Source organism: Hypanus sabinus, chromosome 2, assembly GCF_030144855.1.
Source record: "Hypanus sabinus isolate sHypSab1 chromosome 2, sHypSab1.hap1, whole genome shotgun sequence".
Classification (NCBI taxonomy): domain Eukaryota; kingdom Metazoa; phylum Chordata; class Chondrichthyes; order Myliobatiformes; family Dasyatidae; genus Hypanus; species Hypanus sabinus.
In genome coordinates, this window is record NC_082707.1 from 11293146 (window position 1) to 11365234 (window position 72089).

General features: G+C 44.4%; 1 protein-coding gene across 1 annotated transcript; it reads right to left on the reverse strand.

The window, feature by feature from the left end:
- Nucleotides 1-5314: 5314 nt before the first annotated feature.
- On the reverse strand, nt 5315-42602 carry LOC132402913 (extracellular calcium-sensing receptor-like). The gene is made up of 6 exons (XM_059986007.1): nt 42301-42602; nt 27820-28111; nt 22041-22844; nt 15470-15697; nt 11452-11575; nt 5315-6296 (listed from the first exon to the last, which is right to left on the reverse strand). Exons 1-6 carry the CDS (start codon nt 42600-42602, stop codon nt 5383-5385), a joined length of 2664 nt encoding a protein of 887 aa, XP_059841990.1. The 3' UTR covers nt 5315-5382.
- Nucleotides 42603-72089: the final 29487 nt, after the last annotated feature.

Below are 72089 nucleotides of genomic sequence, written 5' to 3' on the forward strand. Positions count from 1 at the left end.
AGTCTTGCTACATATTGGCACCAATGACATTCGTAGACAAGGCAAGGAGGCCCTGAAGAGAGATATTAGGGAGCGAGGTAGAAAACTGAAAAAAGGGACCTCCAGGGTAGTAATCGCTAGATTGCTACCCATGGCACATGCCAGTAAAAGTAAGAATAGAATGATTTGGTGGGTGAATGTGTGGCTGAGGAACTGGTGCAGAGGGCAGGGGTTTAGATTTATGCCTGTACGTGAGGGGGACCAATGTTCTTGTGTGCAGGTTTGCCAGAATTGTTTGGGAGGGTTTAAGCTAATTTGTCAGGGTAACAGGAACTGGAATGATAGTGCTGAAGATGAGGTAGCTGGTTTATCTATCTATCTATGTACTGAGATAGAATGTAGAAGAGGCCCTTCTAGCCCTTCGAGCCATGCCACTTTAACACTAGCCTAATCATGGGACAATTTATAATGACCAATTGACCTACCAACTGGTACATTTTTGGACTGTGGGAGGAAACTGGAGCATCCAGAGGAAACCCACACGATCAAGGGGAAAATGTGCAAACTCCTTACAAACAGTGGCGTGAATTGAACCCGGGTCGCTGGTACTGAAAAGCATTGTGCTAACCATGACGCTAATTTGTTAACAAGCGAGTGTTGATCAGCGACCAGGACATGCTGTGAGATCAGATGTGGGCACGGAGGAGGGTAGGCAGTGGGCATTTTCTATGATCTGTTCTTACAGGGAAGGATGAGGGAGAGCAGCCAGGTAATGCAGTAGGCATGAATGAAAATTTCAGCAGCTGATGTGCTGGGGCAGCAGTAAAACCCGATGATTTTATAGTGGTAGAACTTTTCACAATATCAAAGGATATGTGATCTGAAGCACATTGCAGTGTTCAGAAGGGAAGGGAGGACTCTGAAATAGAGCTTGTAGCAGTGCCTGAAGCTTCAGATTTCCCAAAAGTTAGCTGACAGAAATCTATGCTCATCCATTATCAGACGTTGGACAAGTAATAAGGCCATAAGACATAGAGCAGAATTAGGCCATTTGGCCCATCGAGTTAGCTCGGTCATTCAATCATGCATGGCTGATCCTTTCCCCCTCCTCAGTCCCACTCCCCAGTCCTTCTCCCCGTAACCTTTGGTGCCATGTCCAATCAAGAACCTATCAAGCTGTGCCTTAAATACACCCAACAACCTGGCCTCCACAGCTGCCTGTGGTACCAAATTCCACAACTTCACCACCCTCTGATTAAAGAAATTTCTCTGCATCTCTGTTTTAACTGGATGCCCCTCTATTCTGAGGCTGTGCCCTCTTGCCCTAGACTCCCCCACCATGGGAAACATCCTTTCCACATCTACTCTGTCTAGGCTTTTCAACATTTGAAAGGTTTCAATGAGATCCTTCCCCATCCTTCTAAAATCCAACCAATACAGACCCAGAGCCATCAAACATTCCTTGTATGATAACCCTTTCATTCACAGAATCATCCTTGTAAACCTCCTCTGAATGCTCTACAATGCTAGCATATCTTTTCTTAGCTGAGGAGCCCAAAACTGTTCACAATGCCTGAGGGGAGGTCTCACCAGTGCCTTTTAAAGCCTCAGCATTGGATCCCTGCTCTTTTATTCTAGACCTCATGAAATGAATGCTAACATTACATATCCCTTCCTCATCCCTGACTCAACCTGCAAGTTAACCTTCAGGATGTTCTGCGCAAGGACTCCCAAGACCCTCTGCATCTCAGATTTTTGGATTTCCTCCCCGTTTAGAAATTAGTCCGCACATTTCTACTACCAAAGTGCATGACTATGTCTTTTTCAACATTGTATTTCATTTGCCACTTTCTTGTCCATTCTCCTAATCTACCTAAGTCATTCTGCATCCTGCCTGTTTCCTCAACACTTCCTGCCCCTCCACCAATCTTCATATCATCTGAAAACTTGGCAACAAGGCCATCTATTCCATCATCTAAATCATTTATATACAACTTAAAAAGAAGTGGTCCCAACACTGACCCCTGCAGAACACCACTAGTCACTGGCAGCCAACCAGCAAAGGATTCTTTATTCCCATTTGCTGCCTCCTACCAAGCAGTCAATGCTCAAACCGTGCCAGTAACTTTCCTGTAATACCATGGGCTCTTAACTTGGTAAGCAACCTCATGTGTGGCACTTTGTGCAAATAAGTCCAAATATACAACATCCACTGCATCCACTTTATTTATCCTACTTGTAATCTCAAAGAAATCTAACAGGTTCATCAGGCAAGATATTTATGAATTTTGGCTTTATCAAACAGTTAGTGGGAAAATAAAATTAAAAAAGTAAAAAGTGTCCATTACATTTAATCCAGTCCACATAAGTTGGAGCTCATCTTGAAGCTGTCTTTAACTCACGTGCCAGAACCATAGTCCGCATGAAAGCTCACACCAGCTTTGTCACACCATGTCACTCAAAATCCATCTCAAACAGATGGGCTGCTACACGGGAGTACTGGTCCTTCCTCCTTGAAGCCATTCATTTGCACAAAGCACCTTGTGCAACAGGAGCAGCATTCTCAGCCATCTTCTATCCTGTCTTCTCCCAGCTCCTGTCAAAATGACTTTGACCCTCACCAGTGCCCATCACAAAACCTCTCCACCCAGCACTCTCTAGAACCTTCTCCCAATTTCACCATCCTGATTGGATGACACTACATCCCTAAGCACAAACATCACAACCCCTTATCTTTAGCTCAAACCCAAACTTGCTGAAATCAGTGCAGACTGCTTTTATGGAACTGCTAAAATGCAATACTTATAGCTTAGCAGTAAAAATCTTAACCAGGCCACGACATGAACATGCAATCAATTTATGTAATCTTACATATTTAAATTGATTGTGTGTTTTTTCTTGTGTTCTTTATGCTTATTGTGGTTTTTATGCTACATTGGATCTGGGGCAATAATAATTTCATTCTTCTTTTCACTTGTTTACAGATGAATGACAGCAAACAATCTTGAATGTTGAATCTTTCAACTTCGTGGGCCCTGGTTTACTGCTCTTGCTCTGTAACTTTCCCAGCAAATACCATGGCTAACATGATTCAGTACAAGTATTTAATCCCACTGCTCTATTGCTGTTCTTAAGACCATAAGAGTGTAAGACACAGGAGCGGAATTGAGCCATTTGGCATTGAGTCCGCCCACCCATCCCATTATTGCTGATTTATTATCCCTCTCAACCCCATTCTCCTGCCTTCTTCCTGTAACCTTTGACACCTTGACTAATTAAGAACCTATTAACCTCTGCTTCAAATATACCCAAAGATTTGACCTCCACAGCCATCTATGGCAATGAATTCCACAGGTTTCCCACCACCTTAGCTAAAGAAATTCTGCCTCATCTCTTTTCTGGAGATACGTCCTTCTATTCTTGCTCAAAGCATATGCAACAGAGTGGACATGGATAGGATGCTTCCTATAGTGGAAGAGCCTAGGACCAGAGAGCACAACCTGAGAATAGAAAAACATCTGTTTATAACAGAGATGGGGAGAAATTTCTTTAGCCCAAGAGTGGAGAATATGGGGAATTCATTGCCACAGATGGCTGTGGAGGTCAAGCCATTGGGTATAATTCTATTTGGCCTATTCTGCTTTGTATTTCAACAAAATAAATAAATGAGCCCCAATGCAATTGCAGAGCAATGGGCGAAATAGCCTAGTTGTGTTCCTCTGTTTTATGGTCTTATAATGGTACGGTCATAGCTGAAGTTTACTTAAGAAACCTTGCCAAAAGATGAGCATAAGACTTTGATAACTTAATCAGTTTATTTAAATGATCATAATGGCTGCAACATCATGGTAGCATGGTAGTGTTATAGGTAGTGCAATTGCTTTACAGTGCCAGCAGTTACCTTCCGGATTTGATTCCCGCCGCTGTCTGTAAGGAGTGTGTACGTTCTCCCCGTGATCACGTAGGCTTCCTCTGGGTACTCCAGTCCAAATAGTGTACAGTTAGTGTTAATGAGGTGGGGGCTTGGTATGTTGCCTCCAGAAGAATGGTTACACTTGCAGGCTGCCCAGCACAATCCACGAACAATGCATTTAACTGTACATGTGAAAAATAAAGCTAATTTTATCTCAAATCAAAGACAGCGAGAGTGGCCGTCAGAGGGCTCTGCACTTGGTAATCAATCTCTTTCTCTCTCTCCATGGCGCGAGAGAGTCTGTTGCCAAATTTCGAGTCGGGGAGCTTGAAATAAAAAGCGAAGTTTCAAACTAACTGTAACATTGAAATAGTGACTGTTGTCTCCCCTGTCACTTGGGAAGGAACAAGATCTGTCTCTCCCCTGTTGGTGAGAGAGTGCCTATGGGGTGTTGATATTGTCGGAGTGAACAGTTGGTTTTTGATGCATTGTAGGTCATGGTCTCTTTTTGCTGTTGCTTGCGTGGTGGGTGGTGGGAATGCTGATGCTTTATGCTAGATTAAGTGGGGGAGGGTTTGAGGATGTTTGCTGCTGCTTGTGCGTGGGAGGGGCTTTGGGGTTCTTATGTTTCTTCTGACATTCATTCTTTGGGGTTTTTCTTCTGCTTTGAGGATGTCTGTGGAGAGTGAGAATTTCAGGTTGTAAATTGTATACATTTTCTGATATTAAATTGAACTATTGAAATACTTTAAGATACATATAAAATAACTAAAAGTTTGGAGTAGTTAACAAGATGATGCCTAATTTTGTGGAATTGTCATTGTAATATTTAGGACTATTCTGTGGGCAATACATCAGTAATTGGGTGACACAGCATCGTGGTGACACTGTTACAGCTTAGGGCATCGGAGTTCGGAGTTCAAATCCGATATCGTCTGCAAAGAGTTTGTAATTCCTCTCTGAGAATGAGTGGGTTTCCTCCCACAGTCCAAAGACATACTGGTTAGTAGGTTAATTGGTCATTGGAACTTCGCCTGTGATTAGGTAAGGGTTAAATAGGAGCTTTGTTGGGTGGTGTGGCTTGTTGTGTTGGAAGGGTCTGTTCCAAAACAGAATTAGAGTACATCATTTCCAAAGCTTTATTGGGAGTCTTGTATTTCTTTAGTAATTTTCAATGTTAAAAATCCAATCTTAATTTGACACTTTTCTATGTCAATATAAAAAATAAAACTTCAGATGATATGGGCTGAGAATGCTGGGCTGAGAAAACATTTTGGGTCGAAATCAACATTTGTAGTGACTTCTCTCAAAGTGGCTTTGACTTGAAATGCTAACTCTGTTTCTCCTTCCACAGATTCTGCCTGGCCCCCTGAAGGATTCCAGCACACTTCTGTGTGCCGAGTGGAGAAATGCACCATTTTAACTCGTTGACTAGTCCAAAGCACTGCAGAGTTGCCATGGAATCATTCAACAACTTTCCTGGAGGGCATTCAGTTATTTTTGCCTTTGGACCTCTGCATTAAATACTTCTTTGTGTTCTTTTCTGGCTGAAGCAAGATGATGTAACACTTGGGAGCGAAAATACAGAAGAGAAGCCCAAAACTGGAAGCCAAGATTGCAAATACCTCAACGGCCACTGAGTACTTGCCTGGGGAGCTGACATAAGCTGGAATGAAGGTAATCCAGACTGCACAAAATATGAGCATGCTGAAGGTTATGAAGGTGGCTTCGTTGAAGTTGTCAGGTAGCTTGCGTGCGAAGAATGCAAGGGCACAGCATAGCAAAGCGAGAGCACCAATATAACTGAAGACACAGCAGAAGTACACCATGGATCCAACATTGCACTCCAAAATAATAATAGCCTTGTAATACTTTGTGCTGTTAATGGGGATAGGAGGTGCGGTGGTGAGCCACATAATGCAGATTATTGTTTGGACAGACGTAAGACCAAACACATTCAACCTCTGATGCACTCGGCTAAACCACTTGAGCTTCTTGTTGTTGGGAAGCCTGGTTTTGAAAGCCATCAGCACGACAATGGTTTTCCCCAGAATACACGAAAGACAAAGGACGAAAGAGATGCTGAAAATGGTGTGGCGCAGCATGCAGGACCAGGTAGATGGGCGGTCAATGAAGGTCAGGGAACAGAGGAAGCAAAGGGTTAATGCAAGCAGAAGCAGGAAGCTCAGTTCTGAGTTATTGGCTTTGACGAGGGGTGTTTCTTTGTGCTTGTAAAAGATAAGAGCTGTCATCACTGTCAAAAAGGCTCCAATTACTGCAAGAACCACAAGAGAACATCCCATCTCATCGTCAAAGGAGAGGAATTCGACTTTCTTAGGCACACACTGGGTTTTTGGCTCATTGGACCAGTATTCTGGAGGACACTTTAAGCAGGACACGGCACCTGAAAGAAAGAAGTACAACATGCACTCAGTGGTCATTTTATTAGGTACACCTGCTCATTACTGCAAATATTTAATCAACCAATCATATGGCTGCAACTCAGTGCATAAAAGTACACAGACATGGTTAAGAGGTTCAGATGTCGTTCAGACCAAACATCAGAATCTGAAGAAATGTGATCTAAGTGACTTTGACTGTGGAATGTTTATTAGTGCCAGACAGGGTGCGGGGGGGGGGGGTGGGGGGGGGGTGGTCGGTGAAAGGGTTTGAGTATCTCAGCAGCTGCTGATCTGGGATTTTCATGCACAACGGTCTGAATGCTGAAAAAGAAACATCCAGCGAGGGACAGTTCTATCACCTTGTTAATGAGAGTGGTCATAGGAAAAAGGCCAGGCTATTTCAAGCTGACAGGAAGACGACAGTAACTCAAAAAGCCACATGTTCACAACAGTGTAGTGCAGAAGAACATCTCTGAATGCACAACACACTGAACCTCCAAGTGGATGGGCTACAACAGCAGAAAACCATAAACATATACTCCTGTACCTAATAAAGTGGCCACTGAGTGTATTAAAGCTGGTTCAAAATCATTCCCACACTGTGACTTTTTAAAGCAAAGAAGAGTCATAAGGCACTACAGAACAGAAAGATGCCCCTTGCCTATGCCAACATGGTTTTCTCTCTACTCCCAGAACCTGGGCCATAGCCCTGCATATCCCTCTTACTCATCCACCTGTCCAAACTTCTCTTAAAAGCTGCAATTGAACCTGCATCCGACACTTCTGCTGGTAGCTCATTTCACACATTTACCAACCTACTAGGTTGAGGGGCCAGATGGGAAGTGCATCTGGTCTCTCAGTCTTATGTCACTAAAACTGGTCCATCCAACATGGACTATTTATTTGAATGGGATCGCCTACTTTCATTAAAAACACAAGTAAATACATTGAGTCTGTTCTGCCATTCCACCATGGCAGATTTATTATTCCTTTTAAACCTGCCATCTCCCTGTAGCTGTAATGCCCTGAGTAATCAAAAATCTAACAACGTCTGCTGTAAATATGCTCAATGATTTGTCCTCCACAGCTGTCAGTGAGAGTTAATTCCACAGATTCACCTCCCTCTGGCTCAATAAATTCCTCCACACCTTTGTTCTAAAGGAATGTTCTTGTATTGAGGCTGTGCCTTCTGGCCCTAGACTCCCCCACTATAGAAAACATCCTCCGTACATCAGGTCTGTCTAGAGCAGACCTTTCAATATTTGATGGGTTTCAATGAGATTCCTCTTTACTCTTCTCACCTCCAGTGAGTACAGGCCCACGGCCATCAACCGCTCCTCTTACGTTAACCCCTTCATTTCCAGGATCATTCTCCTGAACATGCTCTGGACCCTCTCTAATGCCAGCTCATCTCTTCATAGATAAAAAAGATGGGGTGGCACATTGACATAGCAGTTAGCATGATGTTATAACAGCTTGGAGTTTTCTGGAGTTTGGAGTTCAATTCTGGTGCCCTCCTGCAAGACTGTAGTTCCTCCCCTTGGATGCATGGATTTCCCTGTGTGCTCCAGTTTGCCCCCACAATCCAGAGGTGTATTGCGTAGATTAATTAGTCATTGTAAATTGTTCTGTGATAAGGTTAGGGTTAATCGGGGTTGTTGTGGATTACTGGGCTGGCTTGGCTTGAAAGGTCTGAATGGCCTACTTCTTGCTGTGCTGCTAAATAAACCAATAAAAGGCCCAAAACTGCTCACAATACTCTGTGCAGTCTGACTGATGCCTTATAAAGTCTTAGCATTATATCCTAGCTTTTATATTCAAGTCTTCTCAAAATTAATACTGATATTGTATTTTCCTTCCTTACCACTGACTCGATCTGCAAGTTAACTTTAGGGAAGCCTGCATGAGGACTCCCAAAGCCCTTTGCACTTCTTATTTCTGAATTTTCTCCCCAGTCAGAGTATAGTCTATGCCTTTATTCCTTCAACCAAAATGTGTGATTATACACTTCTCCACACTGTATTCCATCGTCCACTTCTTTACCCATTCTTCTAATCGAAATCTTTCTACAGACTCCCAACTTCCTCAACATTATCTACCACATGATCACAGGGTGTCAGCTAAGAAATAAAATATTTAGAAGGGATGTAAGGAAGATGTTTTTTTCTCATCCACTGGCTGGAGTTAGCTCTGCATTGTATGAAAGCATGGGGGAGGCTCCATCTCTGCCAGCATTTAAGAATTATCAGGATAAGGACTTGAATTGCCAAGGTCTAGAAGACTATGGAATGAGTGATTGTTAATGGGATTGGTATACAGATCTGTGCAAAAGTTTTAGGCACATATTGAATTGAATGATCTTTATTATTGTCATTATACATAGGTACAATGAAACTCTGTTTGGCTTCCTCTCAGGCAATTAAATAAAGCGGTAGATAAAAACAAGACAGTAATAGGAAAATAGTATTAAATAGATAAGTGGCAGAAAATAAGTTGCAGCAGCACCAGAATATCACAGTAATGCACAAAGTGCCGTTAGTGCAAGTATTTGAGTCCTTGTGTGTGCTCACAGTTTCTGTCACTGTTCTGTGGGAGTGGTGTGGTGGAGGCCACAGCTCTGGGGTAGAAGCTGTTCCTCAGTCTATTTGTTCTGGATTTTAGTGTCCTGAACCTTTTGCTGGACGGCAGCGGGTCAACCAGGGAGTGGCCGGGGTGTGTGGTGTCTCTGGTTATGCTGATTGCTTTCCTCCTGAGTCTGCTGGAGTAGATGGTGTCCAGTCCTGGGAGCTCCAGGACTGGACACCATCTATATCTACAGCTAGGGCAGCTAAGACTTTGGCACAGTATTGTACTTGTCAACATGAAGCAGAAAGCGAGTTTGTAAATCTGACGCGAACAAACAATGTTGGGAATGGGGAGGCTCGAGTGTCACAGGAGGAGTGTGGGACAGGTGGCAAAGAAGGGGCGTTGGTACAGGCACACCCAGCACTGAGACACCAGGCAAGGTTATTTGATTCTAAACAATTGGCTTATTGAACATCACAGTACATCTCTTTGGTTCTTCCCTCTCCTTCCTCTCTCCCTTCCCTTTAACCAACCATGATTCCCCACTCCCTGACCCTACCCACTTTCAGTCCACAATAGAGACCTGTATCAGAATCAGGTTTATCATCACTCACATATGACATGATGTTTATTTTTTCTTTATAGCGGCAGTACAGTGCAATATGTAAAATTACTACAGTACTGTGCAAACGTCCTAGGCACCCTAGCTATGTACAGTATATGTGCCCAAGGTTTTTGCCAGTGCTGTGGGGATAGATACATGATGGTCAGCATGAACTAGATGGGATGAAGGGCCTGTTCTTGTGCTGTAGGACTCCAGTATAGCTTCATTAGATGTATGTACTGTACTGGGAGACCATGGATCTGCACCTGGAATGGTTTCCAGGGCACAGGTCTGGGCAAGCTTGTATGGAAGACTGGCAGTTGCCCATGCAGAGAGTCTCCCCTCTCTACGCCACCGATGTTGTCCAAGGAAAGGGCAAGGGCCGAACTTGGCACCAGTGTCATTGCAGGAGTGGCCAGAGCAAGGTTGAACACAACGTCGGACTGCCTTAGTGTCTCCAGCTCCGGATTTGTCCTCAGGGTTCACTCCCGAAGCCTTTCCCATGAGTGGGTATGGCCGCAAGGCAGCGGAGGTTTGAAATCGGAGTTTTCCCTCTCTTAGATGGACTGCCTTCCCAGGCTGATGAGCTCCATCTATCCGATGCACTGTAAGGGATTTTGTACAAGCTATGTAATCACATATCTTTAGAGAGCCTAGTGTTTCTTTCTACACTGAAAGAGGTGCAAAGGTTAGTCATTTTCATCAAAACAAATGAACGAGAGTTTTGTGTCTCAGGCTGAGAAATGGAGCACTGAGACAAATGTATGGTAAGACAGAGAGAGAGAAAAAAGGCAGTCCACCCCATTTTTGTCCCTTTGCCCACCCTTCTATCATCATCCCCTTTCCCCTCCTGGCTCCATCTGCCCACTTCACACATAGTTTCCCCATCTTCACCCTCCCCTTCCCCTCACCCTGGTCCATCTGTCACTTTCTCCCCCTCTATCTGTCTGTCTGCCTCCATCCATCACCCACTCTCCCAATTCCAGCCTGTTCCCTCCCCTCCATGGTGCTATCTCACTGACATCATACACCCCTCTTCAGTCCACCAGTCACCCCAGAATCCTTTCTCACCACTCCCCTTCCCCTCTTTACGCCTGTCACCTTGTTTCTTCACCCTCAGTTCTGAAGCAGGCTTTCTACCCAAAATGTCGACAATTCCTTTTCTCCCACAGATGTTTCTCACCCCATGGAGTTCCCCCAATCCACTGCTTGTTCCTCCCTTCCTTTTTCTCAACCCATGGAGTTCCCAGGAGCATCCCATGTCTACAAATTATTCAGGGATCCTTGCCTCTGATCTCACTTCAAGTTGAGGTAGATTTGAAAGATGGGAAGCTTCAGGGGGATGTCAGAGGCAAGTTCTTGACCTATAGAGTGGGGGGGGGGGGTACCTGGAACGTGCTGCTGCAGGTAGTGGTGGAGGCAGATACATTAGGGACACTTAGGGGCTCTTAGGTAGGAACATGGACAAAAGAAAAATGGAGAACTAAGTGGGTAGGAAGGGTTAGATTGCTCTTAGAGTATGTTAAAATGTCAGCACAACATTGTGGGCCGAAGGGCCTGAACTATGCTGTTCTCTTCTTTGTTCCTCCCCCATTCCAATGACGTATGAATTAGTAGGTTAACTGGTCACATGAGTGTATTAGAGCAGTATGGGCTCGTTGGACTAGAAGGACCTGTTACCAGGCTCTATAAATAACCCTGGCAGTGGAGACGTTCAAAGGTGGACATGACGATGTGGAAATGGATGAAAAAAACTGGACGGCAATGCAGGAGGGAAGGGTTAGATTGATCTTTGAGTAGGTTGATAGGTCAGCAGAACATGATGGGCTGAAGGGCCTGTACTGTATTGTCCAGTTTTATGAAAGCGTTCCCTTTGTGATAACTCTTTTACCCTCCCTCCATTTTGTGGTTAAGTCTCACTCATAAGGAAAATATACACCTGAATTCCTTGTCAGCGCACGCACACACGCTCGCACTCACACACTAACCTGTGACGTTGCTGATCTCACCATCTGTACACGGAATACAGCTGAAACAACACAGCGGCATCTCTTTTTTGACGGTTTTCCATGTGCCAGGAAGACAGCTGTCAGAACAAACTCCACGAGGAACCTGAGATTTGAGAAATTAAATCTGCATTGGTCCAGTGATATTTAAGGCTGAAAGTACAATTTTTGGTTGTCTTGCAACTCTTCTAAGTCCCAGTGAGTACAGACACAGAGACATCAAATGCTCCTCATACATTAACCCTTTCATTCCTGAATCTCTCCAATGCCAACACATCTTTTCTTAGATAAGGGACCTAAATCTGCTCACAATACTCCAACAGTGTTTGACCAATTCCCTTTAAAACTTGAGCTTTAGTAGGGAAGCGGATTGTTACTTCATCATTACTTTACTGAATAGTAATGTAACTAAGCAGCTACAATGTCTGAGGTGGTCGAGGTGTGCTGAGCTCCCTGCCCTCATTCTAATAACTTTCTGCAGGAGCACCTTCAAGAGTGGCCGGTCTGGTTGCATCATTGGATGGAACAGAAACTGCAAGGCATCAGACCCCAAGATCCTACAGAGCACAGTAAAAACTGCCAAGAGGATCACCTCGCCACCTATTTGTGACATTACCAGGAGTGTTGCTGATGTAGGACCAAAGCATTGTTGAGGATTCGTACCTCTGAACCCACTATCTCTTTGACCCTCTACTGTTAGAAAGGAGGTACAGGAGCATCAGGACTAGTTCTTGCAGACTGGGTAACTGCTTCTTCCCGCAGGTTGTGAGACAAATGACTATCCTGTTACTGCAATGATCTCTTCATTAGCAAGCTGTTTGCTGCTTACTGTCTACCTGTGCTGCGCTTCACCACATACATTTTGAATTATATTTTATTAACTTATTTATAGTGTAGTATAATGGTTTAAATGCTGCGTGTGGTATATGTTGTATGGACACACCATGATCCAGAGGAATGTAGTTTTGTTTGGTTGTATACATGTAAAGTCAGATGGCAATAAACTTGAACTTGAAATCTGTTCTCAATACTCCAAGTGCAATTTGGCCAATGCCTTATAAACCCTCAGGATTCCATCCTTGCTTTTACATTCTAGTCCTGTCAAAATGACTGCTAACATTGCATTTGCCTTCCTTACCACTGACTTAACCTGCACGTAACATTAGGGAATCCTGAGCAAGGACTCACAAATCCCTTTTCACCTTTGATTTCTGAATATTCTTCCCATTTAGTATATTATTATATAATAATATAAGATAATGTCTTAAAACCAATTGCTTCAGGCAGATGGGATTTGTCAGCGTGGTTGGCAGCTCATCTAGGAGTAGGAAAACTCTGATCTCGATCCTCCACTGCTTTGCATCTATATCCACTCACGGGGAAGGCTTCAGGAATAAACCCCGAGGAAAAATCTTTCTGCCCATCTAGTCCATACCAAGCCATTTAAACTGCCTAGTCCCACTGCACTGGGACCATAGGCCTCTGTACCCCTCCCATCCATATACCTATTTAAACTTCTCTTAAATGCTGAAATCAAACTCACATGCACCACTTGTGCTGGCAGCTCATTCCATACTGTCACCACCCTCTGAGTGAAGAATTGTCTCCTCATGTTCCCCTTAAACTTTTCCTCTTTCACCCTTAACCCATAGCCTCTAACTCTTGTCTCACCCAACCTCAGTGGAAAAAGCCTGTTCGCACTTACCTATCTATACCCCTCACAATTTTGTATACCTCCATAATTGTAGCTGAAGTTGTATCAAGTTCAAGTGTATTGTCTACATCCCCAGGGCTAGATGGCATGAAAATGAGCTTTTTGCAATTATGGTACTTGATAATTGTAGTTAATGAAGGTTAAACACCTAAAATGCACATCTTCCTTTGGTCACCTTCATTGCATCTAAGCCCAGAATTGCTGAATGCATTGATGTGAAATGAAAGGAATCTGTGGCTTTAAGATGGTGGACAGGCACACACACGCACACACACAGGCACACACACAGGCACACGTCTGTGATGCCTCAAAAAGATAGCATTCATCGCTAAGGACAGCTTCTGCATCAGATTTCTGAACGGACATTGAACCAACAAACTATTTTTTCCTCTCTTCGCTTTACTTACTCTCCAGATATAGCAAAGTGCCAGCAAATCTCTTCTGAACTCTTTCTAATACTATCACATCCTTCCTGTAGCATGGCATCCAGAACAGTGTACAAAAAAAAGATCAAGTGGAGTTTGACCAATTTTTGTTTGAAAAGGAATTTCTTGTAAGCTTTCACCTACTCAAACACAGTTTCAAATTAATGATCCCACCTCTCTCACTGCCACTGTTTTGTCCGAGCTGTGTGGGTGCACAGCCATGCAGTAGCTGAAATGCTCCCGCTCACAAAGCTTTTTTTGGCACGCAGCTAGAAAAAATTTATGAAATGTGAAAGATTTTCTTTGTTGTACTGTATTTCATTACACACTTCAATTAATAAATAAAATCAAAAGAATGTGATTTTTCAATTTTATTCTAAATAGTCATTGTATGCATATTAGAAAATAACATGAATTTCCTGCTCAGAGCAATGGTTGGTCCATGCAACTGTAAAAAGATTTAGAGGGAATTTTGCTCACTGCTAACCAGAGGAGAGAATAATCTACCTCTATTCACTTTCCATAAACTGGAAAATAACTTAACTCAGCCAGATTCTGGAGCACAGATTGCATAACAGGCACAATGGGCTGAATGTCTCAGTTCTGCTCTTGTACTCTCATGGATTATGTGTGTAGTAATTGCCAGTTTCAAAATGCACTTGAAAGGACAAACATTTTCTACGTTAGCATTTACACTCTGTACAGAAAGGTTCTGACAATGCTGTTTTTAAGAGAGGATTCTAAGATTTATAGTGGATCCAGCAGAAGTGAGAGAAAAAGGCTGTGATTTTTACTCATTGTGGAAGAGCAAGGTAATTATATTGATATTTACTGATTGGCATTATCTTTCTTAAAGCTAGAGTCATTATATAACCTTGAAGAAATATGTATAGAATGTGAAGTTTTGTGCATCACCAGGCTCAAGGTCAGCTTCTATCCCACTGTTATATGACTATTGAATGGCCTCCCAGTATGATAAGATGGATTCTAAACCTCACAATCTACCTTGTTGTAGCTTTGCACATTATTGTCTGCCTGCTTTGAACATTCTCTGTAACAGTAACTATTCTGCATTCTGCTATTGCTTTACCTTATACTATCTCAGTGAACTGTTGAAATCATCTCTATGGATGGCATGAAGAACAAAAGCTTATCCAAGGTTCTTGGCAAATGTGACAATAATAATCCAATATAAATAAAAATATTGGTCAATATTGATCCTGATTAGGGGTCTTGACCTGAAACATTGACTGTTTATTCCTTTCCGTAGATGCTGTTGGACCTGTTGGGCTCCATCAGCATGTTGTGCGTGATTAACTGGTAATGTGATGATATGCTTAAGACCATAAAACCTACGAGCGGAATTAGGCCATTCAGCCCACTGAGTCTGGTTCACCATTCCATCATGGCTGATTTATTATCCCATTCTCCTACCTTCTTCCTGTAACTTTTGATGCCCTGATTAATCAAGAACCTATTAGCCTCCACCTTAAGTATACCCTGTGACTTACCCTGCATAGCTGTTGTGGCAAAGAATTCTACAGATTCACTGTGTAAAAAAATTCATCCTAATTTCTGTTCTAAATGGATGTCCCTCTATTCTGAGGCTGTTCCCTCTGGTCCTAGACTCCCCCATATTCGGAAACATCCTAGACCTTTCAATATTCAGTATGTTTCAATGAAATCCCACCTCCTTCTTCTAACTTCCAGTGAGTTACAGTCCCACAGCCATCAAATGCTAATCATGTTAACCCTTTCCTTCCTGGGATCATTCTCATGAACCTCCTCTGGAACCTCTCCAACCCTGTAAGGTCATTTCATGGTCATTTTGCACAATCTATATTTGTAAACTCCAACTCACCTCCTTTTTTCCATCTATCCAAACAATATCCTCCTTGTTTATGGAGAGTCTTTTCTCAAACTGTACAAGTCCATCATACTGTCCAATCGTCACAACATGAGCCAATCCTTCAGAGTCTATTTGCCAGTTTACCAACTCATATAATGGGACTGTATCCAAGTTTTCATCAAAGTATACGTACTCTCCATTCTTAGCGGTGAAGTTCACAGCATACATATAATGCAGCAGCTTGAGCAAATGGGCAATTAAAGAGAATAAATTAGTGAGATTTCAATTTTCAGTACATCGGAATCAGAATCAGGTTCAATATCACAGGCATCATCATCATCATGTGCCATGTCATATGACTATGATTGTTCTTGGCAAATGCAGTATTTCCACAGAACTGGTTTGACATTGCCTTCTTCTGGGTAGTGTCTTTCCAAGATGGGTGATCCCAACCATTATTAATACTCTTCAGAGATTGTCTGCCTGGTGTCAGTGGTCGCATAACCAGGTCATGTGGTATGCACCGGCTTCTCATACGACCATCCACCAACTGGTCCCACGGCTTCACCTGACCCCTAATTAGGGGCTAAGCAGATGCTACACCTTGCCCAAGGGTGACCTGCAGGCTAGTGGAGAGGAGGAGCTCCTTACACCTCTTTTGGTAGAGATGTGCCTCCACCCTGCCAGCACAGGCAGAAATCTGTTGCTTTACAGCAGAGGTACATTGCAATGCATGATAATAAAAACTATAAGTTACAGTCCATAGTATATAAAGTAAATTAAGTAGTATATAAATTAAAAAAAGAAACAAATGAAATAACTGGAGCAAAAAGAGAGGAACATGCTGAAGTAGTGTTTATGGGTTCATTTTCCATTCAGAAATCAGAGGGCAGAGGGGAAGAAGCTGTTCCTGAATGTATTGAGTGTGTGTCTTCAGGCTCTGCCTTCTATGTGCAAGCCAGTTATGAATCCAAACAGCCAACTCACTATAAACCCCATGTACTTCATCTTCTGGATTAGCCTCCCATGAGGGACTTTGTCAAATGCCTTTCTAAAATCCATTTGGACAACATCCACTGCCTACCTTCATCAATCTCTTTCATCACCCTGTCAAAAAACTCAAGTTGGTAAGGTATGAACTGCCACACACAAAGACATGCTGGCTTTCCCTATTTAACCATAGGTTTCCAAATGCTCATATATCCTATCCCAGAGAATTTTTTCCATCAATTTCCCTGCAACTGACATGAAACTCATTGGTAAAGTTCCCAGGATTTTCCCTTGTTCCCTTCTTAAATAGAGGTAAAACATTGGCCGCTCACCGGTCCTCCTGGGCCTCGCCTGTCGCCCAACTCTTCCTTTTCCTTGACCTCTAAATACCCTGATGTATTTATACACTCAGCACTGATCTTCTGATCCTCCATATCCTTTTCCTTGGTAAACACTGAAGCAAAGTACTCATTAAGTACCTCACTCACATTCTCTGCTTTCAAGAAAATGTTCCCTCCTTACCTTGAGTGGTTCCACTCTCTTCCTAGTTATCCTCTTACTCTTGATGTAAGCATGGACTGCCTTGGAATACACCTTAATCCTATTTGCTGAGGACTTTTCATGGCCCCTCCTGGCTTTCCTAATTCCAATCTTTATTTCTTTTCTGGTTTCTTCATACTCCTCATTTGTTTTGTCTGATGCTGACTTCAGAAGCTTTACATACTGTACTTTTCCTTTTTCTTCCTGATTAAATTCATCGCCTCTCTGGATGTCCAAGTTCTCTTATCATTCCATCCCAATCTATTCCTTTAAACAAGAACATACCTTTCCTGTACACTGTGTAATTGATCTTTAAATGGCTGATGTGGACTTGCCAGAAAAAAAGGTATTACCAATTAACACTTCTTAGTTCCTGCCAAATGCCTTCATAATTTTCCCTACTCCAATTTAAAGCTCTTCCACAAGGATCATACCTATCCTTACCTATAGTTATCCTGAAAGATAAGGAGTTGTAGTCCCTGTTCCCTAACTTTCACCCACTCAGTCACCTGGCCAGACTCATCACCCAACACCAGCTCCAGTATAGCACTTCCTCTCATTGGGAGCATTTAATTGGTAGCGGGAGCTTATCTCCATTACCACCCCTGGCTATATAAACCTTAAGGAATCTTAATAGAACTTGTGTATAAGTTCCTTATCCCATTTTACAAACACTCTGATCTGCGTGTTGGACGCAGGTTGGATGAAGAACATTGGAAATGGCGAAAGTCAGTGGGAATATGACTAAGTGTAGTATCATATCAATGTCTCTTTAATTCATCAGTACAGCCACAATAGGCTACATGCCTTCTTTAGCATTGTAAGACACCATAATTATAGACTGAATATAAGATTGAGAAAAAGTGTTAGAAATATACAACATCTACTATTAAGTTCTAAATAGAAAGAAAGAGGGAGAAGATCCTTGCAAAACTTAAAGAACAGTTTATATCCTCATTAATTTCTCCCTAATAGCAATGTAACTCTGAGGTTAAGCGATGGAATGTGCACTAAATTGCCAGTTGCAGCTCCCTGGATTCACACCTGTGCTGACTGTGAGGAGTCTGTCCATTCTCTCAATGAATGAATGGTCATCTCCCACACTCCAAAAACACGTGTACTGTGTAGTGTCCCTGTGGAGTGAGCAGTAGAACCTTGGGGAAGTTGACAGGAATAGGACATGTAAAATTAGCAGGGCAAGGGGATCACTTCAAGAACAGACCTTCATTATTATGAGAAAATATGAGGGAACAGACAAACCTGAGGTTTACTGTGTATGTGACAATTTTGTTTGCAGGATTTGAAGAAGGGCCGTTGAACTGGGATTGCCAGCTGCACATTTTGGGGGACAAATTTCTGTCTGGGTGAGGCTGGAGGAGTTTAACCTCCCAAAAAGACTTCTGTGTGAACCTCCTTCTCCTGGCAAAGGAAACTGGCACTGGAAATGAGGGTTCCAGCTGATAATTCTTGGTATCAAATTTCCACCTAGTCTTCCATGTAACTTTTCTGAGGACCAGTAAAACCCCATAAACCCAAATGAATTTTAAATGAATTTTGCACTTGGTTCTGCCCAGAGCTCCAGGAACAACACCGAAATTGGCCATTATAGAGATAGAGTCATAGAACACTACAACACAGAATCAGGCCCTTCAGCCCATCTATTAATCAGCCCTGTCCCATAGACCTGCACTGGGATGATATGTAGGGAATGGCTCTGAATTATCTTCAGTCATCAATAAATTACCATTAGGCTGCTTTACCTGTCGTAGAAAGGTCTTGGACCTGAAACGCTATCTGAGTTTCTCTCCACAGATGCTGCTTGACTGCTCAGAATTTCCAGCATTTTCTGACTTTCTGATTTGCAGCATCTGTTGCGTTCAGTTATTTTTATAGACTGTTTTATCAAACAAGTTGAGTTCAATGATTCCCTGGATGCTCCTGGCAACCCAAAATGACACAGGATCTGGGCTTACACTCACGTGATGGCATCACGGGCAACAGGGTGGAGATATGTCTCCACCAAAGGATGCGTAAGGCGCTTCTTTGCTCCGCTAGCCTGCAGGACATCCTTAGGCAAGGTGTGGCACTTGCTTGGCCCCCCCGTACCCCCAATCAGGGTCACAGGAAGCCACGGGAGCAGGTCGTGGTTGGTCATGTGAGCAGCTGGTGCATATCACGACTCCCGTGATGTGACGACTGGCACCAGCCAGACGATCTCTAAAGAGAATTGATAATGGCTGGGGTCACAGGTCTTGTAATGAGACTGCCCCGAGGAAGGCAATGGCATAGCACTTCTGTAGAAAAACCATCATGGTCAAAGACCATGATTGCCATGTCATATGACAGCGTATAATGATGATGATGCTGATGGCATCTAACGGAGTAACAGTCTAATGCTGAAGTCTAACAGTGAAGTGCTGCAAGATTGCCTCCTTCAAGGAATTTCATGCCAGGTATACAGGAAGACACCACAGCTGCAGAGCTGAGATTCAAGAACAGCTATTTCCCTTCAGCCATTTGTTTCTTGAACCCACTGGCACAACTCTAATCACTACAGCATTACAGCAACACTGAGATCACTTTGGCTACTTTGTATTACATTGAGGGTTGAATGGGGAGTCCAGGGAAGGGTAGCACCACTGGTGAAGGGGCTTGTCATGTCCATTCTGGGGCAGTCCCCAGCAGACACTCAGCTCTCACTTGTGACTCCAAGTAGCTGTTTATATGTGACAGTGGCCACACCCCAGCACACTGCTTTGACAGGCGAGCTAAAGCAGGTGAGAGTAGCCAGGGTCCTCATGCCTGTCCTAACATGTAAAGTCAGATCCAGTGGAATGGGTGGATGAGATCTACAATGAGATCCAACAGCCCGGAAGGTGCACTACAACTCTCTGTGGAGAGTGAAGGGCATGCCAAGGCACAGAAAATGTCCTGGTCATTCATCTTCTACAACCAAGGAAGGCCCAAGTAGGTTCACTTGTTCATACCACTGGACCTGGACTTCTGAGGTCAAGGCAGTGGAAATGCTCCAGTGTAACAGATTTTCCACTTTAAAAACTTTCCAGCCAGCATTGGACATGACAAACAACCACCATTACAATGGACTTTTTTCGTTCTAATTGTATTTCTTATATAACTTACGCTTTCCTTGTGAATGTTATGTATATGATGCTATAGGTCTGTGATTCTGCTGCAAACAAGTTTTTCATTGCTCCTGTGCATACATGGAGTTGTGTAAATGATAATAAACTTGACTTTGACTTTTGTAGCCAATTTATCAAGGACCGTGTCAACAGGGAGGATGAACTTCTCTTCCAGATATTAGAAAACAGCAAAGTAGTCCAAAGTCTGGGATGACTTGTGAAAATTAAAAGTACAGAAGACACAAAGAAGACTGCAGATGCTGGAATCTGGATCAACAAACACTCTGCTGGAATCTGGATCAACAAACACTCTTCTGGAGGAACTCAATGGGTCAGGACTGGTATCTATGGTGAGAAATAGAGTTGATGTTTTGGTCAAGGACCCTTCTTCTGGCGTGAAAGAGAGGGAGGTAACCATTATAGCATTTTGGCAGGAAAGCAGTGTCCACCATCAAGGACTTCCACCACCCAGGATATGTCCTCTTCTCACTGCTGTCATCAGGAAATAGGTACAAGAGCCTCATGACTCACACCATCATGTTCAGGAACAGTTATTACACCTCAGCCATCAGATTCTTGAGGCAGAAGGATAACTTCACTTGCTTCATCATTGAAGTGTTCCCACAACCTATGGACACCTTCTTAAGGACACTTCATCTCATGTTCTCGATATTTATTGTTTATCTATTTATTATTATTATTTCTTTTTTTTCCCTTTTGCATTTGCACAGGTTGCTGTCTTTTGCACACTGGTTGTCTGCCCTGTTGGGTGTGCTCTTTTAACGACTCTATTATGGTTATTGTATTTGCGGAGCATCCCCATGAGAAAACAAATCTCAGGTTGTATATGATGACATATACAGCATGCACTTTGATAATCAATTTGCTTTGCACTTTGAACTTCAAAAGGATGAAGCGAAGGATAGAGCAAGTGCCGCAAGAGAAAGTCAAAGTCAAATTCAAAGTCTATGGACATTAGCTTATGGACCAATGGATTAATTTGATTGACTCTACAACTCATGTTCTCAATATTCATTCTTATCTGTTTATTCATTATTATGATTTTGTTTTTCTTTTGTATTTGCAGAATTTGGTGTCATTAGTACATTGGTTGTCAGTCTTTGATTGTGTAGTTTTTCATTGACTTGTGTTTCATTATATCTACTGTGAATGCTCACAAAAATGAATCCCAGGGTTGCATATAGTGACATATATGTTTTTTAATAATAAATTAACTTTGAACATGTCACCTGCACAAGTCCATGTATGAGCAGGTGAAATGAAAAACTTACTTACAGCAGCATCACAGGCTCATAATAACAGATTATCAGCGTTCACAAGAAAAACAAGCTATACATTCTTTAAAAAAATAGCATGGTAACGAGACTTTCTGGCTCAACAAGACCATGGCATCCATTGACACCCTGTAACTAATTAACCTATGAACTTTATCTTTGGATTTTGGGAGGAAACTAGAGCATCTGGAGGGAACCCTTGTCAAGGAGATGCAAACTCCTTTCAGACCTGGAGATTGAATCCCCTTCACTGGCACTGTAATAGTGTTACCCTAATGGCTACACTAAACTATGTAAGAATTTTACAGGAAAATGCACAATTTGAACAAATTAGAGTTATTCTTGAACCTGGTGGTGTGGGATTTCAAGCTTCTGTACCTCCTGCTGGATGGTAACTGAAATGATCCAGATGGTGGGCCCACTTTAGAGCAAAGGTCAATCCAGATGAAGGGTTGTGTGATAGGCAGATGGAGAGGGATGTGTGGGAATAGTGACAGAGGCTGGGAGGTGAGAGGTGGGGGAGCCAATGGGCTGAAGGAGATGGAATTTTTTTTCAGAAACGGACATGAAAACATCATGAAAAAATATAATCTTTGAAAAATTAAAACATCTTACCTCCCATAGGTCAAGACTCGAGAAGGTAAAGTTTGTCTTCACCAGCATGTTGTTCAGTGAATGTGCTATCGCGTACACAGCTTTGTAGACATTGTACGCGATCCTCAGCTGTGACACATCTGTGTACTGGTTATCTACTTCTTCCAAATTTTCCTCGCCAGTGCACAGTTTAGCCGGAGCCCCACCGTCTGAACTACTATAGTTTTCCGGCTTCTCGAAGAAGCATTCGAAGGTGGTTTCCCAGAATTCGGTCACGAAGGCATTTCCTGGATACTGGGATGGATGGACCTGAAGGAGGAATTCCTTCAGTCCTGGTAGCGTGGTCCTGGGAACAGCGAAACCCACTGTCCCTGCCAGGAATCTAGCTGCTTCCTCAGGAGAGAGGCTAGGCATTGTGATCCATGACTCACTACCAATCCACTGGATCCCTGTCACATTCTGGCGGACAATTTCCCGGAGCAGAACTGCCATGTCTGCTTGAGCAACGAAGGCAACGACGATTTTCGTGCTGGCTTGCTTGATGGTGTTGATGAGGCTCTGAAGCTTTGCTTTGGAGTCAGTCTTGTGCACCGCCACTGAAAATGCGATACAAATGCCAAAGCTCTGCATGCTCTTGGTGATCTCGTCCATGGCCAAGGCACCATAGGTGGAGTTGCTCCTTATTGTCCCAATCCAATTCCACCCAAAGTACTTGACAAGCTGGGCTAGACCGTCCACCTGGTGATAGTCGTTTGGAATGGTTCGGAAGAAGGTTGGGAACTCGTACATGTTGTTGAGGTAGTCATATGCCGAGGAATAACTAAACTAGAGGTGCGAACAAAAGTGAAATTAGAAATTTGAAGATTGGATTTGAGCCCTGGCACCCACCCTGCTAATGGAATCTTCTTCCCACTTTCATCAGGGAGGAGGATAAGTAGCATCCAAACCAGGACCAACAGACTAAAAAACAGTTCCTTTTTCCATTCAGGAAGGCTGAGCAACACCTCCACTCACTAACCCACCCCTCCACACCCCCAGCCGCCACCACTACTTTATCATTTCCTGTCAGTCACCTAATGTACAGACACTCCTGTGTCTGGTGTCACTCTATGGATGTAGCACCAATGTGGATAAGCTGCTTTATGTATTTATTGTGTTCTCTATCTTATTCTATCTGTGTAGCCCCCAACCTGGTGCCATTTATATCAATTTCTCCTTCCAGTAAAAAAAATAATATATTTTCCCGTCTTCTTCTATTCCCCATTGTGGCCTCTTATTTCTTCTCTCCTACCTATCACCTCCCCAGGATCCCCTCATCTTTCCCTTTCTCTTACAGTCCACTCTCCTCTCCTATCAGATTCCTTCCTCTCCAGCCTTTCCTACCCACCTGGCTTCACCTATCACCTTCTAACCACCTTCCTTACCTCTCCCCACACCTTTTTATGATGGTGTCTTCCCCCTTGCTTTCCAGTCCTGAAGAAGCGTCTCAGTCTAAAACATGGACAGTTTATTCAATTCTACAGATTCTGCCTGTCCTGCTGATTTTGTTCAGCATTTTTAGTGTGTTGCTTTTACCTTATTGTGTTTTTTTTCTGTTGCACCGAATTCGAAGTAGGAATTATTTTATTCTCCTTTACACCCGAGTATTGGAAATGACATTGTGTATTGAAGCTGGAATCTTGAACCTTGAGACACAAGAGACCGCAGATGCTGGGATCTGAAGCAACAAGCAATCTGCTGAAGGAATCACTGATGTTTCGGGTTGGAAAGGCTGGAGCAAGGGTTTGTCCTAAAATGCTGCTGGTTCCTTCAGCTGCTCAGACACAACTCCACTCGTTGAGATTCTCCAGCAGACTGTGTGTTGCTCTGGATTCCACAATCTGCAACCTTTAGTGCCTCCAAGAAGAACCTGCTAACCGAAAGGTGTAAATAAGGGGCAGGAGGCAACTCGCTGAGGCAGGCAAAGGAGAGGTCGACACAAGGAATCAGGTAACATAGGCCAGGTAAGGAGTAACCACCCAGGCATTCAGCGGGGAGGTCACAGACTGACAGTAGTGAACTGAGCACAGAACAGCACAGGAACAGGCCCTTCGGCCCATCCTATCTGTTCTGAGCAGGATGCCAGTCTAAACGAATCCCATTTGCCTGCATGTAGTCCATCCCTCTCTGTTCTCTGCCTGCTCATATGCCTTTTTAAATGCCCACTGTCATATCTGCTTCCAGCACTTCCCTTGGAAAAATCAGAATCAGGTTTAACGTTACTGGTGTAGGTCAAAATTTGTTGTTTTGCAGCAGCAGGTCAGTGCAATACATAAATAATTACTATTAGTTGTAATAATAATGATAATAATAAATACAACCCAATCCAGTTTTAGAGTCAGAATACACAAATTATATTATGACCAATCAGTTATTGCAGATAGGACAATCCATAATAACCGCCTGGATATAATAATACAGGATAAACAAGCAAGAACAACATATTTAATGGATATACTCATTCTGAACACACGTAACTTACAGAAATCAAGAAGTGAAAAACACCACAAATATGTTGAATTAAAAGAGGAAAGTGAAAGACTTTGGAACATGAACAGAGTGTACATTGCCCCAATAGTAATGTCTACAATATGTATCATCCCAAAGGCACTACACAATAGCATTCAACAATTAGGGCTACACAGTGATATCTATATAGATCTTCAATACTAAACAGCACTGGAGTAGTCTGAAAGTTCCTAGCAATTGACAAATGAGCGAGCCAAATGCCTGTACCTCAGGCTTCACCAGTTTGAGCTGAGAAAAAAATGAATAAATAAATGAATAGACAAGCAAACAAACAGAAAATAGATAAAGAAACAAACATGTGAACTGTGTACATATCTATGCATATGAATTAAGTAATAGGGCAGAAAAATGAAGAAAAAGTGAGGTATTGTTCTTGCATTAATTTTCCGTTTGGTAATTTGATGTCACGTTCAGGGCACTCAGCACTGTCTGAGCAAAAAGCAAATATGCCTGGTAACTCTCCATTAAACCTCCAACCCGCACACTTAAAATGCACACCCACCTGTACTTAACAATTCCACCCTGCAGAAAAGACTCTAATGACTTTCTCTATCTATGCCCCTCTCTAACTAAAGATCTCCCCCCAGTATCTAATGTGTGGAGGCTCGCCATGGAAGCCATTTGAAATTCAAGATTGTTTAAGGTCATTTCCATTACATACTGTAAGTGTAAAGGAGAATGAAACAAAACAATACAACAAATAGACTTTAAATACATGTGTAGCTTATATACTGTACATACTGTAGATTGATTGCATGTCCATAAACTGATACTAGGCACAGGTGTGTCTGTACATAAGGTGATTCTGACAGGAAATTGTAAAGTAGTGGTGGTGCGGGGTGTTGATGTGTTAATCAACCTTACTGCTTGAGGAAATGTTTTTGAGCCTGGTGGTCCTGGTATGGATGCTACACAGCCTTCACCCTGATGGACATGGGACAGTCCATGAGCAGGGTGGGTGGGTGGAACTTTCTGAGGGAAAGACAAGCAGGGAAGACAAAAAGATGCAGTGGATGTGGTGTACTTGGATTTTCAGAAGGCCTTTAAAAATAGCCGCACAGGAGGTTGCTTAGCAAGGTAGGAGCCCATGGAATTACAGGGAAGTTACTATCATGGGTGGAACATTGGCTGATCGGCAGAAAACAGAGAGTGGGAATAAAGGGATCCTATTCTGGCTGGCTACTGGTTACCAGTGGAGTTCCACAGAGGTCAGTGTTGGAACCATTGATTTTTACAATGCATGTCAATGCTTTGGACTATGGGATTAATGGATTTGTGGCAAAGTTTCCCGATGATACAAAGATGGGTGGAGGAGCGGGTAGTATTGGGGAAACAGAGAGCCTGCAGAGAGACTTAGATAGTTTAGGGGAATGGGCAAAGAAGTGGAAATGAAATATAATGCTAGAAAGAGTATGGTGATGCACTTTGGTGGAAGAAATAAACGGGCAGACTATTATTTAGATGGAGAGAGAATTCAAAATGCAGAGATGCAAAGGGATGTGATATTGAGGCTCTATAAGGCACTCGTGAGACCATGCTTGGAGTATTGTGTGCAGTTTTGTGCTCTTTATTTTAGAAAGGATATATTGACAATGGAGAGGGGTCAGAGAAGATTCATGTGAGTGATTCCAGAAATCAAAGGGTTACCGTATGAGGAATGTCTGGCAGCTCTTGGGCGATATTCCCTGGAGGTCGGCAGAATGGGGGGGGGGGGAATCTCATAGAAACATTCTGAATGTTAGATATGGCAATGTTATTCTCCTTAGTAGGGGAGATATTCACTTTAGTCAGAGGATGGTAAATCTGTGGAACTTGTTGACACGAGCGGCTGTGGAGACCAGGTCATTGGGTGCATTTAAAGCAGAGATAGATAGGTTATTGATTAGTCAGCGCATCAGATGGTATGGGGAGAAGGCAGGGGAATGGGGATGACTGGAAGAACTGGATCAGTCCATGGTTGAATGGTGGAGCAGACTCGATGAGCCAAATGGCCATCTTCTGTTTCTATATCTTATGGTCTTATGATCTTTCCTGAAGTTATTGGGTCTTTCTGTGTATGTGCCTTGGACGGCGGATAGGGTAGTGCCAGAGATGTTTTGAGCAGTTTTGTCTACCTGTTGTACAGCCATCCTGTCCACCACTGTGCAGTTTCTGAACCATGCATTGATGAAGCATGTTAGGATGCTCTCTACTGTGCACCTGTAGAAGGATGTGAGTATAGATGTGCATAGTCTAGTTCTCTTCAGCCTTCTCAGAAAGTAGAGGCAAAAGTGAACCTTTCTGATTGTGCGGGATGTGTCTGGGACCATGAGAGGATGCGTGAGATGTGTCCTCCCAGGAGGATGCACAAGTACGCAAATAGCCAACGGAAAAAATTGGACATTATAGAGGTAGTTTAATTTGGCATTTACACCAGTGGCCACTTTGTTGGATACACCTTTACAACTACTCAATAATCAGCCAATCACATGTCAGCAGCTCAATGCATAAAAGCATGCAGACATGGTCAAGAGGTTCAGTTGTTCAGACCAAACATCAGAATGGGGAAGAAATATAATCTAAGTGACTTTGATTGTGGAATGATTATTGGTGGTTTGAGTATCTCAGAAACTGCTAATCCCCTGGGGTTTTCAGGCACTGTCTCCAGAATTTACAATAACTGGTGCAAAAGCACAGAAATCCAGTGAGTGGCAGTTCTGTGGGGAAAAACACCTTGTTAATGAGAGAGGTCGGGTCAGTGGAGAAGACAGGACAAATGGGGTTGAGAGGGAAATGGATCAGCTATGATGAAATGTTGGAGCAGATTTGATGGGCTGATAAACCTAATCCTGTCCTATGTCTTATGGATTTATAGACTGGTTCAAACTAACAGGAAGGTGACAGACACTCAGGTAACCACGCATTACAACTATGGTATTCAGAGGTGCTTCTCTGAACGCACAACACACCAAACCTTGAAGTGGAGATGCTACAACAGACCAACACCACGAACATATAGTCAGTGGCCTCTTTATTGGGTACATTTTCCCCGTGACTGAAAGTATATGGACTTGATGTAGGCAGCAAGGATCAGTTTAGTTTAGCATTTAATTGCTAATTTAAGAATTTCGGCACTACATCTTGTACCGAAATACCTGTCCTGTGTTCGATGACGATATATTCTATGAAGTGAAACAGTCAGAATGGATGTGAATATCTCCAAAGTGCAATAAAAGTTTACTGAGTTTCCTACCATCGTAACGTTGAAAGGGGTAATGACTCTCGCTACCGCCACGGACTGCATGGACTCCGCGTCCGTAACTATAGTCGGGATGTTGGCAGTAGTCTTGCACTTCGGATCGGCCAGGGTCTCCTCCTGTCCGCTAATAAGCAGGGTGGTCACTTTGGTTGACATCGCCGGGTCCCCGCAGCCGTCGTGGATCTGGTATCCTAGGGTAATGTTGGGCAGAAGGGTCTGGTTCCTGTTTATTTCCTCGATGGTGTAAATCATGGTCTGGGCAAACTGGAACTGCGAGAAATCAAAACTGCGAGACAGAGAGACAACGTCAGAAGTTACTCACTACAAACAGAAGCGATGTTTGATTGAAAGCAGCGCGGTAGCATAGCGGTTAGCGCCAGTGACCGGGTTCAATTCCCATCGCTGTCTCTACGTTCTCCCCGTGACCAGGTGGGTTTGCTCCGGGTGCTTTGGTTTCCTCCCACAGTCCAAAGACGGACGGGTTAATAGGTTAATTGGTCATGTGGATGTAACTGGGTGGAATGGGCTCGATGGGACGGAAATGCCTGTTACCGTGCTGTATGTCTAAATTTTAATAAAAGTAAAACAATAAACTGTGGTGAACTACATATAACTGGACACGCCCCACTGCTGACTGCTCCTGTGGCTCCTCCCACGGACCCCTGTATAAAGGCGATTGGGGGCACTGCTCCTCCCTCAGTCTCCAGGATGTTGTGTGATGGTCTCTTGCTGCTAATCGTAGTCTCTTGCAGCTAATAAAAGCCTATCGTTCGCCTCCCGTCTCCAAGAGTTATTGATGGTGCATCATAAACACATGAGACTATACAGATGGGGAAATCACTTGAACGGGACACACTAAAATGCCTGTATATACACCTCCATTGATGCCGCCTGATTTGCTGAGTTCCTCCAGTAGTTTGTGTGCGTTGTTTCAGCTGAAAGTCAAAGAGTAGTTCAATTAAGTATCGAGTATGGAGAGGCCACTTGCACAGGGAAAAAGAAACTGCAGAGGGCTGCAAACTCAGCCAGCTCCATCACGGGCAATAGCCTGTCCAGCATCGAAGATATGTTCAAAAGGTGAAGCCTCAAAAAGGTGGCATCCGTCATGAAGTACCCCCAACACCCAGGACGTGCTCTCTTCTTACTAATGTCATCAGGGAGGAGGTACAGGAACCTGAGGACGCACACTCAATGTTTTAGAGATAGCTTCTACTCCGCCATCAGATTTCTGAATAGACAATGAAGCAGCTCATGGACGTCGTCACTACTTTTGCCCTCTTTTGCACTACTTATTTTATTTGCATATTTTAGTAAGTTACAGTATTTAAGAATTGCACTGTAATACTACTGTAAAATAGCTTATTTCACAACATATGTCAGTGATATTAGACCTGATGCGAATTCTAATTCTGAAACTAATACTTGCCCTGAATTTAGGATCACCTTCAGGGAGAAAGTGTTGATAAACTATGAGGTTCCTTACTCAATAGGGACATGATTTTTTTTTAAACTGCTCATTTTGGAGCAAGTGATTAAAGTGAGCTGCATTTAGAGTTTTTCTATACACCAATTTTCACATGTTTTCATCACATTCAGCAGTGTTATCAAATTTTCCCCAGGGAATAAATATATAATAAAGCATGAGAGATTCCCCTACAGACACCGTGTCTGGTGTAAAGGGGGCATGCTAGCAGAGTTCCCATTCTATTGGTCTGCGGTCAACATAGCAGTGAACATTAATAGGTGTTGTTTTAAAATTCAGGACAAATAATTCTGACAAAGGAGCAACACACAAAGAGTTGGAGAAATTTAGCAGCTCGGGCAGCAACTGTGGAGGGAACTTGACAGTCGTCGTTAAGACCAGCATCGTCGACTGCCCATTTCCTTCCATAGATGCTGCATAACCGGCGAGGTCCTCCGGCTTTCTGTTGTTGCTTCAGATTTCCAGCATCTGCAGAATCACTTTTGTATCATTTCTGATGGGCTGCCTGTGACCTGAAACGTTATCTGCTTCTCTCTCCACAGATGCTGCCTGCCTTGCTGAAAGTTCCTGCACTTTTCCCCCTTTTTATTTCAGATTTACAACATGTGTTTTTTTTAATTTTAAATTTCCAGGAACCAAATGAAAGCCACCATTATTGGGGCCACTACCTTACAATTTCTTTGTCAATGATTTAGATAATGGGATTAATGGCTTTGTGGGAAAGCTTGTGGATGACACAAAGATGGGTGGAGGGGTGGGTAGTGCTGAGAGATGGGTGGAGGGGTAGGTAGTGCTGAGAGATGGGTGGAGGGGTGGGTAGTGCTGAGAGATGGGTGGACGGGTGGGTAGTGCTGAGAGATGGGTGGAGGGGTGGGTAGTGCTGAGAGATGGGTGGACGGGTGGGTAGTGCTGAGAGATGGGTGGAGGGGTGAGTAGTGCTGAGAGATGGGTGGAGGGGTGGGTAGTGCTGAGAGATGGGTGGAGGGGTGGGTAGTGCTGTGAGATGGGTGGAGGGGTGGGTAGTGCTGTGAGATGGGTGGAGGGGTGGGTAGTGCTGAGAGATGGGTGGACGGGTAGGTAGTGCTGAGAGATGGGTGGAGGGGTGGGTAGTGCTGAGAGATGGGTGGACGGGTAGGTAGTGCTGAGAGATGGGTGGAGGGGTGGGTAGTGCTGAGAGATGGGTGGAGGGGTGAGTAGTGCTGAGAGATGGGTGGAGGGGTGGGTAGTGCTGAGAGATGGGTGGAGGGGTGGGTAGTGCTGTGAGATGGGTGGAGGGGTGGGTAGTGCTGAGAGATGGGTGGAGGGGTGGGTAGTGCTGAGAGATGGGTGGAGGGGTGGGTAGTGCTGAGAGATGGGTGGAGGGGTGGGTAGTGCTGAGAGATGGGTGGAGGGGTGGGTAGTGCTGTGAGATGGGTGGAGGGGTGGGTAGTGCTGAGAGATGGGTGGAGGGGTGGGTAGTGCTGAGAGATGGGTGGAGGGGTGGGTAGTGCTGAGAGATGGGTGGAGGGGTGAGTAGTGCTGAGAGATGGGTGGAGGGGTGGGTAGTGCTGAGAGATGGGTGGAGGGGTGAGTAGTGCTGAGAGATGGGTGGAGGGGTGGGTAGTGCTGAGAGATGGGTGGAGGGGTGGGTAGTGCTGTGAGATGGGTGGAGGGGTGGGTAGTGCTGTGAGATGGGTGGAGGGGTGGGTAGTGCTGTGAGATGGGTGGAGGGGTGGGTAGTGCTGAGAGATGGGTGGAGGGGTGGGTAGTGCTGTGAGATGGGTGGAGGGGTGAGTAGTGCTGAGAGATGGGTGGAGGGGTGGGTAGTGCTGTGAGATGGGTGGAGGGGTAGGTAGTGCTGAGAGATGGGTGGAGGGGTGGGTAGTGCTGAGAGATGGGTGGACGGGTAGGTAGTGCTGAGAGATGGGTGGAGGGGTGGGTAGTGCTGTGAGATGGGTGGAGGGGTGGGTAGTGCTGAGAGATGGGTGGAGGGGTGGGTAGTGCTGAGAGATGGGTGGAGGGGTGGGTAGTGCTGTGAGATGGGTGGAGGGGTGGGTAGTGCTGAGAGATGGGTGGAGGGGTGGGTAGTGCTGTGAGATGGGTGGAGGGGTGGGTAGTGCTGTGAGATGGGTGGAGGGGTGGGTAGTGCTGAGAGATGGGTGGAGGGGTGGGTAGTGCTGAGAGATGGGTGGAGGGGTGGGTAGTGCTGAGAGATGGGTGGAGGGGTGAGTAGTGCTGAGAGATGGGTGGAGGGGTGGGTAGTGCTGAGAGATGGGTGGAGGGGTGGGTAGTGCTGAGAGATGGGTGGAGGGGTGGGTAGTGCTGAGAGATGGGTGGAGGGGTGGGTAGTGCTGAGAGATGGGTGGAGGGGTGGGTAGTGCTGTGAGATGGGTGGAGGGGTGGGTAGTGCTGAGAGATGGGTGGAGGGGTGGGTAGTGCTGAGAGATGGGTGGAGGGGTGAGTAGTGCTGAGAGATGGGTGGAGGGGTGAGTAGTGCTGAGAGATGGGTGGAGGGGTGAGTAGTGCTGAGAGATGGGTGGAGGGGTGGGTAGTGCTGAGAGATGGGTGGAGGGGTGGGTAGTGCTGTGAGATGGGTGGAGGGGTGGGTAGTGCTGTGAGATGGGTGGAGGGGTGGGTAGTGCTGAGAGATGGGTGGAGGGGTGGGTAGTGCTGAGAGATGGGTGGAGGGGTGAGTAGTGCTGAGAGATGGGTGGACGGGTGAGTAGTGCTGAGAGATGGGTGGAGGGGTGGGTAGTGCTGAGAGATGGGTGGAGGGGTGGGTAGTGCTGAGAGATGGGTGGAGGGGTGGGTAGTGCTGAGAGATGGGTGGAGGGGTGGGTAGTGCTGAGAGATGGGTGGAGGGGTGGGTAGTGCTGTGAGATGGGTGGAGGGGTGGGTAGTGCTGAGAGATGGGTGGAGGGGTGGGTAGTGCTGAGAGATGGGTGGAGGGGTGGGTAGTGCTGAGAGATGGGTGGAGGGGTGGGTAGTGCTGAGAGATGGGTGGAGGGGTGGGTAGTGCTGAGAGATGGGTGGAGGGGTGAGTAGTGCTGAGAGATGGGTGGAGGGGTGGGTAGTGCTGAGAGATGGGTGGAGGGGTGGGTAGTGCTGAGAGATGGGTGGAGGGGTGGGTAGTGCTGAGAGATGGGTGGAGGGGTGGGTAGTGCTGAGAGATGGGTGGAGGGGTGAGTAGTGCTGTGAGATGGGTGGAGGGGTGAGTAGTGCTGAGAGATGGGTGGAGGGGTGGGTAGTGCTGAGAGATGGGTGGAGGGGTGGGTAGTGCTGAGAGATGGGTGGAGGGGTGGGTAGTGCTGTGAGATGGGTGGAGGGGTGGGTAGTGCTGAGAGATGGGTGGAGGGGTGGGTAGTGCTGAGAGATGGGTGGAGGGGTGAGTAGTGCTGAGAGATGGGTGGAGGGGTGGGTAGTGCTGAGAGATGGGTGGAGGGGTGGGTAGTGCTGTGAGATGGGTGGAGGGGTGGGTAGTGCTGAGAGATGGGTGGAGGGGTGGGTAGTGCTGAGAGATGGGTGGAGGGGTGGGTAGTGCTGAGAGATGGGTGGAGGGGTGGGTAGTGCTGAGAGATGGGTGGAGGGGTGGGTAGTGCTGTGAGATGGGTGGAGGGGTGGGTAGTGCTGAGAGATGGGTGGAGGGGTGGGTAGTGCTGAGAGATGGGTGGAGGGGTGGGTAGTGCTGAGAGATGGGTGGAGGGGTGAGTAGTGCTGAGAGATGGGTGGAGGGGTGGGTAGTGCTGAGAGATGGGTGGAGGGGTGAGTAGTGCTGAGAGATGGGTGGAGGGGTGGGTAGTGCTGAGAGATGGGTGGAGGGGTGGGTAGTGCTGTGAGATGGGTGGAGGGGTGGGTAGTGCTGTGAGATGGGTGGAGGGGTGGGTAGTGCTGTGAGATGGGTGGAGGGGTGGGTAGTGCTGAGAGATGGGTGGAGGGGTGGGTAGTGCTGTGAGATGGGTGGAGGGGTGAGTAGTGCTGAGAGATGGGTGGAGGGGTGGGTAGTGCTGTGAGATGGGTGGAGGGGTAGGTAGTGCTGAGAGATGGGTGGAGGGGTGGGTAGTGCTGAGAGATGGGTGGACGGGTAGGTAGTGCTGAGAGATGGGTGGAGGGGTGGGTAGTGCTGTGAGATGGGTGGAGGGGTGGGTAGTGCTGAGAGATGGGTGGAGGGGTTGGTAGTGCTGAGAGATGGGTGGAGGGGTGGGTAGTGCTGTGAGATGGGTGGAGGGGTGGGTAGTGCTGAGAGATGGGTGGAGGGGTGGGTAGTGCTGTGAGATGGGTGGAGGGGTGGGTAGTGCTGTGAGATGGGTGGAGGGGTGGGTAGTGCTGAGAGATGGGTGGAGGGGTGGGTAGTGCTGAGAGATGGGTGGAGGGGTGGGTAGTGCTGAGAGATGGGTGGAGGGGTGAGTAGTGCTGAGAGATGGGTGGAGGGGTGGGTAGTGCTGAGAGATGGGTGGAGGGGTGGGTAGTGCTGAGAGATGGGTGGAGGGGTGGGTAGTGCTGAGAGATGGGTGGAGGGGTGGGTAGTGCTGAGAGATGGGTGGAGGGGTGGGTAGTGCTGTGAGATGGGTGGAGGGGTGGGTAGTGCTGAGAGATGGGTGGAGGGGTGGGTAGTGCTGAGAGATGGGTGGAGGGGTGAGTAGTGCTGAGAGATGGGTGGAGGGGTGAGTAGTGCTGAGAGATGGGTGGAGGGGTGAGTAGTGCTGAGAGATGGGTGGAGGGGTGGGTAGTGCTGAGAGATGGGTGGAGGGGTGGGTAGTGCTGTGAGATGGGTGGAGGGGTGGGTAGTGCTGTGAGATGGGTGGAGGGGTGGGTAGTGCTGAGAGATGGGTGGAGGGGTGGGTAGTGCTGAGAGATGGGTGGAGGGGTGAGTAGTGCTGAGAGATGGGTGGACGGGTGAGTAGTGCTGAGAGATGGGTGGAGGGGTGGGTAGTGCTGAGAGATGGGTGGAGGGGTGGGTAGTGCTGAGAGATGGGTGGAGGGGTGGGTAGTGCTGAGAGATGGGTGGAGGGGTGGGTAGTGCTGAGAGATGGGTGGAGGGGTGGGTAGTGCTGTGAGATGGGTGGAGGGGTGGGTAGTGCTGAGAGATGGGTGGAGGGGTGGGTAGTGCTGAGAGATGGGTGGAGGGGTGGGTAGTGCTGAGAGATGGGTGGAGGGGTGGGTAGTGCTGAGAGATGGGTGGAGGGGTGGGTAGTGCTGAGAGATGGGTGGAGGGGTGAGTAGTGCTGAGAGATGGGTGGAGGGGTGGGTAGTGCTGAGAGATGGGTGGAGGGGTGGGTAGTGCTGAGAGATGGGTGGAGGGGTGGGTAGTGCTGAGAGATGGGTGGAGGGGTGGGTAGTGCTGAGAGATGGGTGGAGGGGTGAGTAGTGCTGTGAGATGGGTGGAGGGGTGAGTAGTGCTGAGAGATGGGTGGAGGGGTGGGTAGTGCTGAGAGATGGGTGGAGGGGTGGGTAGTGCTGAGAGATGGGTGGAGGGGTGGGTAGTGCTGTGAGATGGGTGGAGGGGTGGGTAGTGCTGTGAGATGGGTGGAGGGGTGGGTAGTGCTGAGAGATGGGTGGAGGGGTGGGTAGTGCTGAGAGATGGGTGGAGGGGTGAGTAGTGCTGAGAGATGGGTGGAGGGGTGGGTAGTGCTGAGAGATGGGTGGAGGGGTGGGTAGTGCTGAGAGATGGGTGGAGGGGTGGGTAGTGCTGAGAGATGGGTGGAGGGGTGGGTAGTGCTGAGAGATGGGTGGAGGGGTGAGTAGTGCTGAGAGATGGGTGGAGGGGTGAGTAGTGCTGAGAGATGGGTGGAGGGGTGGGTAGTGCTGAGAGATGGGTGGAGGGGTGGGTAGTGCTGTGAGATGGGTGGAGGGGTGGGTAGTGCTGAGAGATGGGTGGAGGGGTGGGTAGTGCTGTGAGATGGGTGGAGGGGTGGGTAGTGCTGAGAGATGGGTGGAGGGGTGGGTAGTGCTGTGAGATGGGTGGAGGGGTGGGTAGTGCTGAGAGATGGGTGGAGGGGTGGGTAGTGCTGAGAGATGGGTGGAGGGGTGGGTAGTGCTGAGAGATGGGTGGAGGGGTGGGTAGTGCTGAGAGATGGGTGGAGGGGTGGGTAGTGCTGAGAGATGGGTGGAGGGGTGGGTAGTGCTGAGAGATGGGTGGAGGGGTGGGTAGTGCTGAGAGATGGGTGGAGGGGTGGGTAGTGCTGAGAGATGGGTGGAGGGGTGGGTAGTGCTGAGAGATGGGTGGAGGGGTGGGTAGTGCTGAGAGATGGGTGGAGGGGTGGGTAGTGCTGAGAGATGGGTGGAGGGGTGGGTAGTGCTGAGAGATGGGTGGAGGGGTGGGTAGTGCTGAGAGATGGGTGGAGGGGTGGGTAGTGCTGAGAGATGGGTGGAGGGGTGGGTAGTGCTGAGAGATGGGTGGAGGGGTGGGTAGTGCTGTGAGATGGGTGGAGGGGTGGGTAGTGCTGTGAGATGGGTGGAGGGGTGGGTAGTGCTGTGAGATGGGTGGAGGGGTGGGTAGTGCTGTGAGATGGGTGGAGGGGTGGGTAGTGCTGAGAGATGGGTGGAGGGGTGGGTAGTGCTGAGAGATGGGTGGAGGGGTGGGTAGTGCTGTGAGATGGGTGGAGGGGTGGGTAGTGCTGAGAGATCAATGCGATTGCAGCAGGATTTGGACAAATTGGAAGAATGGGCCAAAAGGTGGCAGATGGAATACAGTTGTGAAATGTATGATAATGCATTTTGGTAAGAGGAACAATTGTGTGGACTGTAATCTAAATGCGGAGGGAGTTCAAACATCAGAGGTGCAGAGGGTCTAAGGTGTCCTCATGCAAGACTCCCAGAAGGTTAATTCACAGGTTGAGTCTGTGGTAAAGAAGGCAAATGCAATGTTGTCATTTATTTCAAGGGGAATAGAATATAAAAGCAAGGAGATAATGCTGAGCCTTTATAAGACACTAGTCAGGCTGCAATTAGAGTATTGTCAACAGTTTTGTGCCCCATATCTCAGAAAGGATGTTTTGTCATTGGAGAGATTCCAGAGGTGGTTCATAAGCATGAGTCCGGTAATGAAGGAGTTAATATGAGGAGCTTTTGGCAGCTTTGTACTCACTGGAATTTAGAAGAATGTGGGAGATCTCATTGAAAAGCTACTGAATGTTGAAAGGAGTGGATGTGGAGAGGATGTTTCCTATAGTGGGGGTATCCAGAACTAGAAGGCACAGGCTCAAAATTGAGGGGTGTGCCTTTAGAACGGTAAGGAGGAATTTTTTTAGCCAGAGTGGAGTGAATCTGTGGAATGCTCCGCCACAGACTGTGGTGGAGGCCAAGTCTGTGTGTATATTTAAGGCAGATGTTGATCCTTTCCTGATTGGTCAGGGCATCAAGGGATATGGCGAGAAGGCAGATGCATGGGATTGAGTGGGATCTGGGATCAACCATGATGAAATGGCAGAGTTGAATGGGCTAATTCTGCTCCTATGTCTTATGGTCTTATGCTCTTGCAGTGGAGTAAAGAGAGGCATGAGTGAGGAGTTACCAAAATTAATTGGATGACAGCAGAGCAGCAATGTCAGAAATTTCTGGAAGCAATTCAGAAGGCACAGGATACATATATCCCAGAGACAAAGAAGTTTTCTGAAGGCAAGATGAGACAACCATTGCAAACAAGAGAAGTCAAAGCCAACATAAATGCCAAACAGAGGACATATAACAGAGCACAAGTTAGTGGGAAGTTAAAGGATTGTGAAGCTTTTAAAAACCAACAGCAGACAACTAAAAAAGCCATGAAGAAGGTAAAAGTGAAACTAACTAATAATACTTAAGAGGATACCAAAAGTTTGTTCAGATACATAAAGTGTAAAAAAGGGACAAGAATGGATATTAGACCACTGGAAAATGATGCTGGAAAGGTAGTATTGGGGGACAAGGAAATGGCAGGTGATCTGAGTAAGTATTTTGCATTAGTCTGTTCTGTGGAAGACACGAGCAGTATGGTGGTAGTTCCAGGTGTCAGGGGACGTGATGTATGTGAAATTACCATAAATAAAGAGAATGTTCCCGGTAAACTGAAAGGTAGATAAGTCACCTGGACCAAATGGTGTACATTGCAGGGTTCTGAAAGAAGTGGCTGAAGAGATTGTGGAGGCATTAGTAACAATCTTTCAAGAGGACGTAGAATTATGGTCACTATCTCCAAAATGCTCTCCCACTGAGAGAACTGACACCTGACCAGGTTCATTTCCTATCATGACAACTCTATTATTATTACACCTTTCCAGGATCTGTTTCCCTATCTGCTCCTTGATATCCCTGCTACTATATAAAAAAACACCCAGTAAAGTGTTCCTAACCTCCACCCACAGAGACTCCGTAGACAATCCCTCCATGGCATCCACCTTTTCTGTAGCCATGACACTATCTCTGACCAACAGTGCCACACCTCCACTTCTTTTTCCTCCCTCTCTCTCCTTTATGAAACATCTAAAACCTGGCACTTGGAGTAACCATTCCTGTCCCTGAGCTATCCAAGTCTCTGTAATGGCCACCACATCATATCTCCAAGTACTGATCCATGCTGTAAGCTCATCCACTGTTCACAACACTCCTTGTGCTAAAATAGACGCATCTCAAACCTTCAGTCTGAGTGCGTCCCTTCTCTATCACCTGCCTATCCTCCCTCTCACGCTGTCTCCAAGCTTTCTCTATTTGTGAGCCAACCTCCTCTTCCTCAGTCTCTTCAGTTTGGTTCCCTGGGAGGCAAACTATCAGCCAAGTTTCTTTCCTGCATCCACCGAATCACCTGTCTGACCCCCTAACTATAGAGTCCCCTATCACTATTGCCTTCCTCTTCCTTTTCCTACACTTCTGAGCCACAGGGCCAGACTCTGTGCCAGAGTCACGGCCACTGTCGCTTCCTCCAAGTAGGCTGTCCCTCCCCAACAATACTCCTGCAGGAGTACTTATTGTCAAGGGGTACAGCCACAGGGGTACTCTCTAGTACCTGACTCTTCCCCTTCCTCCTCCTGATTGTGACCTACTAGTCTGTCTCCCATGGCCCCGGTGTGACCACCTGCCTATAACTCCTTTCTGTCATCTCCTCGCTCTCCCTGACCAGGGGAAGGTCATCGAGCTGCATCTCCAGTTCCCTAACTCAGTCTCTTAGGAGCTGCAGCTCGACACATGTTGTATTTGCCTTCCTCATCACCAACTCTACCTACAAGTCAACCTTTAGATTGTTCTGCACAAGGACTCCCAAGTCCTTTTACATCTGACACAATCTGTACAATTACTAAAAAATAATAAATTAATAAGCAAGTAAATGCTACTGAGAACATGAGTTGTAGAGTCCTTGAAAGTGAATGCATATGTTGTGGAATCAGTTCAGTGTTGAGCTGAGTGAATCTATCCACACTGGTTTGGTGCCTGATGTTGAAGGGTAGTAATAACTCTCACTGAACCTGGGTGGGGTGGGAACTAAAGCTCCTGTATGTCCTTTCCGTCGGCAGCAGCAAGACCAGAGCACGGTCTGGATGGTGGGGGTCCTTGATAATGGATGTTGCTTTCCTGTTGCTGTGCTCGTTGCAGATATCCTTAACGGTGGGAGGGATTTGCCTCCGAGAGACTAGGCCAGTGTCAGGTGGGAAATCAAACGCGAGAGAACAATAACCCGAAGACCTCGAAACAAGCTTTGACAGAGTTTCTAATGCACTCATGACAGCATCTGCGAAGCAACCCGGGTATCTGTGGCTTTGGTTCAATTGCATCGGATGGAAAGCATGTTTGGAGGGGAATAAATAGGGGTGGGAGTTGCACCGAGTTAGGTACTCAGTGCGACTGAAACCGTGGAACTAAATGCGGGAGAAGGTTTACAGTCACCTGCCTCAGTTTGGTGTCACGGATACCCCGTTCAATCTGGAGTGACAGGAGATGACAGGTGCTGGAATCTGGAGTGATAAACAGTCCACTGGAGGAACTCGGGAGCAACACACAGCACGCTGGATGAACTCAGCTGCACAGGCAGATTTAAGAGGGAAGTAGGCAGTCAACGAGCTGGGACTTTTCAGCCCAGATGACGGATCTCATCCCTTCACAGACGCTGACTGACTCGCTGAGCTCTTTTGTTTTGGGGGCGGCTTATTTAATATTGTCACGTCTATCAAGATACTGTGCAAAAAGTTTCATAATGTTTGTACAAATCAAAGCATTACTAGTTTATTGAGTTAGCATAAGGTAAAATAATAACAATGCAGGATAAAATGTTCAAGCTACTGAAACAGTGCCGTGCTGGTTAACCTTAAAGTGCAAGATCATAACTAGGTAGATTGTAAAGCCAAGGGTCCATCTTTTCGCACAAGGGTCACGTAGATGATAGAATACAGGAGAGCTATGTAGCAGGGAATGGTTAGATTGATCTTGGAGAAGCCTTATAATTTAATGGATTAGCACAACATTGTGGGCCGAAGGGCTTGTACTGTGCGACAATGTTCTATGGTCTATTCTTGTCACATGCACCGCGATACAGTGAAAGCTCGTTTTGCATACTGTTCATACAGATCAAATTATTGAGGTGGATGGAGGTAGAGCAAAGTAAAACAATAGTACGGAATAAAGTGCGAAGGCCATGTGAAAAAAGTGCAGTGTAGGTAAACGATAAAGTGCTAGATCAGAACAAGGGAGACTGTGAGTCCAAGAGCCCATTTTGTCGCTAGAGCAAAGGTTTTAACCTATGGACTCCTTCTCAGAATAATGTACTTAAATATATAAAATAAAATACACAGGATTACAAAGTCACAGGTACTGTTAACACTACTGCGGTTTGTTGCCGACACTCGTTTAAGTTGCAGGTGTTCCTAACAATTTTTATGCCATGAAGCCTTATGATTAACCAAGGGATCCGTGGACCCCAGGACGAGAACTCCTGATAGAGGTTAGTTTTTTTTCCCATTCAAATTCACGGACCCCGCCCCCTCCCCTAGAATTTATCCATGGTCCACCAGGAGTCCGTAGACCCCAAGTTAAGAACCTCCGTTTTAGAGTGAAAATTCCCCCAGTGCACAAGCAGTCATTATTTCTACATTATGCCCTCCCAATTCTCTTGATTAATGTTCCTTTTCAGCCACATTTGGTAACGCGGACCAGTTTCGGTACCAAACCATTATGCATCCAAGTTCGAGGTCAAGTTTAATCGCCATTCAATCATACACATGAATACAGCTGAACGAAACTGCGGGGTCAAGGGGCAAAATACAGTACCAAGAGTCACACAACACACGATAAATATATATATAAACCAAGTCCTGTGTCAGGTCTGTAGATTGGTGGTGTGTGGATGTTGTCCCGTACACTAACAGGCAGAACGCTTTTGATTTTGCGAGTGTTACTCCAGAATTCTGGCATCTTCAGAATCTCTTGCGACTCCACGCCCAGCAGGTCGAGTAGCATCAGGTCGAATGGCCCACAGTTCTTCTCCCCCTACAAACGCTGCTGTCACTAATCCTCTTATTCTCCTAATTCCCTTTTCCCCACTTTCGCCTGGGCTCCTTGATTGCTGCAGTTGATTCTCATCTAAATCTGCAGAACAACCCCGCCCCCCCCCCCCACCCCGGCTTTGCATCCTCTCGTTGCAAGATCGTTGCTTCAGCCAGTCTGGTAATTCAAGTTCCCGGCCGCTGAGAATGGTGTATTCTAAGTTTTACTTGAGACCCGAGGTTTACCTGTGAAACTCCGTCTCTCCGTGTCAAGAGAAGTATTGCCTGCCGTTTGCCTTTCCATTTGCCGCTCCGGGTCAAGATAAGTGTTTCCTGCCGCCTGTCTCCTGTTTGCCGTTCAACTGCAGCAACGGCCTGTGTCAAGAAAAGTTTTGCCTGCCTCCTGCTCTTCCGTTCACCCGCGTTGTTTGACTGAGTTAGCTCTGACTCTCAACCGCTTAGAACTGTGTATTCTGTCTCCACACTGTTTGCCTGTGTTAACCCTGCCTCTCCGTGTTAACAAGACCTTGGCATGCCACCCGCCGTTCTCCCCCAGCCACTCTCATCCCCTTGTCCGCATCCCTGCTCTGCCTCGTCCCACCGTCCGTCTACACTCTCCGCTGGCTCAGCTTTAAACGCCGCGTTCTCACCATAGCGACACGGGTTCCATAGAACACTACAGCACAGTACAGGCCCTTCAGCCCTCCATGTTGTGCCGACCCATATAATCCTTAAAAAAAGTACTAAACCCAGACTACCCCATAACCTCGGTCTTCGGTCCAGCCTCGCTCACTCTTCGGCTTTCCTCTGCCTAATCCTCGCTCCCCGACCTTCCCTGCAACTGTTAATAAACACTCTTCTGATTCCTCTACCTCCGTGTCAGTGTCCTGCGTTTGGGTTCACTCGTTCTCTCTGTGCAACAGCTGCTCGACTCGCTGAGTTTTTCCAGGCTAATTTGACCCTTTGCAATTTTTTCGCTCAGTCTTGGCGCCTTCGCAATTCAAAGTTCAAAATAAGTAAACTTATTATCAAATACATAGATGTCATTATATACTGTCGTGAGATTAATTTTCCTGTGAGCCTTCACAGCAAATACAGAGAAGCACAACAGGATCAATGGAACACCGCAGATAAGACGGACAAACACTAATGTGCAAAAGACAACAACTGAGTAAATACAACAAAAACATAATAATAAGCAATAGATATAGAGGACGTGAGATGAAGAGTCCTTGAAAGTGAGTTCATGGTTTGTGGGAACAGTTCAGTGATGAGGTGAGTGAAATTATCCCCTTTGGTTAAAGAGCCTGATGGTTGAGGAGTCAGTCAGGGACTGTTACCGCCTGAAATTTTTAACTTCGTGGTACATGCCTTTTCCATGCGAAGTAGTTTCTTTTGGTAAGTTACTGTAACCCCGATATTCAAACCTCACTCATTCTGTTTTAGAATGTAGGCCCGAACTTTAAACAAAACAAAATCTTAGATGCTAACTTTTAAGATACAATTTATATCCATGCTAAGTCAATCAAGACGGCAAACCTCGTTCTTTTTCTCTGAGATACCAGGACTGACCTTTTACACACGGGGGGTTCGGGGGCCGATCGGAAGTCAAGAGTTTGCTCCTCTCGGTAGTAGTGGATGTTGAACGACCCACCAACCACGATATCTCCGTCCTTTGCAATATGCGGCAGGTCAAACCTTCCCCGAAGTCGGCAGAGTGAGTCGCTCTCCCCTGAAGTGGGGACGAGGAAGAGGTGCATCAGAAGCAGGAGACAGCCCATGACAGAACGCCGGTTACCAAGCGCTGGCTGGCACTGTTCCTGGCTGCGATTATATATCCTTGCAGGTTCCACAGATGCGCAAATTACCAACATGGGCCAACTTTGCCACGAATTGATTAAAATATCAGAGAATTGGAACATTTCCAGAAAAAAAATCTGTACAACATTCTGCTCCTGTCTCCGGAGGAGAGAACCCAAGATTCGCAGGTATTCCTTCGTGGGCAAAATTATTTGGGGAGAAGCAATAAAGCAATACAGCACGGATATAGGCCGTTTGGCCCATCCACTCCATGTCAACCTCAATGCATACTCAACAGATCCCAAACCAGGGGAACTGTATATCAGAGCAACACAATCTACTGGTGGAGCTCAACAGGTTGAGCAGTGCCAGGGAAGAAATTTTCAACTATTCAGGTCAAAAATCTGCATTCGTCCTGATAAAAAGTTTCGACCCAGAACATTGGCAACTTGTCCCTTCCCTATCTCTCTGCCCATGGTTGGTGCTCCAACTGCTCATCTTCTCCAGAAGATTGTTTGGTAGGGCTGAGTTCTGTCAACTATTTTGGAGGTGGAGCCTCATGTCCTGAAAGAGGGGGACTTTTCAGATGTGCTGGAGTGGGAGACCTCATTCTGATATCAGATGTAGCTGAGGAAAGTAAACTGGTCCACTGCCTGTAGTTTCTGTCCTTTGATTGTGATTTTAGGTTCTGTGTGTGGTACATGAGGAGCAGGCTGGAGCATGACTTTGGTCTTTTTGATGTTGATGGTGCATCCAAAGTTGTCAGAAGCCACGGAGAATTTGTCCATATTGACTTGTATCTCTGGCTCTGAACCAGCATACAGGGCGCAGTCATCGGCAAAGAGTAAGTCTCTCAGAGCAGTGTCCTTCACTTTGGTAATAGCTTGAAGTCTCCTCAGGTTGAAGAGCTTCCCATCCACTGTCCTGGAAGGCATTATTTAGCATGGCAGTAAACATCATGCTGAACAGTGTGGGTGTGAGCACACAGCCCTGTTTGACGCCATTGGTGACTGGGAATGCCTTAGAGGATTCTCTGCCGTCCAGCACTCTGGCCATCACGCCATCATGGAACTGACGTACCATCTGAATGAATTTGGCGGGGCAGCGAACTTTGACATGATCCTGCACAGGCCTTGTCGGCAGACAGTGTCGAAGGCTTTTGTGAGGTCAACAAAAGTTGTGTAGAGTTCGCCATTCTGCTCCTGACAGACAATAGAAGCGACATGAGTCCTTTCAGGGAGCAGGATGGGAGAAGGAAGCTCTGGAAGTCAGTGTGTTTATGGTAAATATTGTTGAATAGTTTGCCTCCTGAGATGGAGAGAGAGAAATATAGAAATGTCTGATGAGATCCAAGTGAATTTGATGGCAGTGTGTAACTTGAAGCAAAGTTGATAAAATTGAGGAGCTTTGTGTTGGTGCAAGAATCGATACTAAGTCAGTGATTGGTGTACTGGAGAAAGTGTTGAGGTGGGTGCCAAATTAGGTTTGGAATTAGAAACAAAATCTGAATCCAGTTGATCATTATTGATATATATCCTGAAATTACAAACAAGAGAACACCTGCATATGCTGGAAATCCTGCTGAAGGGTTTTGGCCCAAAACACCAATTGTACTCTTTTCCTGGATGCTGCCTGGCCTGAGAGTTCCTTCAGCACTTTGTGTGTGTTGTGTGTGTATGTCGTAAAATTTGTTGTTTCGCAGAACCGTGCATGACATCAAAGAATTATTAAGAGTTACAATAAAATATAAAATAACTAAATAGTGCAAAAGACGAATAGTGGGGTAGTGTTTATGGGCTCATGGACCATTCAGGAATCTGGGGAGACGGTAAGAAGCTGTTCCTAAAAAGTTGAGTGTGTGTCTTCAGGCTCCTGTACTTCCTCCCTGATGGTAGCAATGAGAAGAAAGCATATTCTGGATAGTGAGTGTCTCTAGTTATAGACCATAAGAATTAGGTCATCTAGTCCATCAAGTCTGCTCCACCATTCAATCATGGTTGATCATTATTTTCTGTCTCCTCCTCATCCCCATTTCTCGGCCTTCTCCCTGTAACCTTTGATGCCATGTCCATCAAGAACCTATCAACCTCTGCCTTAAATACACCCAACAACCTGGCCTCCACAACTGAATGTGGCAACAAATTCCACAAATTCACTTTGCTTTGGCTAAAGAAGTGTCTCTGCATCTCTGTTTTGAAAGGGCGCCCCTCTAACCTGAGGGTGTGTCCTCTTGTCCTAGGCTCTCCCACCATGGGAAGCATCCTTTCCATGTCTACTCTATCTAGTCCTTTCAACATTCACTTCTCCAGGCACCTCATCTTGAAGATGTCCTCCATGTTAGGAAGACCATAAGATCATAAGACATAGGAGCATAATTAGGCCATTCAGCCCATTGAGTCTGTCCTGCCATTCCATTATGGCTGATCCCAGATCCCACTCAATCCCATACACCTGCTTTCTCACCATATCATTTGATGCCCTGACTGATCAGGAAATGATCAACTTCTGGCTTAAATATAACCACGGACTTAGACTTCTTGGCAGTCTATGGCAGAGCATTCCACAGATTCACTACTCTCTGGCTACATTTTTTCCTCTTTACCTCTGTTTCAAAAGGTCCCCCTTCAATCTTGAGGCTGTGCCCTCTAGTTCTGGATACCCCCACCACAGGAAACATCCTCTGCTCATCCAACCTATCTAGTCCTTTCAACATTCAGTAGGTTTCAATAAGATCCCTGCCCCGCATTCTTCTAAATTCCAGTGAGTGCAGACCCAAAGCTGCCAAACGCCTCTTCATTTCTGGAATCATCCTCCTGAGCCTCCGCTGGATTCTCTCCAATGACAACACATCCTTTCTGAGATATGGGCTCAAATCTGTTGACAATACTTCAAGTCTGGCCTAACTGATGTCTGACTGGTGCAATATCTCCTTGCTTTTAGATTCTATTCCCCTTGAAAGAAATGCCAACATTGCATTTCCCTTCTTTACCACAGACTCAACCTGTAAATTAACCATCAGGGAGTCTTGCATGAGGACTCCTAAGTTCCTCTGATGTCTGAACCTTCTCCACATTTAGATAGTAGTCTGCACTATTGTCTCATTTACCAAATTGCATTAGCATACATTTCCCAACACTGTATTCCATCTGCCACTTTTTAACCCATTCTTCCAATTTGTCTAAGTCCTGCTGCAATCGCATTGCTTCCTCAGTACTACCTACCCCTCCCCCATCTCAGTATCATCCACAAGCTTTGCCTCAATGCTATCAATTACATTATCCAAATCATTGACAAAGTGAAAACTGGTAGTCCCAATACCGACCCCTGAGAAACACCACTAGTCACTGGCAGCCGACTAGAAACGGCCCCTTTTATTCCCACTCACTGCCTCCTGCCTGCCAGCCATTCCACTGTCCATGCCAATATACTTCTTGTAATGTCATAGATTTTTATTTTGTTAAGCAGCTTTATGTGTGGTACCTTATCAAATGCCTTCTGAAAATCCAAGTAAGTAACACCAACAGCTTCTCCTTTGTCCACCCTGCTTGTTATTTCCTCAAAGAACTCTAACAGATTTGTCTAACAGATTTCCCTTCACAGAAACCATGCTGACTTTGAATTTTTTATCGTTAGTTTCCAAGTACCTTGAAACCTTATCCTTAATAATATACTCCAACACTTTTCCAGCCACTGAGGCTAGGTTAACTGGCCTACAATTTCCTTTCTTTTGCCTACCTCCCTTCTTAAAGAGTGGAGTGACATTTGCAATTTTGCAGTCCTCTGGGAACTTGCCAGAGTTAAGTGATTCTTGAAAGATCATGATTAATGCATCTGTCATCTTTTCAATGCATCTGTTATCTCTTCTCTTCAGTTGGCCAGATTAAGAATGGCCCTAGCTGGGGACCATGTGAGAGCTGATGGGTATACTACTGGATTGTGGAAAGTGGGAGAAATCAAAATAAAGTTGTTGAGGGAAAGAACAATTTCTGTCAGATGGATGAGAGTGTTACTGGAGGGGAACTGGTTGGGTCTTTGTTCCAGAAAGAAGCAATGGCCCTGAGACCATCCTGACAGGGGATGGTGATGCGGAAGCAGGAGAAACATGGTGCAGATGAGGCAGCTGGTGACAGGGAATTGGAAGCTATTGAAATGGAAGTTAACACAGGCAAACCTCAAGGATGTGTGCTTAGCCCACTGCTCTACTCTCTCGACAGTCCTGACTCTGTGGTAATGCACAACTCAAACACCATCTCAAACTTGCTGATTATACAACTGATAATAATCGGAAACAACTTCTCACTCATTGTGAGCAAGACCAAGGAATTGACTGTGGGCTTCAGGAAGCAGAAGCCGGGAGAAAACGCACCAGTCCTCATTGGTCAGTGGTGGAAAGGCTGAGCAGCTTCAGGTTCCTGGGCATCATCAGCTCAGATGATCTATCCTGGGAACAGCACATTGATGCAGTCATGAAAAAGATGTGCCAGCAGCTATAATTTGTTAGGTGTTTCAGGAGGTTTTTTATGTCACCACAGACATACTGTGGATTTCTACAAATATTCAGTGGAGAGCATCTATATATTGCATCACAGCCTGCTATGTTTCCATGCATAGGAATGCAAGAGGCAGTAAAGTGTTATGGACTCAGCCAGCTCCAACAGAGCCACAACCCTCACCAATACTGAGAGCATCTTCAAAAGGCAGTGCCTCAGGAAGGCAACATCGATCATTAAAGATCTCCAGCATATGGGACTTCCCTAACCCTAATGCATGCCATCTTCCCAATACTACTATTGGGGAAAAGGTACAGCAGTCTGAAGAATCACAGTCAGTATTTTAAGAACATCTTATTCCCTTTTGCTCTCAAATTTCTGAATGGTCCTTGTACCCATGAACACTACCTCATTATTCCTCTTTTGCACAGTTTATTTTTTTGTTATAGTAATTTTTATGTCTTGTACTGTACTGCTACTGCAAAACAACAAATTTCCTGATGTATGTGAGTGATAATAAATGTGATTCTGAATCCAGAATGCTGGATGGCATACAAAGCATCCTGGATGTAAGAGGGACTGCACCAAGGACGCAGGATAGAACTGTGGTATGAAGAGATATACTGTACTTGGTGGGATATCAGTGATATCCATGAAATAGTGGAGATATCAATCTGTGGTGACACGTGGGCTGCTGCCTCAGCACATCTTTAGGTGTATTGATTATTAATGCAAATGAAATACTTCACTGAATTGTTCACTGAATGTTTCCTATGAGGGTGAGGCTAGGACCAGAGTGCACATCCTCAGAACAGAGGGACTTTGCTTTAGAACAGACATGAGGAGGAATTTATTAAGTCAGAGTGTGGTGAATCTATGGAATTCGTTGACACAGATGGCTGTGAGGCAAATCCATGGGTACATTTAAAGCAGAGGTTGATGGTTCTTGATTATTAAGGGTTTCAAAAGTTAAATGGAGAAGGCAGGAGGTTAGGGTTGAGAGGGAAAATAAATCAGCCAAAATTGAATGGCAGAGCAGACTCAATGGGCCAAATAGCCAAAACCTTCTCCTATGTCTAATGGTCTTATGTAGGTTTTGATATACATGTGATAAATAAATCTGAATTGTATCCGAATCTGAATTTAAATCTGCAAACCTTGGGTCTCATAAAGAGTTAAGAAAGCTTCTAATGGGCTATGGGAAATGCAGAGGTATAAAAAAAAAGCAGTGGCGAAGCCATTGGGCTGTTGCCTCACATCTCCAGTGATGCAAGTTCAATTCTGACCTCTGACCATCTGTGCGGAGTTTGCACATTCTCTCTGTGACTGACTAGCTTTCCTTTGGGTGCTCCGATTTCCTCCCACATCCCAAGAGCTGTGGAAGTTGGCAGGTTAAATGGCTGCTGTAAGTTCACCCTATTGTAGGGGCTAGTGGTGGAACCTGGTGGGAGAGAGGTATTGATGGGGAGGACAAAGGGCAGAGGTAGGGTTGATTTTGCAATGTGTGTTCACATTCTGATGTGCATTCAGTGGGCTGGAGGGTGGGTTTGGCATGGTAAGCTATAAAGAGAGGCTGAACAAACTTGGGCTGTGTTCTCTGGAGTGCTGGAGGCTGAGGTGGGACCTGATGGAAGTTCTGAGGTGCATAGATAGAGCAGACAGAGTCCTTATCCCAGAGTGGAAATGTTAAAGACTGGCGCGCGTGGCTGAGAGGAAAGCTCAAAGGAGATATTCAGGGCAAGGTTTTTCTTTTACACAGGAGGCAAGAGGTAAGTCAGATGTAAGTTTTTTACACTTAAAAGCTTAAGAAGTGAAATATATTGTTTCATGATCTATCCAGACAGAAGGAGCATTATATGCAGGACAACCTTGACCATAATGGGTATTTATCCCCACTATTCTTCCTAGCTGTGACACCCTTTAAGCACCGTAGATGATAGAAAAATGGAGGGCTATGAGGAGAGAAGGTTTAAATTTATCTCAGTGCAGGATCATCTTAAACATCAGCACTGCATTTGGGGCTGAATGGCCTGTACTGTGCTGTAATGTTCTATCTCCTATGTTCTAAACTGTGGTTGTTGCCTGGAATGTGCTGCCAAGGCAAGATGAAATAGTAGCATTTTGCAGAGATTTAGACAGAAACATGAACAGGCAGGGATTCAAGGGATATAGACGATGTGCAGGCAGATGAATGGACTCTGAGTCAATGCAAAATAGAGGGATGTCTACTTAGAAGAAAGATGAGGAGAATTTGCTTTGGGCACAGATGGTGAATGTATGAAGTTCATTGCCACGGATAGCTGTGGAGGCCAAGCCACTAGGAATTTAGAGTTGAGATTGATAGGTTTTTGGTTAGTAAGGGTGTCAAAGTGATGGGAGAAAGCAGGAGAATGGGATTGAAAGGGATAATAAATCAGCCATGATGGAATGGTGGAGCAGGTGTGATGGACTGACTGGTAGACTGGTATAATTCTGCTTGTATGTCTTATGGTCTTAATTTGTTTCCTCCTGCTCAATCTGCTGAGTTCCTTTGGATTTCATGCCAATACCATTAGTTAAGGGACCATGGATACCAGGTTGGGAACCCCTGCTTTAGAAGATCATTTGTTTTCTAGATTCCTGCATCTGTAGTCTCTTCTGGCTTTGATATTCGTCTTAAACTGGCCTCATACTCCATGCTGTACTGTTCTTCGTTCTTTTTCTACATGTCTGAATACTGGAGCCTCAAGTCTTCAGTGAAGACAAGGAAGGAAAAGAAATTGGTATATCTGTAAAAAAAATCTTATTGGAGAAGTTAACCAATATAAGGCAATTAGACAGGGATAAAAAAAAAAGGTTTAGAGCAGGGGTATGAAACCTTTTATGTTTCATGGACCAATACCATTAAGCAAGGAATCCATAGAACCCCTGGTTTAGAGTAAAATGTGCCAAATGGGGTAAAACTCTTGTGTGGGACCTTATCAAACAGAAGCATTAGGTCCCATGGTTGCTTTAGGATCAGTTATCACCATATGTTTATCAGGCTTTTGAACCACTGGCTGCAACTAATTCTACTAATCTATGGACTCACTTTAAAGGACTCTTTAAGACTCAAGTTCTCAGTGTTATTTATTTTATTTGCTCAGCTTGCCTTTGTTTGCATATAGATTGTTGGTTAGTTTTTATAAATTCTATAATATTCTTTATTTTTCCAGTAAATACCAGCAAGAAAATCAAGCTCAAGTTTGTATTTGGTAATATAAATGTCTCTTAAATGAATTTTGAAATGTAGCTAGGCCAGACAGGCATTTTGGTTGGCATTGACAAGATGGGCCAGTTGGCCTTTTTCCTTGCGATATTACTGAATGACTGTCTTCTTACTGCCGCCATCAGGAAGGAGGTACAGAAACCTTAAGATTCATGCCACTGGATTCAGGAACAGTTATTACCCCTCTTGAACCAAAAGGGATAACTTCACTCAACTTCAGTTGCCCCATCATTGAAATATTCCCACAGCCAATGGATTCACTTTCAAGGACTCTTCAGCTCATGTTCTTGATATCAATTGCTTATTTACTTAATATTATTATCATTACTTTTTTTGTACAGTTTGCTTCCTGCACTCTGGTTGAATGTCCTAGTTGAGTGGTCTTTTATTGATTCTGTTATGGTTATTATTCTATATATTTATCGAGTATGCATGCAAGAAAATGAATTTTATGGTAGTATATGGTAACATATAAGTACTTTGATAATAAAATCAAATTTAGAACTTTGACTCTATGACTCTAAATCCAAGGACCTGATGATATACAAGCAAGAGAAAATCTGCAGATGCTGGAAATCTGAACAACACACACAAAATGCTGGAGGAACTCAGCAGGCCAGGCGGCATCTATGGAAAAAGTACAGTTGATGTTTCAGGACAAAACCCTTCAGCAGGATCTGATGATATACATCCTTGTCTTCTGAGAGGTAGCTATGGAGACAGATTCTTCTTCTTCTTCTTAAGCTTATTAACTCTACTGGGGCTGAGGATACTGACAGCAGCTCAGCAGTGTCCTCTCTTCTCCTTCAGTTATTAAGGAGAAAATCCTTCTTCTCCCAGGGATGAAATCCTTTGAGCTTTTGCCGACCTTTCTGTAGCTCTGGGTTTTTACAGGATGTGGTTGCTAGCCCCATGTCCAACCACCTCCTTTCGCAGGCTGGTTTGGAACCTTCCACAATGGCATTTTACTCTTGTTTTTAGATTCTGCCATATTCCTCAGATTGGACGGTAGCAGATATAACTTTGCTATTTAAAGGGCGAGAGAAAGCAGGGAACTACCCTGCTGTCAACTTGACATTAGTATTTGTGGAGATGCTGGATTCTGTAATGTTTAAGCAAAGTTTGGATGGGTACATGGATAGCAGGGGCATGGAGGTCTATGGTGCCAATGTAGGTTGATTGGGAGTATGCAGCTTAAATAGTTTTTGCATAGTCTTTTTAATCAATGTGCCTGGAATGTAATGCTGGGAGTGATGATAGATGCTAATACTTCAAGGTGCAATTTGAGAAGGAGAAGCTAAAGTCAGATGTATCAGTATTATAGTGGAGTAAAGGGAATTACAGAGGCATGAGGGAGGAGCTGCTCAAGTTGATTGGAAAAGAACACCGGCAGGAATGATAGCAGAGCAACAATGGCTGGAATTTCTGGAAGCAGTTCGGAAAGAGCGGGATATATATGTCCTGAAGAGGCAGAAGTATTCTAAAGGCAAGATGACAAAACCATGACTAACAAGAGAAGTCAAAGCCAACATAAAAGCCAAAGAGAGGGCATACAATAGAGCAAAAATTAGTGGGAAGTTAGAGATTTAGGAAGCCTTTAATAACAATAGAATGCAACTAAAAAGTCACTAAGAATGAAAAGATGGAATATGTAGGCAGGCTAGCCTATAATATTAAAGAGGATACCAAACATTTCTTTTGATACAAAAAGTGTAAATGAGAGGTGAAAGTGGATATTAGGCCACTAGAAAATGGTGCTGGAGAGGTAGCAATGGGGGTCGAGGAAATGCTGGATGAACTGAATAAATATTTTGCATTGGGCTTCACCGTGGCAAACACTAGCATGTATGGCAGAAATACGAGAGTGTCAGTGATCATAAGTATGTGAAGTTGTGGTGACTAGGGAGAAATTTTTTTGGGAACAGTGAGGTCTGAAGGTAGATAAGTCACCTGGCCCAGATGGCATACACCCCAGAGTTCTGAAAGAGGTGATTGAAGTGGAGGAACTTCTGTTCCATTATTAGTGGAGGCATTAATAATGATCTTTCATAAATCAATTGATTCTGGTATGGCTCTGGAGGAATGGAAAATTGCATGTGTCTTTCCACCCTTCAAGAAGTGAGAGAAGGAGAAGAAAGGAAGCTATAGGCCAGTTGTTTTGACCTCAGTGGCTGGAAAATGTTGTAGTTGACTATTAAGAATGAGGCTTTTTGAAGAATTCTTTGAAGAAATAACAAGCAGGATAGACAAAAGAGAATTGGTGGATGTTGTGTACTTGGATTTTCAGAAGGCCGTTGACAAGATCCCACACATGAGGCTGCATAACAAGTTAAAAGCTTGTGGTATTTCAAGAAAGATACCAGCATGGATAAAGCAGTAGCTGATTGGCAGGAGGCAAAGAGTGAGAATAAGGGGGGGGGGGGGCTTTTCTGGTTGGTTGCCATTGACTAGTGGCTCCATAGGGGTGTGTGTTGGGACCGCTTCTTTTACGTTATATGTCAGCAACTTGGATGATGGAATTTGTTGTAAAGTTTGCAGATGATATGAAGATAGGTGGAGGGGCAGGTCGTTTTGAGGAAGTGGAGAGGCTACAGAAGGACTTAGACAGATTAGGAGAACGGGCAAAGAAGTGATAGAGGGAATACAGTGTTGGAAAGTATATTGTCATGCACTTTAGTAGAAGAAATAAAAGGTAGACTACCTTTTAAACAGAGAGAAAATTGAAAAGTCTGAGGAGCAAAGGGATTTGTGTGTCCTGGTGCAGGAATTCCTAAAGGTTAATTTGCAGGCTGAGACTGCAGTGAGGAAGGCAGATGCAATATTAGCATTCAGTTCAAGAGGACTGGAATATAAAAGCAAGATGTTGACACTTTATAAAACAGTACTGAGGCCTCACTGGAGTATCATGAACAGTTTTGGGCCCCTTATCTAAGAAGGGTTGTGCTGACATTGGAAAGGTTCACAGAAGTTATTCCAGGATTTAAAGGTTTGTCATATGAAGAGCATTGATGCTCTGGGCCTGGACTCACTGGAATTTGGAAGAATTAGGGGTGACTTTGTTGAGACCCATCGAAGGTTGAAAGGCCTCGATAGAGTGGATGTAGAGAGGATATTTCCTATGGTAGGATGGACTAAGACCAGAAGAGAGAGCCTCAGAATAGAGGGGCATTCTTTTAGATGGAGGATGGAAGAGGAATTTCATTAGCCAGAGTGTGGCGAATCTGTGGAATTTGTTGCCACAGAGGACTGTGTAGGCCGAGTGATTGGGTATATTTAAGGCAGAGGTTGATAGATTCTTGATTAGTCAGGACATGAAAGGATAAGGGGAGAAGACAGGAAATTGAGGCTGAGAGGGAATGTAGATCAGTCATAATGATATGGCAGAGCAGACTTGATAGGCCAAATAACTTAATTTTAACTTAATATGGGAGCCAAATATGGCTCCTATATCTTATGGTCTAAGGATCAAGAATCAGTTTTATTCACCGTATACATGTAGATATGTTAGGAATTTGCTACAGTGTGCTGGTGCACTGTCACCTTCCGGTCAGTTTGAACCAGTCTGGCCATTCTCCTTTAACCTCTGTCATTACCAAGGCATTTTTCCCCACAGAACTCTGCTTTGTTAATTTGTATTTGTTTTTTGCATCATTTTCTGTAAGCTCCAGAAACTATTGTGTGTGAACATCCTGGAAGGTCAGCAGTTACTGAGACACTCAAACTACCCTGTCTGGCACCAACAACTTTTCCATGGTCAAAGTCACTTAGATCACATTTCATCTCCATTCTGATGCTTGGTCTGAACCATTGAATCACTTGACCATGTCTGCATACTTTTATGCATCGAGTTGCCGTTACATGATTAGCAATTTAGATATTTACGCCAATGTAAAAGTGTATCTAACAGTGACCACCATGTGTATATTGTTTTTTCAAGTTCACTGATGATGCAGAACCGTGTAGGATTGTGAGAAGGCAGAGGGATATAAAATGGCATCAGGAGACTATGGACAAGCTAAATCAATGTACAATATTGAAAAATGTCAGGTTGACATATACACACTAATGTATGTCCACATTTTATGGACACTCTTTGGTGTCCAAAACATAAAAACAGAAGATCTGTTTAGCAGTGAAAAATTAGGTAAATGGTAATTGTTATGTTGTGGAGTTTCAATACATTAAAATAATTAAAGGAAGATGTGGGGTGTCTGAAATATGGGTAGAACTTCAAGTTTTACTTTAAGCAAGGCGCAAACTTAGCAGGTGGTAGCACGATGACATACGAAATTTAAGCATTTTTACATATAATCCGGAATTAATTACTTAAACAAACAAGAATGCTGAATCAAAATATATACACAAGATCACTCAAATATTAATGAAATATTAATTACATGACAGTAATTAACAGTTTAAGGAACCCAAGTGTCTTGCACGTTATGTCACTGAAGAATAGTGCTCAGGTACAGCAAACAGGAAATCAAGTGGTACATCAACACACAGAGGATGCTATAGGAACTCAGCAGGTCAGTCAGTATCTATGGAGAGGAACAAGTAGTCAATGTTTCAGGCTGAAGCCCTTCATTGGCTCTTGTCCCAATCTGTGGCCTGTAGTTTACTTCTCCATAGATGCTGCCTGTACTGCTGAGTTCCTCCAGCATTCTGCATGTGTTGCTCAATATTTCCAGCACTGCAGAATCTCTTGTGTTTGAGAAGTGGTACGTCAGCTTTTAATACAAAGAGGGTGTGTATGAATATAAAGATGTCTGGCCGCAATTATACAAGGCCCTGATGAGATCACAGTTGGTGTATGGCACACAGATTTGGTCTTCCTTACTTTAAAAGAAAATGCACTTGGCATAGAGGTAATGAGAGAAAGGTTCACCAGACTGGCTGTTGGGATGGAAGGTTTACTGAGTAAGTTGTCATTAGAATCAGAATCCGGTTTAATATCACCGGCATATGTCGTGAGAATTGTTAATTGTTAACTTCAATCCTGTTTTACTTAAACAAGAGCAATTTCTTTAAGCCAGAGGATGCTGAATCTGGAATTTGTTGCCACAGGTGGCTGTGGAGTCCAAGTTATTGGGTGTATTTAAGGCAGAGGTTGATAGGTTCTTGATTAGTCAGAGTAGGAAGGGTTATGGGGAGATCGGGCTGAGAGGAAAAATGAATGAATTGTCATGATGAAATGGTGGAGCAGATTCCATGAGCCAAGTGGCCAAATTCTGCTCCTATAACTTATGGGCTTACAGTTTTCTCAGGAGTTTAGAAATGTGTGAGTAGATCTCATTGAAACTCAAAGGTCTTACATACTCAACAAGATGGATACAAGGATGATACAACCCCTCCCCCAGTCAAGGGGTTTAAAACCAATGACTACACAGACCATTGAATTCAGAACAATACAGCCCAGCATGGGCCCTTTAGCCCACAATATCTGTACCAATCAAGATGCCAAAGTAAACTGAACCTACTCCAAGCCATGTCAGTCAGGGACTTGTGCTAATATTATTTTATGGCTGTCTGGGCGATCATAACAATATATGCTGTGTGTGACTGTATGTATTATGTTTTACACCTTGGCCCTGGAGGAATGACGTTTCGTTTACTTGTATAAAGGTGTATGGCTGAATGGCAATTAAACTTGAACTTGATCTTGTGTGGCCACTTTCAGAGAGCCTGGGGTTGGACCTAATGGAACCTTTGTACAAATCAGCTGTTAAAGGTTTCGCTGTTAACTGCATACTTTCCCCTTACAGTTGGGGTCACAAAGTGCAGTACCGTAAGACATGAGGGCAGAATTAGGCCATACGGCCCATAGAGGCTACTCCAACATTTCACCATGGCTAATTTGTTATCCCCCTCAACCACATTCTCATGCCTTCTTCCCGTAACATTTGACACCCTTACTGATGAAGAACCTATCAACCTCTATTTTAAGTGTATCCAGTGACTTGAGCACCACAGCTGTCTGTGGTAATGAACACCTCACACTTGATTGGAGTAAACTGCATCAGGCGTTTGAATCCCCACATCTGTAACTGATATACATTCTTCAGTAACCTTTCCCTGTATCGAGCCTCCACTGATCTTGGTTTCAGTTTCTGGTTGGTAATCTATGACTCGTATAAGGAAAGGTTCTTTACTGGGATTAGATGGATTGGAACTAAATTATGCAAACTGAGGTGTAAAAGTTTGGAATTGAGTTATACGGGACTGAGGCATGATGGATTGGAATTGAGTTATACGGGACTGAGGCGTGATGGATTGGAATTGAGTTATACGGGACTGAGGCGTGATGGATTGGAATTGAGTTATACGGGACTGAGGCGTGATGGATTGGAATTGAGTTATACGGGACTGAGGCGTGATGGATTGGAATTGAGTTATACGGGACTGAGGCGTGATGGATTGGAATTGAGTTATACGGGACTGAGGCGTGATGGATTGGAATTGAGTTATATGGGATTCAGGTGTGATGGATTGGAATTGAGTTATACAGGACTATTAGAATTCGCTATCCCAGAGGGCTGTGGAAACTCAGTTCTTGAATTCATTTAAAATTGGATTGATTTATGAAATGAACTGAGATTTGACACAATATAGTGCTGGTCTTGCTACTGCCTCATGATCTGATGAGCCCAGTTCAGTCCTGATTCAGTAACTTTCGTGTGTGCAAGTTGTTCGGAGAAGTACGGTAATGTAGTGGGTAGCGTATCGCTTTACAGTGTGGGCGATTGGAGTTTAATGCCCGTCTCTGACTGTATGGTATTTGGACATTTTCCAGTGACCATGTGTGCTTCCTTCACATTTTCCAATTTCCTACCACATTCTGGTTGGCTAGGGTTAATGTGTTGTGGTTATGTTATGCGTGGGTGACAATCAGTGAGTGTGGAGCTTAGGATGATGGCACCTAACGGCAACTCCTTTGCTGGCATCTTTGGAAACAGCTCTGTCTCTATCTTTAATATCTCTTTTTTTCCCCTTTTCAGGGTTCTTTTGAAGACCCTGACCTGGAGTTACACGCTGTCTGTGGTGCTTTGCGGAAATGGGACCCGCTCTCAGGGTGTCACGACCGGCAGCATTTCAATATGCCAAGGACACGGCCTGGAAGACCAGCACACCTTCAGGGTGCCAGAGTTTTGCAGATCTGGAGGCCTGGGTTCAAGGTCAGTGCCACCGCCTGACATGTCATGGGAGTACACGGAAGATCGAAAGCAGCATGAGCTGTGTGCCTAGAGACCTGAGTTCTTTGGGCAAAGAGCTCAGAAAAATCACGCACCAGACTTTGAACACCATCAATCAGCGAGGTGTTTTGTTATGTTTCCCCTCTTGTTGTGAAACAGGGACACCTCTTTTTCCCTTATTAAGGAGGAGAGATCCTGTGGTATGTTGAATTACCGGGTGAACGAGTAGTATACAAGGTACTGCAAGTCTGTGTCTTTATTGATGCTTTGCTCCATGCTTGAATGCTCAGTGGGGGGTGCAGATGCTTTTTTGTTGCTGTTGGGGGAGGGTGGTTGTCACTTTGCTGCTGTTTATGCTTAGGAGGTTGGAGCTTGGGGGGGGGGAGCTTTGGGATTCTAACATTTAACTGTCATTCGTTCTTTGGGGCACTCCTCTGTTTTCGTGGATGTCTGCAGAGAAAAAGAATTTCAGGATTCTATACATTTCTCTGACACAAAACGTACCTGTTGAAACAATTGCAGGCTGCCCCAGCACATATTTGGACTGCTTTGCTCATTGACTCAACAGAGGCATTTCATCATATGATTTGATGTTTCAATGTGCATCTTTAAATCTTTTATCTTCCATGATATGCATGGGTTTCTCCTGGTGATCCATTTTGTTCCCACTTTGCAGAGTTAAATTCCCTCCAGTCGAGGTGGATGACAGGAGAGCCGAAGAGGATGTAGGAGAGAATAGGCTGCAGGGTAATAATTGGAGAATGAGACTGATGGTAATGGTCCAAAAGCCAACATAAACTCAAGAGGGTGCATTGCTCCTTTTTTTTTAAACAAAAATATGACTTATGAGGTAGAAAATTTCCATGTAGGGGAACCCTTTGCATCTAGTGATCATAATGCCATTAGTTTCAAAGTAAATATGTGAAGAGATAGGTCTGGTCCATGTAACACATACAAAATACTGGAGGAACTCAGCAGGCCAGGCAGCATCTATGGAAAAGAGTAAGTTGGCATTTCGGGCCGAGACCCTTTGTGACTCATGTGTCCCGCTGAAGGGTCTCAGGCTGAAATATCGACTGCACTCTTTTCCATTGATGTTGCCTGGATTGCTGAGTTCCTCCAGTATTTTGTGTGTTTTGCTTGGATTTCCAGCACCTGCAGATTTTCTCCTGCTTTGATGGTATCAGAAAGGATCTGGCAAGTGTGGATTGGGACAGGCTGTTTTCTGGCAAAAGAGTACTTAGTATGAAATGAAATTCTGTGAGGACAAAGCTTGTATATGCCTATTAGAATAGAAAAATAAAGAAAACAGGTGTTAGGAAACCTTAGTTTTCAAGGGATATTGAGACCCTAGTTAAGAATAAAAAAGAGTCACATTGCTGGTATAGGCAGGTAGGACCAAATGAGATTATTATGGGGTATAAGAAATGCAAGAAAACTCTTAGGAAAGAAACCAGGAGGGCTAAAAGAAAGCATGAGTTTGCCCTAGCAGAGATAGTGAAGCAGAATCCTAAGGGATTCTATGGATATGTTAAAAGCAAAGGGATTGTAATGGACAAAATTGGTCCTCTGAAGATCAGAATGGTAATCCAAGCATGCAGCGGAAAGAGATGGAGGAGATCTTATACGGATTTTTTTGCATGTCTATTTACTCGGGAGTTGGACACTGAGTGTATAGAAGTCAGGCAAAGCAGTATCAACTTCATGGACCCTACACAAATTACTGAGGAGGAGGTATTTGCTTGAGGCAAATTAGGGTGGATAAATCCCCAGAGCTGGACACAGTGTTCCCTTGAACTCGATGGGAATAGCAGAGATACTTAAATCATCCTTAGCAAAGTGTGAGGTTCCACATGTGAGCAACATGTGAGGATAGCCAAGTTTGTTCTGCTGTTCAAGAAAGACTCTTAAAAAAGAATCCAGGAAATTATAGGCTGTGGAGTACATCAGTAGTGTGAAAATTATTGGAGACGACTGGGTATTTGAGTATTTGGATAGTCATGGAGTGATTAGGGATTGTTAGCATGGTTTCATGCATAGCAGGCTGTTTCTAAGCAATCTTGTAGGGTTTTTCAAGGAAGTTACCAGGGCATCTGAAGAAGGCAAGATAGTGGATGTTGTCTGCATGGACTTTAACAAGGCATTTGACAGACCTGCATGAAAGGTTCATCAAAAAGGATCAGTTGCTCAGCATTCAAGATGAAGTAGTAAACTGGATTAGACATTGGCTTTGTGGGAGAAGCCAAAGAGTAATAACAGATGGTTGACTCTCTGACTGGGGGCCTGTAACTAGTGGATTGCTGCAGGGATCAGCGCTGGTCTGTTGTAGTTTGTCATTGATATTAATGATCTGGATGATAATGTTATTTATTTGATCAGCACATCTGTGGATGACACCAAGATTGGGGGCGTAATGGACAGCGAGGCAGACCATCGGAGCTTGCAGCAGAATCTGGATCAGCTGGAAAAATGTGCTGAAAAATGGCGGATGAAATTTAATGCAGACAGTTTCGATGTTTTGCCCTTCAGGAGTACTAACCAGGGTAGGTCTTACACAGTGAACGGTAGAGCAACAGTGAACTGAGGGGTGGTGTAGAACTAAGGGATCTAGGAATACAGGTCCATAATTTGTTGTTAGTGGCATCACAGGTAGATAGGGTTTTGAAGAAAGCTTTTTGCACATTGGCCTTTAATCAAAATACTTATGGGATGTTATGTGGTGAGTTGTATGAGACATTGGTGAGGCCTAATTTGGAGTACTGTGTACAGTTTTGGCCATGCACCTAAGGGAAAAATGTCAATAAGGTTGAAAGGGTACAGAGAAAATTTACAAGGATGTTCCTGAGGCTGGAGGACCTGTATTTATTTAAAGATTGAATAGGTTAGGACCTTAGTCCTTGGAGTGTAGGATATTGAGGGGAGATTTGATAGAAACATAGAAAACTTAGAGCACAATACAGGCCCTTTGGCCCACAAAGCTGTGTCGAACATGTCCTTACCTTAGAACCACCTAGGCTTACCCATAGCCCTCTATTTTTCTAAGTTCAATGTATCTATGCAGGTGTCTCTTAAAAGACCCTATCGTTTCCACCTCCATCACTGCTACCGGCAGCCCATTTCATGCACTCACCACTCTCTGCATAAAAAACATACCCCTGACATCTCATCTGCACCTGCTTCCAAGCACCTTAAAACTACGCCCTCTTGAGATAGTCATTTCAACCCTGGGCAAAAGCCTCTGACTATCCACACAATCAATGCCTCACATTATTTTGTACACCTCTATCAGGTCATCTCTCATCCTTCGTTGCTCCAAGGAAAAAAGGCAGAGTTCATTCAGCCTATTTTCACAAGGCATGCTCCCCAATCTAGGCAACATCTTTCTAAATCTCCTCTGAACCCTTTCTACAGCTTCCACATCCTTCCTGTAGTGAGATGACCAGAACTGAGCACAGTACTCCAATTGGGGTATGACCAGGGTCCTACGTAGCTGCAACATTTAAACTCAATCCCACAGTTGATGAAGGCCAATGCACCATATTGCCTTCTTAACCACAGAGTCAACCTGCATAGCAGCTTTGAGTGTCCTATGGACTTGGACCCCAAGATCCCTCTGATCCTCTACACTGCCAAGAGCCTTACCATTACTGCTATATTCTGCCATCATATTTGACTTACCAAAGTGAACCACCTCCCACTTCTCTGGGTTGAACTCCATCTGCCACTTCTCAGCCCAGTTTTGCATCCTGACAAAGTCATTTCTTCAGCAGTTTGAATGGGGCACGACTGCTCAAGCATGTGAAAGTCAGCCCGTGAGGCAGCGGGAGAAATTAAAAAGCAAGCAGATTAACGGAGCGGGAGACGTAGTAGCGGGCTATGGAGTAGTGGGAGACAGAGTTGGAAGGCTTTTGCTCGAGAGGCTGAGGATGAACTTGCTCCCAATCAGGTAAGGCTGGGTAAGCTCCTTTAATTAATCTAATTAGTTTAGGAGTTGGTAATGGAGGCAGCAGTTAGGGCAGTCGAGTGCTCCGTTTGCAGTATGTGTGAAGTCAGGGCGAGCACAATTGCCCCTGATGACTACACCTGAAAAAGGTGCATCCACCTGCAGCTCCTGAAAACTTGAGTTAGGGAGCTGGAGCTGGATGAACTTTGGATCATTCGGGAGGCAGAGGCAGAAATAAATAGGAGTTACAGGAAGATAGTCACCTGTAAGATTCAGGAGACAGGTAGCTGGGTGACTGTCAGGAGAGGGAAGGGGAATAGACAGAATGAGCAGAGCACCCCCGTGGTCATTCCCATCAATAATAAGTATATCATTTTGGATACTGTTGATGGAGATGACCTACCAGGGACAAATTGCAGTGGTTGTGTCTCTGGCACCGAGACTGGACCCTCAGCTCAGAAAGGAAGGAGGGAAAAGAGGAGAGCAGTAGTGATAGGGAATTCGATAGTTAGGGGGACAGATAAGAGGTTCTGTGGAAGAGATTGAGAATCCTGGATGGTCTGCTGCCTCCCTGGTACCAGGGTCTGCAATATCTCGGATGGAGTTCTCAGTATTCTCAAGAGGGAGGGTGAGCAGCCGGATGTTGTGGTCCATGTAGGGACCAATGACATGGGTAGGAAGAGTGAGGAGGTCCTGAAAGGTGAGTTTAGGGAGTTAGGCACCAAGTTACAGGACAGGACCTCCAGGATAGCAATCTCAGGACTGCTACCAGTGCCACATGCAGGCAGGTTTAGAAATAGTAAGATAGCACAGATCAACACATGGCTGAAGACATGGTGCAGAGGGAGGGCTTCAGATTTATAGATAATTGGGCAGTTTTCCAGGGAAGGTGGGACCTGGTCCGGTGGGACGATTTACATCTGAACTGGAGGGGGACAAATATTCTTGCAGGTAGGTTTGTTAGAGAGGCTCCAGTGGATGTAAACTAGATATGGGGGGGGGGGGAGGTGGAGGGGAACCAGAGTGTAGGAACAGATGTATGGGAGAAGGAAGAAAAAGAAGATAGTAAAGTTGTTTGCACCGTTAGTGATAAACAGAGAGTAAGAGGTGGAGAAGTCTTAAATACTTTTATTTTAATGCTAGGAGCATTGTAAGAAAGGTGGATGAGCTCAGAGCATGGATTGATACCTGGAAATATGATGTTGTAGCTATTAATGAAACATGGTTGCAGGAGGGGTGTGAGTGGCAACTAAATATTCCTGGATTTCTTTGCTTCAGGTGTGATAGAATTGGAGGGGCAAGAGGGGGAGGTGTTGCATTGTTTGTCAGAGAAAATATTACAGTGGTGCTCTGGCAGGATAGATTAAAGGGCTCGTCTAGGGAGACTATTTGGGTGGAATTGAGGAGTGGGAAAGGTGTAGTAACACGTATAGGGTTGTATTATAGACCACCTAATGGGGAGTGAGAATTGGAGGAGCAAGTTTGTAAGGAGATAGCAGATATTTGTAGTAAGCACAGGGCTGTGATTGTGGGAGATTTTAATTTTCCACACATAGACTGGGAAGCCCATACTGTAAAAGGGATGGATGGTTTGGAGTTTGTAAAATGTGTGCAGGATAGTTTTTTGCAGCAATACATAAAGGTACCAACTACAGAATGGGCAGTGCTGGATCTCCTGTTAGGGAATGAGATAAATCAGGTGACGGAGGTCTGTGTTGGGGAGCACTTCGGGTCCAGTGATCACAATACCATTAGTTTCAATAAAATTATGGAGAAAGATAGGACATGACCCAGGGTTAAGATTTTTGATTGGATAAAGACTGACTTTGAGGAAATGCGAAAAGATTTAGGAGTGAATTGGAACAACTTGTTTTATAGGAAGGATGTAATAGAGAAATGGAGGTCATTTAAGGGTGAAATTTTGAGGGGACAGAATTTTTATATTCCTGTTAGGTTGAAAGAAAAGGTTAAAAGTTTGAGAGAGCCATGGTTTTCAAGGGATATTGGAAACTTGGTTCAGAAAAAGAGAGATATCTACAATAAATATAGGCAGCATGGAGTAAATGTGGTGCTCAAGGAATATAAAGAATGTAAAAGAATATTAAGAAAGGAATTAGGAAAGGTAAAAGAAGATATGAGGTTGCTTTGGCAAGTAAGGTGAAAATAAATCCAAAGGGTTTTTTACAGTTATATTAATAACAAAATGATAGAGAGGGATAAAATTGGTCCCTTAGAGAATCAGAGTGGACAGCTATGTGTGGAGCCAAAAGAGATGGGGGAGATTTTGAACAATTTCTTTTCTTCAGTATTCACTAAGAATAAGGCTATTGAATTGTAAGGGAAACAAGTAGGGAAGTTATGGAAACTATGATGATTAAAGAAGAGGAAGTACTGGTGCTTTTAAGGAATCTAAAAGTCGATAAGTCTCCGGGTTCTGACAGGATATTCCCTAGGATCTTGAGGGAAGTTAGTGTAGAAATAGCAGCGGCTCTGACAGAAATATTTCAAATGTCATGAGAAACCAGGATGGTGCCAGAGGATTGGTGTATTGCTCATGTGGTTCCATTGTTTAAAAAGGGTTCTAAGAGTAAACCTAACAATTATAGGCCTGTAAGTTTGACGTCAGTGGTAGGTAAAATAATAGAAAGTATTCTTACAGATGGTATATATTATTATCTGGATAGACAGGGTCTGATTCGGAACAGTCAACATGGATTTGTGTGTGGAAGGTCATGTTTGACAAACGTTATTGAAATTTTTGAAGAGGTTACTAGGAAAGTTGAGGAGGGTAAAGCAGTGGATGTTGTCTATATGGACTTCAGTAAGGCATTTAACAAGGTTCCACATGGAAGGTTAGTTAGGAAGGTTCAATAGTTATGTATTAATATTGAAGTAGTAAAATGGATTCAACTGTGGCTGGATGGGAGATGCCAGAGAGTAGTGGTGGGTAACTGTTTGTCAGATTAGAGGCCAGTGACTAGTGGTGTGCCTCAGGGATCTGTACGTGGTCCAATGTTATTTGTCATATACATTAATGATCTGGATGATGGGGTGATAAATTGGATTAGTAAGTATGCAGATGATACTAAGATAGGTGGCGTTGTGGATAATGAAGTAGGTTTTCAAAGCTTGCAGAGAGATTTAGGCCAGTTAGAAGAGTGGGCTGAAAGATGGCAGATGGAGTTTAATGCTGATAAGTGTGAGGTGCTACATTTTAGTAGGTCTAATCAAAATAGGACATACATGGTAAATGTTAGAGCATTGAGGAATGCAGTAGAACGGAGTGATCTAGGAATAATGGTGGATAGTTCCCTGAAGGTGGAATCTCATGTGGATAGGGTGGTGAAGAAAGCTTTTGGCATGCTGGCCTTTATAAATAAGTATTGAGTATAGGAGTTGGGATGTAATGTTAAAATTGTACAAGGCATTGGTAAGGCCAAATTTGGAGTATTGTGTACAGTTCTAGTCGCCAAATTATAGGAAAAATGTCAACAAAAAAGAGAGAGTACAGAGAAGATTTTCTAGAATGTTAACTGGGTTTCAGTACCTAAGTTATTGAGAAAGGTTGGACAAGTTAGGTCTTTATTCTTTGGAGCATAGAAATTTGAGGGGGGACTTGATAGAGGTATTTAAAATTATGAGGGGGATAGATAGAGTTGATGTGGATAGGATTTTTCCATTGAGAGTAGGGGAGATTCAAACAAGAGGACATGACTTGAGAGTTATGGGACAAAAGTTTAGGGGTAACGTGAGGGGGAACTTCTTTACTCAGAGAGTGGTAGCTGTGTGGAACGAGCTTCCAGTAGAAATGGTAGAGGTAGGTTCAATAATGTCATTTAAAGTAAAATTGGATAGGTATATGGACAGGAAAGGAATGGAGGGTTATGGGCTGAGTGCTGGTCTGTGGGACTAGGTGAGGGTAAGCGTTTGACACGGACTAGAAGGGCCAAGATGGCCTGTTTCCATTCTATAATTGTTATATGTTTATATGGTTATATAATGTCCTGCTGTAACCTCTGACAGCCCTCCACACTATCCACAACACCCCCAACATTTGTGGCATTAGCAAATTTACTAATCCATCCTCCACTTCCTCATCCAGGTCATTTATAAAAATCATGAAGAGTATAGGGATCCCAGAACAGATCCATGAGGCGCACCTCTGGTGACCGATCTCCATGCAGAATATAACCCGTCTATAGCCACTCTTTGCCTTCTGTGGACAAGCCAGTTCTGGATCCACAAAGTCACATTCCACTGATCCACATGCATTATGATCAGAGATTAAGCGAGCTAGGGCTTTACTCTCTGTAGAGAAGGAGGATGAGAGGAGACATGATGGAGGTATACATGATATTAAGAGGAATAGATAGAGTGGACAGCCAGCGCCTCTTCCCCAGGGCACCACTGCTCAATATGAGAGGACTTGGCTTTAAGGTAAGGGGTGGAAAGTTCAAGGGGGATATTAGAGGAAGGTTTTTCACTCAGAGAGTGGTTGGTGCATGGAATGCACTGCCTGAGTCAGTGGTGGAGGCAGGTACACTAGTGAAATTTAAGAGACTACTAGACAGGTATATGGAGGAATTTAAGGTGGGAGGTTATATGGGAGGCAGGGTTTAAGGGTCGGCACAACATTGTGGGCCAAAGGGCCTGTACTGTGCTGTATTGTTTTATGTTCTAATACCTAATTTGATACTATCTTTATTTCCTTAATTATCCAAGGCTGGCTCTCCCCACACTTACTGTCCTTACTTTTGAATGGAATATACTTGTGTTGAGCCCTGTGAAAAATCTCTTTGAAAGTATTCCACTGTTCCTCATCTGTCCTACCAAATTGCCTGTGCTCCCAATTCACATTAGCCAACTCCTCCCTCATCCCATTGTAGACTCCCTTGTTCAAGCACAATACACTAGTTTTAGATCTATCTATTTCATCCTCCATCTGAATGCAAAATTCAATGATACTATGATCATTCTTTCCAAGAGGATCCCTGACTACAAGATCGTTAATCTTACCTGCCTCATTGCACAGGACTAGATTTTTTACAGAAAGGTTCAATAGCCCTGCACTTGATTCGGAATTATATGGTGAAACTCTTGAAGTGTCAATGGTAAGATTTCTTGGCATGTGGCTGGATAACAAGATGACATAGAAGCACCGTATCAGTAAAGTAGTTGATAAATGTAAAGGGGCATTAAATATCCTCAGGCCTTCATAACAAGAGGAGTTGAGTATAGGAGCAAAGAGGTCCTTCTGCAGTTATACAGGGCCCTGGCGAGACCACATCTGGAGTATTGTGTGCAGTTTTGGTTTCCAAATTTGAGGAATGACATTCTTGCTATTGAGGGAGTGCAGCGTAGGTTCACGAGGTTAATTCCCAGGATGGCAGGATTGTCATATGTTGAAGGATTGGAGCGACTGGGCTTGTATACACTGGAATTTAGAAGGATGAGAGGAGATCTGATTGAAACATATAAGATTATTAAGGGATTGGACATGCTAGAGGCAGAAAGCATGTTCCCGATGTTGGAGGAGTCTAGAACCAGAGAACCAATTTAAGAATGTGTAGGCCATTTAGAACGGAGTTGAGGAAAAACTTCTTCACCCAGAGAGTTGTGGATCTATAGAATGCTCTGCCTCAGAAGGTAGTGGAGTCAAGGGATATGGGGAGAAGGCAGGAATGGGGTACTGATTGTGGACGATCAGCCATGATCACAATGAATGGCAGTGCTGGCTCAAAGGACCAAATGGCCTCCTCCTGCTCCTATTGTCTATTGTGTCTATGTAGGCATTCTTGGGGTGCTACATGAAAAGCTGACCACTGATATTTAATTAGATCTGTGTCTAATTACAGATGTGCACCTTATAGATCAGCTTCATCTTCAAATTTAAAATGTTTGGATGTGATAAGAGCACAGAATTTAAGACTGTTTAAGGTCGTCCCTTGTTTCAGCTCTACTGGTTGAAATGGGTCAATTATCCTTACACTTGCAGAGGCTGAAGTTAATGTTAATATACTGGATTAATCTGAGAGGGCAGAGAAATGATCATGTTAAAAGTGTTGGAAGACTGTTAGGAACATCACAAAGTTTTTAGTTTAGGATGGCTGGGTTCCTATCAAGCTAGGAATATGGATTTGCTGGATTACACAGTATGACCCACTGTAGCTTTTTCAGTAACTCCACCTTGTTTTTTTTTCAATGACTTTAGCTGATTTTAGGTTGCATGATTTGATGAAGTCCAAGGATCCCGATGTGCCTGAGATACTGTTGGTTCATCAATATGTTAAAGTTACATTTTTTTACTGATGTATCAAAAGATAATTTAACAGGGAATGCCAGTGTGGCTGTTTTTGTGCCTAAATTACAGGTAACAATAAAGAAATGTCTTTCCAACCATTTATCAGAATTGGTTGTCATCATTTTGGGCTTACAGTGGGTGGAGGAAAGTTGTCCTTGCAAAGTTGTAATTTGTTCAAATCCGTTTTTTGGTTTTGACTGGTCTTAAAAAAAGGCCATTCTAGCAATAAGTCAGATTTACTGCAGGAAGCTCTTCAAACTTTGAATATTAAATAAAGTATTGGTTTAATGTCTACTTGTCTGTCTCTGCACATAGAGGTGTTGAGGGGAATGAGCGGGTTGATCGTTTGGCCAAAAGTGCTGCTAAAATTTCAACTGTGGAAATAGACCTTCCATTTACAAATCAGAAGCTAAGGGTTTGGTGGGGCTAAGAATTGGGGGATTATGGCAAGACATGGAATAATGGGAATAAGGGGAAACACTTTTATAGAATACATAAAACTGTTGGAATTATGGAGGAAGGGGGTAAAACAAGAAAGGAAGGAATTATATTGACTCAACTTAGAATTGGGCATACTATGCTTAATTATTCCTTGTTTGAAAAAAAATCACTCTGGGTGTATAGGTTTTGTCATCATTATGAAACAGTTGAACACATTCTTTTACAATGTGAAATATTCAAGGCGGAAAGAAAGCTCTACTAGTACCTTTGGGTGTTGATAATTTTCATTAAAATCTTTTCTCGGGTATGGAAGTGATTTCAATTTAATTTGCAATATTGTCTTTCATAATTTATCACCTATATGGCTTTTTGTTGTAATTTGGTTTTCATTAAATGAAGAACTATTAGGTGTTTTATATTCCAACTCTCTACACCATGCTCCAGTCCAGTCAGTGGCAGTAATGTACTGAAGTGCCTTGGTGGGGTAGTTGTGTCGGAGAGGATGAATTGTCTCATGGTGTCACAGTCGCTCCTTGGAAGCTCTGATTCTGCCATTTAACCTCTTGTTTCTGTCTCTTCCTGGGGATCCTGCTGTTCCTCCGTACCTGGATCCAGTCCTTCGAGAGGACACCATGTCACTAAACACCACGGACCTGGGGAAAGGTTCTGAGCTCCTCCAGTCTTTGTTCGGTGTTTTTTCTGAGGTTCTCTGGGTCAACATGGTGTGAGAAATCCCCCATGTTGTGCTTTTTTCAGAGTTGCATGATATGCTTCTGAGACAAATGTAATGTTTCTGAGCTATTCGATCTTGTTATGCTTCCAAGTGAATGCAATGTTTCTGAGCTACATGATCTTGCTCTGTTTCCTAGTTATGTTTTCAATTATATGCTACATTTCCAGCTCCACATCTGCCTCACGTTTTTTCAGGTCTGCATCGGAAGCATTGGAGCTGCTCTGGATTTGCCTGGACCTCCAGGTCTGCCTTGTGTTTTCTTTGGACCTGCCTCAATCTCCAGGACTGCCTCGCATTTTTCCAAACCTGTCTTGAGCTCCAGGTCTGCCTTTTTTATTAAACCTACCTTGGGTTGTACATGTTTTATACATACAGTGGCTACTTTATTAGGTACACCCGTGCAAGAGCTTGTTAATCTAAATATCTAATCAGTCAATCATGTGACAGCAACTCAGTACATAGAAGCATGATCAAGAGGTTCAGTTGTTGTTCAGACCAAGTGACAGAACGGGGAAGAAATGTGATCTAAGTGACTTTGATTGTGGAATGGTACCAGACTGGGTGGTTTGAGTATCTCAAAAAACTGCTCTCCTTCTGGGATTGTTCACACACAGAGTGAGGTCAGAAGAAAATGGCCAGACTGGTTCAAGCTGACAAGATGATGACAATAATTCAGATAACCACATGTGACAGTAGTGCAGAAAAGCATCTCCGAACGTACAACATTTTGAACATTGAAGTGGATGTGCTGCAGCATCAGAAGATCACAAGCATATGGTCAGTGGCCACTTTGATGTATAAACATATCTAATAAAGTGGCCACTGAGTCCACTGAAAATGAAGTATAGCTTGAAGCAAGTTAACAATGTTTGCAGAAAGTGGCAATATATTTTAGTTTTTAGTTTATTTTTTGTTGTAACTTTTAGTAATTTTTGTCTTGCACTGTACTGCTGCCACAAAACAACAAATCTTAAACACATGTCAATGACAATAAATTTGATATTGATTTCTGATTCTGGATTCTGAGTAGCTGGGTGACTGTCAGCAAAAATGGAAATTAGCAGTTGGAACAGAGCACCCCTGTGGCCATTCCCCTCAAAAACAAGTACACTGCCTTGGATGCTTGTCTGGGGCATGACATCCCAGGAAAATGCCATGGCACCTGGGTTACAGCCACTGAGCATGTGTCCATGGTACAGAAAGGAACAAGAGAAGGCAGCTGCAGTGATAGGGGACTCGATAGTGAGGGGAACAGACAGGAGGTTCTGTGGACGTGAATGGGACACCTGGATGATATGTTGCCAGGGTCATGGACATCTCAGATCGCATCTACAACATTATGGAGAGGGAGGGAGAGCAGCCAGATGTCTTGGTACATATTGGTACCAATGACATAGGAAGGAAAAGCAAAGAGGTCCTGAAAAGAGAAATTAGAGAGCTAGGTAGAAAGCTGAGAAACAGGACCTTCCAGGTGCTAATTTCTGGATTGCTGCCTGTGTCATGTGCCAGTGAGGGCAGAAACAGGATAACTGGCAGATAAATGCATGACTGAGAAGCTGGTGGAAGGATTGAGTGTTATGTAATTATCTGGAGGTGACTAGGAAGCTAAAGGTAAAAGAACCCTTGGGAACCAGTGATCATCATATGATTTGAGTCCAGCTTGAAATTTGATAGGGAGAAAGTAAAGTCTGATGTAGCAGTTGTTCAGTGGAGTAAAGGAAATTAGTGTTAAGAGAGAGGAGATGGCCAAAGGATCTGCTGGCAGAGAAGACAGCAGAACAGCAATGGTGTGCATTTCTGGGAAAAATGAGGAAGGTACAGGTCATGTATATTCCAAAAATGAAGAAATACTCAATGGTAAAATAGTACAAACATGGCTGACAAGGGAATTCAAAGCTATTGTAAAAGCAAAAGAAAGGGCATACAACAAAGCAAAAATGATATTCTTTGCTAGTTTACTTTCATATTTCATCTTTTCCCTTCTAATGATCTTTCAGCTGCTCTCAGTAGGTTTTTAGAAACTTCCCAAAGTGGATAGCAAAAACTTTTTCAAGTATGTTAAAAATAAGAGAAATGAGAGTGGATATAGAACTGCTAGAAAATGGGGCTGGAGAAATAATAACTGAGATGGCTGAACTAAATGAGTATTTTGCATCAGTCTTCACTGTGGAAGACATTAGCAGTATGCCTGATGTGGAAGTGCATGAAGGAAAAGAAGTGGGTGCAGTTACTACTATAAGAGAAGGTGCTCAAAGCTGAAAGACCTAAAGGTGCACAAGTCATCCAGACCAGATGAATGACACCATAGGGTTCTGAAAGAGGTAGCAGTAGAGATTATGGTGGCATTAGAAATGATCTTTTAAGAATTACTGGACTCTGGCATGGTGCCAGAGGACTGGAAAATTGCAAGTGTCACTCCACTCTTTAAGAAAGGAGGAAGACAGCAGAAAGGAAATTGTAGACCAGTTAGCCTGACCTCAGTGGTCAGGAAGATATTCGAGTCAATTGCTAAGGATAAGGTGATGGGGTACTTGGTGACACAGGACAAAATAGTACAAAGTCAGCATGTTTTCCTTCAGGGAAAATCCTGCCTGACAAACCTGTTGCAATTCTTTGAGCAGATTGCAAGTAGGATAGATAAAGGGGATGCAGTTGATGTATATTTGGACTTTCTGAAGGCTTCTGACAAGGTGCCACACGTGAGGCTGCTAACCAAGTTAAGAGCCCATGGTGTTACAGGAAAGTTACTAACATGGTTAGAGCATTGGCTGATTGGTAGGAGGCAGTGAGTGGGAATAAAAGGATCCTTTTCTGGTTATCTGCCAGTGACTAGTGGTGTTCTGCAGGGGTCAGTATTGGGATCACTTCTTATGCTGTATATCAATGTTTTAGATGATGGAATAGATGGTTTTGTTGCCAAGTTTGTAGATGATATGAAGATTGGTTGGGGGGCAGGTAGTGTTGAGGATACAGGTGGGATGCAGAAGAACTTAAACAGATTAGGAGAATGGACAAGAAAGTGGCAAATGAAATACAATGTTGGAAAATGCATGGTCATGCACTTTGGTAGCAGAAATAAATGTGAAGACTATTTTCTAAATGGGGAGAAAATCCAAAAATCTGAGATGCAAAGGGACTTTGGCGTCCTTGTGCAGAACACCCTAAAGGTTGACTTGCAGGTTAAGTTGGTGGTGAGGAAGGCAAATACCATGT

What these genes read in the sequence shown, in the direction of transcription:
- LOC132402913 (XM_059986007.1), bottom strand. Translation starts at nt 42,602, where the DNA reads ATGTTGGTAATTTGCGCATCTGTGGAACCTGCAAGGATATATAATCGC. An exon ending in GAACCCCCCGTGTGTAAAAG is followed by an intron (nt 28,112 to 42,300) that starts GTCAGTCCTGGT and finishes TCTGTCTCGCAG; the next exon opens with TTTTGATTTCTCGCAGTTCC. An exon ending in GGATAGATGGAAAAAAGGAG is followed by an intron (nt 11,576 to 15,469) that starts GTGAGTTGGAGT and finishes CTCAAATCTCAG; the next exon opens with GTTCCTCGTGGAGTTTGTTC.